The 72,089-nt window shown below is 45.3% G+C and overlaps 2 protein-coding genes and 1 long non-coding RNA gene across 3 annotated transcripts; all 3 read right to left on the minus strand.

The window, feature by feature from the left end:
* Nucleotides 1-17,846: 17,846 nt before the first annotated feature.
* On the minus strand, nt 17,847-21,358 carry LOC141021369 (uncharacterized). Its single transcript, XR_012182465.1, has 6 exons — nt 21,165-21,358; nt 20,963-21,062; nt 20,644-20,876; nt 20,220-20,567; nt 19,355-19,445; nt 17,847-18,118 (listed from the first exon to the last, which is right to left on the minus strand). It is a non-coding gene; the product is annotated as an uncharacterized lncRNA (long non-coding RNA).
* Nucleotides 21,359-30,042: 8,684 nt separating this feature from the next.
* Nucleotides 30,043-31,039, minus strand: LOC120963098 (uncharacterized). The gene has a single exon (XM_040387487.3). It carries the CDS (start codon nt 30,677-30,679, stop codon nt 30,479-30,481), a length of 201 nt encoding a protein of 66 aa, XP_040243421.1. The 5' UTR covers nt 30,680-31,039; the 3' UTR covers nt 30,043-30,478.
* Nucleotides 31,040-32,961: 1,922 nt separating this feature from the next.
* Nucleotides 32,962-36,058, minus strand: LOC109764710 (nuclear transcription factor Y subunit A-9). The gene is made up of 7 exons (XM_020323501.4): nt 35,781-36,058; nt 34,877-34,934; nt 34,632-34,757; nt 34,317-34,429; nt 34,147-34,215; nt 33,610-33,783; nt 32,962-33,458 (listed from the first exon to the last, which is right to left on the minus strand). Exons 2-7 carry the CDS (start codon nt 34,899-34,901, stop codon nt 33,237-33,239), a joined length of 729 nt encoding a protein of 242 aa, XP_020179090.1. The 5' UTR covers nt 34,902-34,934; nt 35,781-36,058; the 3' UTR covers nt 32,962-33,236.
* Between the last annotated feature and the right edge of the window lie 36,031 nt (nt 36,059-72,089).

Consider the following 72,089-nt stretch of genomic DNA (forward strand, 5'->3'; position numbering starts at 1 on the left):
GCCGCCCGCAGGCCCGCCGGCGACCGCCGCCCCCTCCGGCGACCGCCGCCCCCGGCCCCGCCGCTCCTCCGGCGACCGGCGCCGCCGCTCCCTCTCCCTCCTTCCTCCGCCGGCGAGCGAGCTCGGGCTGGAAGAGCTCGTTCGATCTAGATCTCTGCGTACGTCGACTTTTTCTCGCCTCAAAAATTCTTCCAAGTCTTAATTTTTCTCAGTATCTTGCTCTGTTCCCGATGTTGTAACTTTGTGCATGTAGCTCCGATTTATGTGTATGATATGTCAAATTGTTCGTCTCGTGATGCTCTATATTTTGTTCAATTGCACCATTTCCATTAGAGGTCATCTTGATGCCCAAATCTTCGTTGGAAGAGGGCTAGTTGCTGTTAATCTCTGGTTCTTAGCAGAACTAGGAGATTTGTCATTTTTGTATCATTTATTCTGTGCATCTTTTGAGCATGAGCTCTACATGTGTTTTGAAGTATGCCATGCCATCTTTCCAGTGGTATAGTCCATGTATTTTTGTGATCTCTGTGGTGACTAGCACAAGCATGCAAAGTAGGCCCCGTAATATTTCTGATTTCAGGGACTTGGTGATTTCTCTAAGTCCTTGTCTGCTGTAATTTTGTTGCCATGTAAACTTGATGCTACAGAGAGATCCATGCATATTTTGGAGATATTTAGTAAGGATGTTTTGTAGATATAGTTGTAATTGATCCATTCCTGTAATTTTTTGCAATTTTAGAGTACCATAGCATGACTCAATCTTGCTCTACTTTTGCTATAAAATATTTCTGGCAGATTCTTAACATGATATGCATTTTTGCCAAGCTTATTGTAGTTGATCCATACATGCTATGCATTTTTTCTTGCCATGGATAGTTTCGTAAATATTCCATCTTGCTGTAGGTATGCTTGGTTTGTCATGCATTGCTCTGTAGTGAGTGCATCAAGCTCACAAAGAAGCCTACTTATTATTATTTCTGCCATGCTCTGTTTTCTGCCAAGTCTGCAACCTGATAACGAAACTTGCTATGTTTACATGCTTGCCATGATATCTTCTGGTCCTTTTTGGCTTATGGTCAGTAAGGGAATTTTGTCATGTGCATTTAGTAGAACACTACCATGCCTTGTTTTGCTATGTTAAGTTCCTGTATCATGTTGATTTCGTGCTCTGAACATTGCTACCTGATGCTGATTTCTGCCATGTCCAGTTTTTCACTAAGTCTGTGAACCTGTAATCTTTTGCACTTTTGCCATGCTTGTTTGAGCTTGATATGTTGTGAACTAGCAGTAGCTCAGTGTTCATCTTTTGTCAAGCATCTCCTGTAGTTTACTTCCATGTGCTTTGTTGCTATGTTGGGGTGCTGTAGCATTGTTACTTGTTGCATTTTAAGTGCTATCTTGCTGTTTATCGCAGATTAGTGTCTTTCTTGTTTTGCTTGCCATTTGCAAACCGTGCATCCGATTCCGGTGATCTTTATATCGATGTCGACCGAAATCATCTCATCTTTCCAGTGGCGTGCTTGGTTTGCCAAGTTACTGCCATGTTCATCATTTTTCTTCCGGAGCACGCATATGCATCGCATATCATATCTTGCATATCATACATGTTTTGCATCATGTTGCTTGCGCTCTTCTCGTTGTTGATTGTGGTTCCGTTTGTTTGTGTTTTTGTCTTGGGTAGAGCCGGGAGACGAGTTCGTGAACGAGAAACCTGTCGAGTATGCTTACGAGGATCAAGCTTTCGACAACTCTGAGAATCTTGCAGGCAAGATGACCACCCCTCGAAATCACTTCTATCTTTGCTATGCTAGTTGTTCGCTCTATTGCCATGCTCCGCTACCTATCACTTGCTAAATCATGTCTCCCATTTTAGCCATGTCAGCCCTAACCATCCTTTCCTAGCAAACCGTTGTTTGGCGATGTTACCGCTTTTGCTCAGCCCCTCTTATAGCGTTGCTAGTTGCAGGTGAAGTTGAAGTTTGTTCCATGTCGGAACATGGATATGTTGGGATATCACAATATCTCTTATTTAATTAATGCATCTATATATTTGGTAAAGGGTGGAAGGCTCGGCCTTATTCCTGGTGTTTTGTTCCACTCTTGCCGCCCTAGTTACTGTTATACCGGGATTATGTTCCTTGAGTTTGCGTTCCTTACACGGTCGGGTGATTTATGGGACCCCCTTGACAGTTCGCCTTGAATAAAACTCCTCCAGCAAGGCCCAACCTTGGTTTTACCATTTGCGACCTATACCTTTTTCCCCCGGGTTTTCTAGAGCCCGAGGGTCATCTTTATTTTAAACCCCCGAGCCAGTGCTCCTCTGAGTATTGGTCCAAACTGTCAGTCGCCGGTGGCCACCAGGGGCAACTCTGGTCTGGCCTATCAGAAGCTTGGATAATCCGGTGTGCCCTGAGAACGAGATATGTGCAGCTCCTATCGGGATTTGTTGGCACATTCGGGCGGCTTTGCTGGTCTTGTTTTACCATTGTCGAGATGTCTTGTAAACCGGGATTCCGAGACTGATCGGGTCTTTTCGGGAGAAGGTTTATCCTTCGTTGACTGTGAGAGCTTATGATGGGCTAAGTTGGGACACCCCTGCAGGGTAATATCTTTCGAAAGCCGTGCTCGCGGTTATGAGGCGGATGGGAATTTGTTAATGTCCGGTTGTAGATAACTTGTCACTTGACCCATTTAAAATACACCAATTGCGTGTGTAGCCGTGATGGTCTCTTCTCGGCGGAGTCCGGGAAGTGAACACGGTCTGAGTTATGTATGACGTAAGTAGGTGTTCAGGATCACTTCTTGATCATTGCTAGATGACGCCCGTTCCGTTGCTTCTCTTCTCGCTCTCATTTGCGCCAGTTAGCCACCATATATGCTTTTGCCGCTGCAGCTCCACCTCTTTGCACCATTCCCCCCTTTAAGCTTAAATAGTCTTGATCTCGCGGGCATGAGATTGCTAAGTCCCCGTGACTCACAGATTCTACCAAAACAGTTGCAGGTGCCGACGATGCCAGTGCAGACGATGGCGTCGATCTCAAGTGGGAGTTCGACGAGGAACGTGGTTGTTACTATGTGTCTTTTCCTGATGATCAGTAGTGGTGCCCAGTTGGGACGATCGGGGATCTAGCATTTGGGGTTGTCTTATTTTCATCTGGATTTTGACCGTAGTCGGTCTATATGATTGTATTTTGGATGATGTATGATGATATTTATGTATTGTGTGAAGTGGCGATTGTAAGCCAACTCTTTATCCCATTCTTGTTCATTACATGGGATTGTGTGAAGATGACCCTTCTTGCGACAAACCACTATGCGGTTATGCCTCTAAGTCGTGCCTCGACACGTGGGAGATATAGCCGCATCGTGGGCGTTACAATATCCTTAGGTGAAGGTGGTCCGTCCTGAGCACGGATCGTACTCGGTGCCGGTTGGCTCGCACTGGCGCCCTTGTTAGTCTTTCGTTTCTGTCCCTTCTTCTTGATCTGCTGTAATGGGATCGAGTTCTGCTCACAGACCGCCTTCTTGAGCGTGTTGGGGCCGATAATATTTGGCACCTCAGCTATCTGAGGCTCGGTGAAGGCGGCAGCTGGAGGCGTCTCCTGAGAACTGAACGCCAGACGACGCCTGTTGCAATTGGGTTTCTCCGCCGTACCAGCTAGATCGCAGTCGTCTTTTTGAGGGTTGGGTTCTTGAGAAGGAGGTCCGCAGAACTCGTCACCGTACCCATGCTCGGCAAAGTACTTATCGACGTTGGTAAATGTACCGTCGTTGTTGTCGTCGTCGTCCGGATCCTGTGCCATATGCATGTTCGGATCATGTGCCATAGGGATGTCCGGCAGGTCCGGTAGCGTTGCGGCGTTCTTGCCATGGCTTGGCGCTGGCACGACTGGCGGTCTTGTCTGTGGGGTGGTGTCCCCCGCCCCCAAACGAATCTGGCTCTTCGGCCAAAGCAGGGGCCAGCTTACACAGGCGCTGAGGGTCATCACATCATCTTCGTCGGCCCCAGAGGGTCGAATCGGAGGTAACAACTCGTCGCAGCCTGGCAGTACCCGAACCAGTTCAACCCTATAGAAGGTGGGTGGCATCGGATTACCGTGGAACACGCGGTTGCCCGGTTGAACGATTCTGCCCTTGGCGACATCGACCAACTCGCCGCCCACGAAGTGCAGGAGAGTGCAAGGAACATCGGTGGTGCCCTGCGAAAACATGTAGGGCGTCAGGGATGCCCAGTCAAAGGCAAGGAGATGAAGTCATCGGCCGAGAGGCTTAGTTACCGTGATGCCGTCGAGCTCGGCTAATGTCGAGGCACCGCCAACGGCGGGCGTGCGCGTGCAACTGACGGAGGGGCCGCTTGCTGGCGAGGTGCCGGCCGGCGTACACCCAGGTGCATTAAGCTCCAATGCTCGTGCCGGCGCCGGAGACACGAATACCGCCTCCGCCGGAGACACCAATGGCGCCGCCTGCGCGTTGTGCGAGTTGCTGGCCGTGAAGCTGGGAACCGGGGGAGGCCCCTGTTGGCCGCCCGCAATCCACGTCGTCAGCCCCTGAATCAAGGTAGGCACAATGGCGGTGAGCGTCGTTCCCAGTTGTTGTTGCACTTGCTCTTGGACAATCTCCGGAATCCGTGCCACTTGTGCCTTGAGTTCTTGAACCTCGCGCGACTGGCTTTCCGAGCTGGTCTTCTTCTCCTTTCGCCCACCAGCGGTATAGTATGACGACCATTTTCTGGACAAGCCTTTGCCGGCCACACGACCAGCTGACGACGGCTTACTGAGCTTATCCTTGTTTTTCATTACGTTCAACGCCCTATTTAAAGGGGTGCCAAAAGGGAAGTTCTGAGATGACCCCGCGCTACTGCTTTCAGCCTCCTGCGGAAGGAATGTGAACCATTTAGAAATTTGGCTTCATTAACTAGAATGCAACCATATATGTAGCTAATTACGCGGGGGTGTATTCCTTACCAGAACTTTCTCAAGCGCCTTGGTCTTCGGATCCGTGGTAAGCTCCTTTGTTACCGGGTCCTCCTTGTACCGGGCCCTGACAAAGTTCCTGGTCTGCTTGTCAGGGAATTTCTCGAAGCGGGGCGGTAGGCCTTGCTCGGCACGCTCCGCGTCCTCCTTGTCCCATATAGGCTCCGCCACTCTATAACCGCCGGGACCGAGTTGGTGGACCCCTAAGTTCAACTGCCGCATTTCTTTCCCCCACTGACTTGATTCGGAGGTTGCGCTACTCTCGCACTTGATCTTGAACTCCTTGTAGTCATCTTCGCTCATCAAAGGATATTTCGCCTTGATCTTCTCATAACTATCACCTTTTTCAATCATTGCCTTCACCGTGCTTCTCCATGTAGACAGGGCCGTGCTCATCCTCGTGAGGGCGGCACTGTTCACTTTATTCCCTGAGAGGCGTGTGTTTGCAAACTCATTGGGGAACTTGTATCGTTCGTGCAGCTTCGTGAAGAGGAGGCAGCGCAAATTCCCTCGGTCCTTATGCCTTAGGTTCTCGGTGTTGATCGAGACGGTGCTCCGGAGAATGCACCCGAGCTGAACCGAGTACCCCTTGACTACATGTTTGGGCGTCGTTGGATGCCCGTCGGAGTTCACTTCAGTAAATTCCTCCTTGACGGTGCCGAGCACGTTCGGGCGCCGGTCCTTCCGTTGCCTCTTCGGTTGGCTACCATCTGTGCGTGCGCCGCCATCATCAATGGTGGCATCCTCGGCGGCACCATCAATGGTGTCATCCCCGACGCCACTAGGGGTTGTGTAGTCAGGATCGGTGTCTTCCGCGGCGTCCTCATAGCGGTGAGGTTCTTCCTCCATCTCCTGTGACAGCTCCCAGAATTGCTTGCCGCCCGAACCGCCGGCCTCATCGTTGTGGGCCATGTTTCGCTCTAAATAGGAAAAAAGTTTGGTCAAAAGTTGGTTATTGTCAAGGAACAAGATCTCTAAGTTGACCAAATAACCTAATTCTCGAGGAATGTCGCCAAAAAGATGGTTATTGTCAAGGAACAATTGAGAGATGTTTGTGATATTGCCTAGGTGTTTTGGGATGGAACCTGTTAGTGTGTTGTTGCTGAGGTCCAAGTCCACGTTCACAAGGTAACCTAGTTCTTGAGGGATGTGTCCAGAAAGTTGGTTGCTTCAAAGATACAAGGCTGTGAGTTTGGTCAAATTGCCTATGCTATTTGGGATGGAACCTGTTAGTGTGTTGTAGCAAACAAACAACTCCTCTAAGTTCTCAAGATAACCTAGTTGTCGAGGGATGTGTCCAGAAAATTGGTTGATGTCAAGACACATGCTGAATAATTTTTGTTTCGGTTGAGAATCGGGCACCTTCTAGGTCAAAAAAATTGGGCATGGCCTTTGCTAATTTTCTTGACCTAGGAGTGCCCCATTCTCAACTGAAACGGAAATTAATCAACATTTCAGGAGAAAGGGCTCATTTCAGAAGTTGACAAAATTCAGTGAGATTGACCACAGAAAGATTGCATCCTTTGTTATTGACCACAGAAAGATTGCACCACAGTTTACAAAGTTCAGAAGATCTACAGTAGCAGCAACATCGCTATGACATATCAGGGCTTTATACAACATTTGCAAAAAAAGATTGCATCCTTTGTTATTGGTTTCCTTGCAATGAGATTGACCATAGAAAGGTCAATTTTCAATTTCTGAAGTCACCGCAAATAAAGAAATCAAGGTCATTTGAAAATACAACACAGTATTCTTACATTGCATCACACGAAAAGAATAAGTCAGACAAATGAGTGCTTCAACATAATTGATGGAAACTACACAGGCAGTACAAACAACCTACAACATGTTGTCTAGATGCTTATAGTCACAGTAGTCTTACTTTGCTATAATGCTCAAGAAAAGAAGCATCATTGACAGACTTCCATCCCAGTATCTTCCCTCAAATCAAGATTAGACTACTTGAAGTAATCAAATAATTTCGAAATAGATTAACCAGTGCTATAGGCATACAAGTACTAGAACATACAAATAATATTATCAGAAAACACACATAGTGGTTTCAGTTAGGTAGCAGAGTGTTTGGAGTACTGAAACTCAATTAAGCCAGGTAGCATCAAGTTGTGCATCTGATCATATAAAATAGGTTAGGGTTAATTATTCAGATCATCTATGTTTGGAGTACTGAAACTCAACTAAACTAGTTAAATGGAGTTCATCTACTCACTAGCAGTACTACTAACTGGCAGTAAACAAGTTAAGCTACTCACTACAGTACTGGCTACTCACTTAAGCTAGCTAGAAGCTACAAGTTAAACACATTTGTAGCACTGAGAAATAATGCTACTGTTTATACCATGTTGCCTTAGGCCAAATCAATTATCTGTTGGTTCAATGGTTGTTTCTTTCCCTTTTATAATTGCAAAAATCTGGTCACAGTGGTTATTTATTTAGATGGATTTCATATATTCTGCTACTGTTTTACAATGTGAGGCATGAACTGTTCCCTCTTCTAATTATCTTGTATCTGACAGTAGCAAAAATCTAGACTAAAATCTAGCATCTGATCTACACAAGAACACCACAAGAATATTCAGATTCACAATTCCAAACAACACAATTTAAAAAGACGCACAGGATGGCACCGACGGCCTGGAAGTGATCCATGGAAGAACTCACCTTGATGGACGCGGTCGCAGACAAGGTCGTAGACGGCGGCGGAGCAGAGACGAGGTCGCAGACGCGGTCGTGGTGCTCCGGTGGACGCCGACGTCGAGGAGGCTGCGGGCGGCGATCCGGAGGAAGGGGCCCGTGATGTCGTCGGCGTCCTTGGCCGCCTTCTTGACCTTTCGAGCAGAAGAAGGCACGGGTGGTGAGAGGAGGAGGAGAAGCTAGGGCGGATGGGGGAAGGGAGGGAGGGGACGTACGTGCTGGGGCGGGGGTGGAGTCCGGTGGGGGTCGGGGCGGCGGCGTCGAGGCAGCGCAAGACCACAGCGGCGGACGACGTGTAGGCGCGGCGGACGGAGGAGGCGGAGCAAGGGGGCGGCGGCGTACGGTTGGGTCGAGGAGTGGGGGATCTGGCGAGCGAGGGAGGGAGGGAGGCGACAGTGCGAGGGGAACAAGTATAAAAATTCTAATGGCGCACCACCCCCTGGTGCGCCATAAGTACGTCGATTCTAATGGCGCACCTCCCCCTGGTGCGCCATTAGAATTTTGTTTTACTTACTAGCCCGACTGGTCAGGTTATATCCCACCTAACCCTATCTCCATCAGAACACGCCCACTAGCCCGACTGGTTAGCACGCAGCACACACAGTAGGAGGTCCTGGGTTCGATTCCCAGGCTCCCCAAATTTTTTTTATGCATTTAAAATGCTGTTTGATATTTATTTGTGTTTAAATATGTTCAAACTTGTTTAAATCATAACAGTAATATTTTTTTTATAAAAACAGTATAAAAACACTAGGAGCGGGCCGGGGAGGGTGCGGGGGAGAGGGTGCGGGGGGTCGTCGGCGATGGCCGGTGGAGCGGGGGAGGGTGCGGTGGGTCGTCGGCGGCGGTGGAGTGGGGGAGGGTGCGGGCCGGGGGTCGGCGGCGGCGGCCGGTGGAGCGGGGTAGGGTGCGGGGGGTCGGCTGCGGCGGCCGGTGGAGCAGGGGAGATGGTGCGAGATCGAGTGTCCATGAAATTTAAAAACATTCATGAGTTCAAAAAGTGCTCATGAAATACAATCGAGAAATGAAGGCTACAATTTAAATACAATCGATCTTAGCTAGCTATCTGTTCACAATCTTCTTGCCCTTATTTTTCGTAAATGGAGTTCTTCTCTTGAACGGGCGTCCTTTAGGTAGGGTGGTCCTGCTTCTTCTTGTGGTGTATGCTGATACTTCATCGTCGTCGTCATGTTCCATCTTCGGGTCGCCGTACTTGTCGAAGTCTTGCTCATTGGCGACTCCATCCATTCCGATGATCTTCCTTTTGCCTCTCCTCACGACAACACGACTGGGCTTTGATGGGTCGGTAATGAAGAAGCATTGGTCCACTTGGGAAGCCAGTACCCATGGCTCATTTTTCGCGGTGACGTTCGCGCCTGCGGTCTTGGATTTGGCTTCGGGTATAACCATGGTGGTGAAATACCGGTCTTCTTTTATGACGCTCTTGGCCCATCTGACATGGAACATCGGGACCTTCTCTCCAGCGTAGCTCAGCTCCCAGATCTCCTCGATCCTTCCGTAGTATCTATCCTTGTCGTTACCGGTGTAGGATTCCATCGTTACCCCGGAGTTCTGATAACCATCGCTCTTCATGTCCTTGTCCTCGGTGTAGAATGTGTAGCCGTTGATATCGTACGCCTCATACGTCATCAGGTTGTGCTCGGCGCCCTGTGACAAGGCGAATATGAGTTGTTCTTCCGCGGAAGAATCCTCATGTAAAGGGTACGACAGAAGCTTCTGCTTGAACCAACGCGTGAAACATGAGTTGTGCTCTTTGATTATATCTCCGTATGTCCTCTGTTGGCCTCGGTCATTGTACGTCTTCTCAATAAACGTTTTGTGCTCTACCACCCAAGGATCGACCACGTCTATGTGTTGTAGCGCGACTAGGTTTGCTCTTTCAAAGTCGGCGAGTCGACCATCGAAGTTGACATGCATTTCGCGGCGACCCTCACGGTGACCCCATCCAGCGAGCCTGCCGAGGTGCCTGTTGACGGGCAGACCAACGGGGTTCTCGATGCCTAGATAATTCGTGCAGTAGGAGATGCACTCTTCGGTCAGAAAGCCCCTGGCTATGCTTCCCTCTGGACGTGACATGTTGCGAACGTATCCTTTGATGACACCATTCATCCTTTCGAACGGCATCATGCTGTGCAGGAACATCGGCCCGAGTTGGATGATATCCTCCACGATATGGACCAGCAGATGCACCATAACGTCGAAGAATGCGGGAGGGAAGTACATCTCAAGCTCGCATAGTATCACCACGATCTCTTCCTGTAGCCTTCTGAGTTGCCTCACGCCAACCGACTTCCGAGAGATGACGTCGAAAAAGTTGCATAGGCCAAATAGCGTTTCACGGACGTGCGCGTCCATGATCCCACGGATTGCAACTGGAAGTATCTGCGTCATCAGCATGTGACAGTCGTGAGACTTCATCCCGCTGAACTTCTGCTTCACTGAGTCTAGGTATCTGCTTATCTTCCCCGCGTAACCGTAAGGAAGTTTTACTCCTACGAGGCAGGTGAAAAACTGATCGATCTCCTCCTGACTTAGAGTGAAGCACGCGGGAGGGAAGTCATTTCCGGTCTTCTTGGCCTTTTTGCCTTTGCGACGACTTTCCGTGTCCTGCTTCGCCTCATCATCATCATCATCATTAGCGTGAAGCTCCTCCCTGATGCCCATTGATTTCAAGTCTGCCCTTGCTTTCGGCCCATCTTTGGTCCTCTCTGGCATGTTGAGCAGGGTACCAAGCAGACTCTCGCACACGTTCTTCGTGATATGCATGACATCAAGGCTGTGAGGCACACGGTGGATCTTCCAGTACGGTAAGTCCCAGAAAACAGACCTCGTTTTCCATACCTTCAGCAGTGGCTCTGGCGCCTTTTTCTTCTTTCCCGGCTCTGGTGCCTTTTCCTTCTTTCCCGGCAATGGGCAATCTTTCCAATTTTTCAACAGCTCGTCTATTTCCTCGCCGCTCCTCGTACGCGGGCGTCTTCGGGGTTCGGTTTCACCATCGAACAGATCCTTGCGTTTCCTCCACGGGTCATCGTCGCGAAGCCACCTTCGATGTCCCATGAACACGGTTTTCGAAGACCCGGGATCTCTATCTAGCTGGCGATACGTTGTGTCATCCATGCACCTGACACATCCAGAAAATCCGTGGACCACCTGCCCCGCGAGATATCCGAAACCGAGATAGTCGTGCACCGTCGTGAGCAGTGCGGCTCTCATAGGGAAATATTCTTTCTCTGCGGCGTCCCACGTATTGGCTGGCGTTTTCCACAGCGTGTCTAGCTCCTCTTCCAGCAGCCCCAGATACAGATTGATGTCGTTCCCTGGTTGTTTCGGCCCTTCAATTAGCATACTCATGTGAATGTACTTCCTCTTCATGCACAACTAGGGGGGAAGGTTGTACATCCACACAAACACAGGCCAGGTGCTATGTGTGCTTCTCTGGCTGCCAAACGGATTAACTCCATCGGTGCTCGCGCCCAGCATGATGTTCCTTGGATCGTTCCCAAATTCTGGGTGTTCGAAGTTCAACGCTTGCCACTGGCTCCCATCCTTAGGGTGACTCAGCATCTTGTCTTTTTTATTTATCTCCGGATCATTTGCGTCATCTTCTCGCTTCTTCTCCTCCCTATCCGCGTGCCAACGCAGGAGCTTTGCTACCTTAGGGTCCGCGAAATACCGCTGCAGACGAGGAGTGATCGGAAAGTACCACACCACTTTTCGAGGAGCTTTCTTCCTCTTCTTGTATCGAGTGACGCCGCACACCGGACATATGGTAGACTCCGTGTGCTCGTCCCGATAAATGATGCAATTGTTCATGCACACATGGTATTTCACGTGCGGTAAATCCAGAGGACACACGATTTTCTTCGCCTCCTCGAAACTGGTCGGGCACTTGTTCCCCTTGGGAAGACGTTCGTGCCAGAATGACATGTTCTCGTCGAAGCATGCGTCGGTCATTTTGTGCTTTACCTTCATCTCCAGAGCCATGAGCGTTACTTTCAGGCGGGTATCCTCGGGCCTGCATCCTTCATACAATGGAGTAACCGCGTCTATCTCCAGTTGATCCAGCTTGGCTTTCTCTCGGGCGGCAGCTCTTGCGTTATCCGTCTGCTTGAGAAGCAGCTCTTGAATATGAGGGTCCTGCACCCAGCCCATCGATGGTCCATCGTCGTCTGCTCCGCCGGCATCTTCATCTTCATGATCATGCCCTTCGTCTGCTCCCGCATCTTCCTCATCATCATGTCCGGCATCTTCTACATGATGACTGTGTACAGCATCACCGTCGTGATCATGTCCTGGAGATTCTTCGTCTTCTCGCCCGCCCGTGCCGCGGTGGTTGTCTTGCTTCCCATCCTCATTTTTTGCCCGACCCCCATGGACGACTTCATAGTCATCTTCATCACCTTGCCACCGATAGCCATCCATGAAACCACGCAAGAGCAGGTGGTCCCGCACCTGCCCGGAATCTGGGTCCGCAATAAGGCTCTTCAGCTTGCATCTTCGACACGGACATCTTATCTCCATCTCGTTCTTTTTAAGCATCTCGGCCTTCGCGGAGCTCAAAAACCTATTCACGATGCCTTCGGTCATCGTGCGGACCATGGTCACCTGCGGGGTAGAGCAAAACGATATTTTAGAACCAAGAAAAAATTTGGCATGACTTTCCCTAAAAATAGGACCAAAAAGAATGCATAGTGCCAAAATTCTCGCCGAAACGGAAATGAATCAACATTCCGGCAAAATATTGGCAACTATCGTATTTCAAATACCGGTACCTGCAAACACAAACATATATGCAACACCACAAACATATGCAACACCACAAACATACATAGATCTAGCTAGGACATAAAAAGTGCATGTGCACGTTGTTGGAGGGAGAACAACATAAAGATAGCTTCCCCCTTACTTACCTATCAAAAAAGGGGCTTTAACCATGTAATTTGGATGAATTTATGGTGCAAATGAGGTGAGGAGGAGGAGGCAGCCGAGACAAGCTTGGAGGAGGGAGGAGAGAATGAAGTGGGGAAAGTGAGTGGGTAGGTGTGGTTGTCCAAAATATCTAGCTCGTCCCAGGTTACTAATGGCGCACCACCACATAATGCGCCATTAGTAACCCTGGTTACTAATGGCGCACCTGCTGGTGGTGCGCCATTAGTAGTTTTGCAAAAAAACACTAATGGCGCACGGCCCATTAGTAGCTTAAACTAGTAATGGCGCACTGCCCCGGGTGCGCCATTAGTAGTTTTGCAAAAAAGTAAAAAATAAAAAAAATATTTTAGTGGCGCACTGTGTTGCTGGTGCGCCATTACTAGTTACAACTAGTAATGGCGCACTATGTCCTGGTGCGCCATTAGGATGTCTGGCAAAATAAAAAAATTGTTACTAATGGCGCACCGTTTGTCCGGTGCGCCATTAGTGTCTTTCACACTAATGGCGCACCACATGTCTGGTGCGCCATTAGTGTCCATTCCATCTATAGCCCTTTTCCTAGTAGTGGGAGATGGAGATCAAAGCCACAAGATGATGATGGCCATATCATATCACTTATATTGATTGCATGTGATGTTTATCCTTTATACATCTTATTTTTCTTAGTACGGCGGTAGCATTATAAGATGATCTCTCACTAAATTTCAAGGTACAAGTGTTCTCCCTGAGTATGCACCGTTGCTACAGTTCGTCGTGCCGAGACACCATGTGATGATCGGGTTGATAAGCTCTACGTTCACATACAACAGGTGCAAGCCAGTTTTGCACACGCAGAATACTCGGGTTAAACTTGACGAGCCTAGCATATGCAGATATGGCCTCGAAACACTGAGACCGAAAGGTCGAGCGTGAATCATATAGTAGATATGATCAACATAGTGATGTTCACCATTGAAAACTACTCCATCTCACGTGATGATCGGACATGGTTTAGTTGATATGGATCACGTGATAACTTAGATGATTAGAGGGATGTCTATCTAAGTGGGAGTTCTTAAGTCATATGATTAATTGAACGTTAATTTATCATGAACTTAGTACCTGATAGTATTTTGCATGTCTATGTTGTTGTAGATAAATGGCCCGTACTGTTGTTCCGTTGAATTTTAATGTGTTCCTAGATAAATCTAAGTTGAAAGATGATGGTAGCAATTACACGGACTGGATCCGTAACTTGAGGATTAATCTCAGTGCTGCACAAAAGAATTACGTCCTCGAAGCACCGCTAGGTGCAAGACCCGCTATAGGAGCAACGCCGGACGTTGTGAACGCCTGCCAGAGCAAAGTTGATGACTACTCGATAGTTCAGTGTGCCATGCTTTACGGCTTAGAACCGGGACTTCAACGACATTTTGAACGTCATGGAGCATATGAGATGTTCCAGGAGTTGAAGTTAATATTTCATGCAAATGCCTGGATTGAGAGATATGAAGTCTCCAATAAGTTCTACAGCTGCAAAATGGAGGAGAATAGTTCTGTCAGTGAGAATATACTCAGAATGTGTGGGTACCACAATCACTTCACTCAGCTGGGAGTTAATCTTCGAGTTGATAGTGTCATTGACAGAGTTCTTCAATCACTGCCATGAAGCTACAAGAGCTTCGTCATGAACTATAATATGCAAGGGTTGGAGAAGACGATTCCCGAGCTCTTCGCAATGCAAAAGGCTGCGGAGGTAGAAATCAAGAAGGAGCATGAAGTGTTGATGGTCAACAAGACCACTAGTTTCAAGAAAAAAGGTAAAGGGAAGAAGGGGAACTTCAAGAAGAATGGCAAACAAGTTGGTGCTCAAGTGAAGAAGCCCAAGTCTGGACCTAAGCCTGAGACCGAGTGTTTCTACTGCAAAGGGACTGGTCACTGGAAGCGAAACTGCCCCAAGTATTTGGCGGAGAAGAAGGATGGCAAAGTGAAACGTATATTTGATATAGATGTTATTGATGTGTACCTTACTAATGCTCGCAGTAGCGCCTGGGTATTTGATACTAGTTCTGTTGCTAATATTTGCAACTCGAAATAGGGGCTACGGATTAAGCGAAGATTGGCTAAGGACGAGGTGACGATCGCGTGGGAAATGGTTCCAAAGTCGATGTGATCACCGTCGGCATGCTACCTCTACATCTACCTTCGGGATTAGTTTTAGACCTGAATAATTGTTATTTGGTGCCAGCGTTAAGCATGAACATTATATCTGGATCTTGTTTGATGCGAGACGGTTATTCATTTAAATCAGAGAGTAATGGTTGTTCTATTTATATGAATAATATCTTTTATGGTCATGCACCCTTGATGAGTGGTCTATTTTTACTAAATCTTGATAGTAGTGATACACATATTCAAAGTATTGAAGCCAAAAGATATAAGTTTAATAATGATAGTGCAACTTATTTGTGGCACTGTCGTTTATGTCATATTGGTGTAAAGCGCATGAAGAAACTCCATTCTGATGGGCTTTTGGAATCACTTGATTATGAATCACTTGATGCTTGCGAACCATGCCTCATGGGCAAGATGAATAAGACTCCGTTCTCCAAAATAATGGAGCGAGCAACAGACTTGTTGGAAATAATACATACTGATGTATGCGGTCCGATGAGTGTTGATGCTCGCGGTGGGTATCGTTATTTTCTGACCTTCACAGATGATTTGAGCAGATATGGGTATATCTACTTGATGAAACATAAGTCCGAAACATTTGAAAAGTTCAAAGAATTTTAGAGTGAAGTGGAAAATCATCGTAACAAGAAAATAAAGTTTCTACGATCTGATCATGGAGGAGAATATTTGAGTTACGAGTTTGGTCTTCATTTGAAACAATGCGGAATAGTTTCGCAACTCACGCCACCCGGAACACCACAGCGTAATGGTGTGTCCGAACGTCGTAATCGTACTTTATTAGATATGGTGCAATCTATGATGTCCCTTACTGATTTACCGCTATCGTTTAGGGGTTTATGCTTTTGAGACGGCTGCATTCATGTTAAATAGGGCACCATCCAAATCCGTAGAGACGACACCATATGAGCTTTGGTTTGGCAAGAAACCCAAGTTGTCGTTTCTTAAAGTTTGGGGTTGCGATGCTTATGTGAAAAAGCTTCAACGTGATAAGCTCGAACACAAATCGGAGAAATGTGTCTTCATAGGATACCCAAAGGAGACTGTTGGGTACGCCTTCTATCACAGATCCGAAGGCAAGATATTGCTAAGAATGGATCCTTTCTAGAGAAGGAGTTTCTCTCGAAAGAAGTGAGCGGGACGAAAGTAGAACTTGACGAGGTAATTGTACCTACGCCCTTATTGGAAAGTAGTTCATCACAGAAATCAGTTCCAGTGATTCCTACACCAGTAAGTGAGGAAGCTAATGATGATGGTCATGAAACTTCTGATCAAGTTACTACTGAACCTCGTAGGTCAACCAGAGTAAGATCCGCACCAGAGTGGTACGGTAATCTTGTTCTGGAGGTCATGTTACTTGACCATGACGAACCTACGAACCATGAGGAATCGATGATGAGCCCAGATTCCGCAAAATGGCTTGAGGCCATGAAATCTGAGATGGGATCCATGTATGAGAACAAAGTGTGGACTTTGGTTGACTTGCCCGATGATCGGCAAGCAATAGAGAATAAATGGATCTTCAAGAAGAAGACTGACGCTGACGGTAATGTTACTGTCTACAAAGCTCGACTTGTTGTGAAAGGTTTTTGACAAGTTCAAGGAGTTGACTACGGTGAGACCTTCTCACCCGTAGCGATGCTTAAGTTCGTACGAATCATGTTACCAATGGTCGCATTTTATGATTATGAAATTTGGCAAATGGATGTCAAAACTGCATTCCTTAATGGATATCTTAAAGAAGAGTTGTATATGATGCAACCAGAAGGTTTTGTCGATCCAAAAGGTGCTAACAAAGTGTGCAAGCTCCAGCGATCCATTTATGGACTGGTGCAAGCCTCTCGGAGTTGGAATATACGTTTTGATAGTGTGATCAAAGCATATGGTTTTATACAGACTTTTGGTGAAGCCTGTATTTACAAGAAAGTGAGTGGGAGCTCGTTAGCATTTCTAATATTATATGTAGATGACATATTGTTGATCGGAAATGATACTGAATTTCTGAATAGCATAAAAGGATACTTGAATAAGAATTTTTCAATGAAAGACCTTGGTGAAGCTGCTTATATATTGGGCATCAAGATCTATAGAGATAGATCAAGACGCTTAATTGGACTTTCACAAAGCACATACCTTGATAAAGTTTTGAAGAAGTTCAAAATGGATCAAGCAAAGAAAGGGTTCTTGCCTGTGTTACAAGGTGTGAAGTTGAGTAAGACTCAATGCCCGACCACTGCAGAAGATAGAGAGAAAATGAAAGTCATTCCCTATGCTTCAGCCATAGGTTCTGTCATGTATGCCATGTTGTGTACCAGACCTGATGTGTGCCTTGCTATTAGTTTAGTAGGGAGGTACCAAAGTAATCTAGGAGTGGATCAGTGGACAGCGGTCAAGAACATCCTGAAATACCTGAAAAGGACTAAGGATATGTTTCTCGTTTATGGAGGTGACAAAGAGCTCGTCGTAAACGGTTACGTCGATGCAAGCTTTGACACTGATCCGGATGACTCTAAGTCACAAACCGGATACGTATTTTTATTGCATGGTGGAGTTGTCAGTTGGTGCAGTTGCAAGCAGAGCGTCGTGGCGGGATCTACGTGTGAAGCGAAGTACATAGCTGCTTCGGAAGCAGCAAATGAAGGAGTCTGGATGAAGGAGTTCATATTCGATCTATGTGTCATACCTAGTGCATCGGGTCCAAATGAAAATCTTTTGTGACAATACTGGTGCAATTGCCTTGGCAAAGGAATCCAGATTTCACAAGAGAACCAAGCACATCAAGAGACGCTTCAATTCCATCCGCGATCAAGTCAAGGAGGGAGACATAGAGATTTGCAAGATACATACGGATCTGAATGTTGCAGACCCGTTGGCTAAGCCTCTCACGAGCAAAACATGATCAGCACCAAGACTCCATGGGTGTTTGTAACGCCCACGATGCGGCTATATCTCTCACGTGTCGAGGCACGACTTAGAGGCATAACCGCATTGTAGGTTTTGTCGCAAGAAGGGTCATCTACACACAATCCCATGTAATGAACAAGAATGGGATAAAGAGAGTTGGCTTACAATCGCCACTTCACACAATTCATAAATAAATTCATACATCATTCAAGATACACACATAGACCGACTACGGTCAAATCCAAATGAAAAGAAGATAACCCCAATTGCTAGATCCCCGATCGTCCCAACTGGGCTCCACTACTGATCATCAGGAAACGAAACGTAGTAACGACCCAGTTCCTCGTCGAACTCCCACTTGAGCTTGGTTGCGTCACCTGCACTGGTATTGTCGGCACCTGCAACTGTTTTGATAGAATATGTGAGTCACGAGGACTCACTAATCTCACACCCGCGAGATCAAGACTATTTAAGCTTATAGGAAGGAAAGGGGTCATGTGGTGGAGCTGCGGCAAGCACTAAGCATATATGGTGGCTAACATACGCAAATGAGAGCGAGAAGAGGTGCAACGCAACGGTCGCGAAGCTAGAAATGATCAAGAAGTGATCCTGAAACTGCTTACGTTCATACATAACCCAGACTGTGTTCACTTCCCGGACTCCGCCGAAAAGAGACCATCACGGCTACACACGCGGTTGATGCATTTTAATTAAGTCAAGTATCAAGTTCTCTACAACCGGACATTAACAAATTCCCATCTGCCACATAACCACGGGCACGGCTTTCGAAAGATAATACCCTGCAGGGGTGTCCCAACTTAGCCCATTATAAGCTCTCACGGTCAACGAAGGATATTCCTTCTCCCGGGAAGACCCAATCAGTCTCGGAATCCCGGTTTACAAGACATTTCGACAATGGTAAAACAAGACCAGCAAAGCCGCCCGATGTGCCGACAAATCCCGATAGGAGCTGCACAAATCTCGTTCTCAGGGCAACACCGGATGAGACTAGCTACGAGTAAAAACCAGTCCTCAAGTTTCCCCAAGGTGGCCCCGCAAGCAGCTCAGTTCGGACCAACACTCGAAGGAGCACTGGCCCGGGGGGTTAAATAAAGATGACCCTCGGGCTCGTGAAAACCCAAGGGAAAAAGGCTTAGGTGGCAAATGGTAAAACCAAGGTTGGGCCTTTCTGGAGGAGTTTTATTCAAGGCGAACTGTCATGGGGTCCCATAAATCACCCAACCGCGTAAGGAATGCAAAATCAAGGAACATAACACCGGTATGACGGAAACTAGGGCGGCAAGAGTGGAACAAAACACCAGGCATAAGGCCGAGCCTTCCATCCTTTACCAAATATATAGATGCATTAATTGAGATAAGATATATTGTGATATCCCAACATAAACGTGTTCCAACATGGAGCAATCTTCAACTTCACCTGCAACTAACAACGCTATAAGAGGGGCTGAGCAAAAGCGGTAACATAGGCAAACAACGGTTTGCTAGGAAAGGATGGTTAGAGGCTTGACATGGTAATATGGGAGGCATGATATAACAAGTGGTAGGTAGCGCAACATAGCGATAGAGCGAACAACTAGCAAGCAAAGATAGAAGTGATTTCGAGGGTATGGTCATCTTGCCTAAGATCCCGCACGGAAGAAGAACGAGTCCATGAAGAAGACAAACGGACGTAGTCGAACGAATCCTCACAACTCCGCAACGAAACCGAACCTAACGAGAGAAGCAACCCGGAAAGAAGCAAGCAACATGGTAAACAACCATCACATAAGCATGGCATGATGCAAAATCAAGTATGATGCATGTCCGGTTTAATGAGGCATGGCATGGCAAGGTGCACAAACAATACTACAAATTAAGTGGAGCTCAATAAGCAACGAGTTGCATATTGACGAAACACCAAATCAATTATTTAGTTCTCTCTCGGTTATGTACCCAACAATATTAAATGTTATTAAACATGGCAAAATGGTGAAGCATAAGTAAACTAACTATTTAGGCAAGTTTAACTGAGGCCGGAAACAACAAACAACTATTCCGGAAAATCCCCATATGCGTATTTTGGATTTGGTACTGTTCTGCCCTAAACACAATTTTAATGTTGTTAAACAGCAAAATGAAGTGCACCATGTTAATCTATGCATTTTTTCACCCCATTTACATATAAAGTTTATTAAATTTGGAGCTACGGTTATTTAGTTATGAATTAAAGCATTTTAGCATGGCATTTGAGCAAATTAATTCAAACAGCATTTTAAACATTTTAAACATGGATGAAAGTTGGATATTATGAAACTAGATGGAATTCTAAGCATCCTACATGTATAAATTATTTACATATGATGCACAGTTCTGGAGTTATTAAATGCATGATCATGAGGTTTTTTCTGCAAAACTGCCAACTCTGGATAATTAGCTAAATTCGCAGACGCTGAAAAAACATAAGCGGGCCGAAACTGGCTGGCCCAACAGAGAGGAGCTGCTCACATCGGGCCTTGAGGCCGAATCTGGAGTTAGGCCAGGGAGGCGTTGTGGATAAGGCAGCCCACGCAGCAGGGCAACTCGTCAACGGCGCGGGCAAGCGCTCTGCTTGACCAAAACGAAGCAAGAGGCAGCGGGTGAAGCAGGGGACTTGGCGGGCGGCGCAGGCGCAGGGGCTTGATGCAAGACGGCGACGCGGGAACTTGGGGCTCCGGCAGCGCCGGGAACACGAAGACGGGTGGATTCGGTCAGCTGGCGCCAGATCCGGGCAAACGGCAGCGCGGACGGAGGAGCTTGGGCGCGGTGCCGTTGGTTGAAGGTGGCGGCGGACGAGGAGCCTCTCAGGCGACGGCTCTGTTACAGAGGAGACAGAGGGAGTCCAGTGAGAGAGAGAGATAGGAAGGAGGAGACGGAGAAGAGGTGCGGCGACCTGCTGGTGGTGGGGAACTCCGGCGACGACGAACTGCAGAAGGCGGGCCTTGCTGGAGCTCGAGGCGAGGGGCATCTCCTCGAGGAGGAGGAAGAAGCAGGGCGCGGCGGTGGTCCTGGAGGTCGCTGTCGAGGCGGTTGGCCGCGCGAGAAGACGAGGACGGCGGGGTTCGGACCTGCACTCGCAGATGTGCTCGGGAGGCTCAGCGGCGGCGGCCATGGGAGCTCCTGCTTCTGTTCAAAGAGAAAAGAGGGAGAGAAGGGGAGGTCAGAGCGGCCAAAAAGAGAGAGAATCAGGGCGCGCGGCGGCGATGCCTTACCGGCGAGGGGTGCCGACGATCAGCGGGGCAGCAGCTGTAGAAGATGGTGGTGACGGGACCTTGAGGCCGAGCCCAGGCCAAGGCGGCTTCCTTTGGCTCCCTGTGCAAAACGAGACAGAGAGATTTTGAGAACGGGGAAGGGAAAGAAGGCAGAGAGAGAAAAAGGGAGCACGAGGTGCGAGGGAGGAGAGGAGGTCTTCACCGGCAACGGAGCTCCGGTCTGGTGGCTGCGCTGGTTGGGTGGACGACGGGATCTAGGGGAGGCACTGGTTGGTTGGGCGTGGAAACTGAGGAGGAGCGGGGGCGGGCTGTGGATGGTGGTTTTGGATCGGGAGGGGATCCCAAGGAGGAGGAAGACAGTCGACTGGCGGCGCGGCGGAGGATGGATGGGACATTGCTCCTAAAATTTAGGGTTAGGGTCTATTTATAGGAAGGGGTTAGCTTAGGGGTATCTGGTCCCTCCGATCGTAATCGGACGGCCCGGGAAAATACGCTAGAAGAGTCTATATAAGAAACGATGATGTTTTATAGATGTTTGGGGATGATTCGGATCCAATGGTCATGACTGAGCAGGTCGGGTTCGGGGCAGTCAAGAGAGGTTAGGTGGTTGTGCATAGAGGGTCAAACGGTCAGACAAGAGAGAATCGAAAATCCGGTTAGACTCAGAACGGTCAACGAACGCAACAGAGAGAAGCGAGGAGCGGCAACTACGAACGGATGCAAGTTTTAAGAAAACAATGCCGATGCAATGCACATGATGCTATGAGATGAGATGCATGACATGAACAAAATGCAAAACAAAAGACAAAAACCCAACCATGGAGGAAATAACATAACACATAGCCGGAAATGGCAAGAGTTGGAGTTACAAATATGGAAAATTACATCCGGGGTGTTACAGTGTTAGAATCATTACAATGTAATCTAGATTATTGACTCTAGTGCAAGTGGGAGACTAAAGGAAATATGCCCTAGAGGCAATAATAAAGTTGTTATTATATTTCCTTATATCATGATAAATGTTTATTATTCATGCTAGAATTGTATTAACCGGAAACTTAGTACATGTGTGAGTACATAGACAAACAGAGTGTCACTAGTATGCCTCTACTTGACTAGCTTGTTAATCAAAGATGGTTAAGTTTCCTACCCATGGACAAAGAGTTGTCATTTGATGAACGGGATCACATCATTAGAGAATGATGTGATTGACTTGACCCATCCGTTAGCTTAGCACTATGATCGTTTAGTTTATTGCTATTGCTTTCTTCATAACTTATACATGTTCCTATGACTATGAGATTATACAACTCCCGAATACCGGAGGAACACCTTGTGTGCTATCAAACGTCACAACGCAACTGGGTGATTATAAAGATGCTCTACAGGTGTCTCCGATGGTGTTTGTTGAGTTGGCATAGATCGAGATTAGGATTTGTCACTCCGATTGTCGGAGAGGTATCTCTGGGCCCTCTCGGTAATGCACATCACTATAAGCCTTGCAAGCAATGTGACTAATGAGTTAGTTACGGGATGATGCATTACGGAACGAGTAAAGAGACTTGCCGGTAACGAGATTGAACTAGGTATGATGATACCGACGATCGAATCGCGGGCAAGTAACATACCGATGACAAAGAGAACAATGTATGTTGTTATGCGGTTTGACCGATAAGGATCTTCGTAGAATATGTAGGAACCAATATGGGCATCCAGGTTTCGCTATTGGTTATTGACCGGAGATAAGTCTCGGTCATGTCTACATAGTTCTCGAACACGTAGGGTCCGCACGCTTAATGTTCGATGACAATCGGTATTACGAGTTTATGTGTTTTGATGTACCGAAGGTTGTTCGGAGTCCCGGATGTGATCACGGACATGACGAGGAGTCTCGAAATGGTCGAGACATAAAGATTGATATATTGGACGATGTTATTCGGACACCGGATGAGTTTCGAGGGTCACCGGATAAATATCGGAGTGCCGGGGGTTATCGGAACCCCCGGGGGAACTAATGGGCCAACATGGACCTTGTGAGAGAGAGAGAGAGGAGGGGGACTTAGGGCTGCCCCCCTTGAGGAGTCCGAATTGGACAAGGAGGGGGCGGCGCCTCCTCTTTCCCTCCCTCTCTCCCTCTCCTTCCTTCCCCCTCTCTCTTCCCTTGTTGGAAACCTACTAGGAATAGGACTCCTAGTAGGAATCCTACTTGGGGCGCGCCCCATGAGGGCTGGCCGGCCTCCCCCTTGCTCCTTTATATACGGGGGCAGGGGGCACCCTAGAACACACAAGTTGACAGTTGTCTTAGCCGTGTGCGGTGCCCCCTCCACAGGTTTCCACTTCGGTCATATTGTTGTAGAGCTTAGCCGAAGCCCTGCGTCGGTAACTTCATCATCACCGTCACCACGTCGTCGTGCTGACGAAACTCTCCCTCGGCCTCAGCTGGATCAAGAGTATGAGGGACGTCACCGAGCTGAACGTGTGCAGATCGCGGAGGTGTCGTGCGTTCGGTACTTGGATCGGTTGGATCGCGAAGACGTTCGACTACATCAACCGCGTTACTAAACGCTTCCGCTTTCGATCTACGAGGGTACATGGACACACTCTCCTGCTCGTTGCTATGCATCACCTAGATGGATCTTGCGTGTGCGTAGATTTTTTTTAAAATTACTGCGTTCCCCAACACGAAAAACCCAAGCAGCAACCAAGATTAGCTTCAAATCTTGATTTTAGATAATGGAAATAAAAAGTATTCAACCTTGACCCGGGCAGGCTACGACCTGCTTATTACGGATCATGCCATGCCTTGGAGATCAAATCTCTACCTTCATCATGCCTCAATAGTTGTTCCCAGAAGTGTAACCAGAGAGTGCCCCTGTAGAGTACCTGCATGCATGTTTCCATAGGAGATTTGTCAAAAACAATGTCACTACGACTTAGACAGATAGCCAAAAACATAGTTGATGCACCTACTAAGATGTGATTTTTTTAGTCTCATGTCAAAGCCATTAAGCCAAGGTCCAAACATATGATTGACATTTCTAGGAGGTTTTATGCCACACTTGAAGTAAATAAGTCTGCAAATGAATCTAGCATAGCAACACTCAAAGAAGAAGTGATAAATAGTTTTTAAGTAACTACATAAACTACATTTTAAATTTCATTCCAAGTTTTGTTTAGTTAGATTATCTTTAGTCAACACAACTCCCTTGATAAAATACCACATAAAGATCTTGATTTTTTACAGCATTTTTAGTTTCCATAGTTTCTTGTTGTTCACCACATGTCCAACATCAATCACAGCTTTGTACATGGAGTTTTTTGCGAGAAAACTTTCGATCTATCCATCTTCAATTATGGCAGTAGAACGAACACCAGAAATAATAAAATTACATTCAGAACCGTAGACTACCTAGCGACGACTACAAGAACTGAAGCGAGTCGAAGGCGCGCCACTGTCTTCGCCCCTCCCTCGCCGGAGCCGGGCAAAACTTGTTGTAGTAGAAAGTCGGGAAGTCGTCATGCTAAGACCCCATAGAACCAGCACAACAGAACAACAACCGCCACCGATGAAGAGTAGCGTAGATCGGAAGCATCTAACCTGAAGACACACGAACGTAGATGAATTACGACCAGATCCGAGCAAATCCACCAAGGACAAATTCGTTGAAGACACACCTCCACACGCCCATCGACGATGCTAGACACACCATCGGGACGGGGGCTAGGCAGGGAGAACCTTATTTCATCTTCACGGAGCCGCCGTCGTTTCATCTTCCTGAGCATGACAGAAACCCTAACAAAAACTGAAGGAACATATGAAAACAGAGCCCTCCTGAGCAGAACCCTCCATCAGCGTATTACTCCTCCGTGTCGGGTACTCCCTCCTTTCCCATTTAGATGGCTCATATCAAATTATTCATATTTCCATTATATTAGGCTCGCTTTGAGTCCAATTGAGTTAAAGTGCTATGAGTCTCACGCCACATTTAATTTGTATATATATATATATATATATAGAGAGAGAGAGAGAGAGAGTGGTCATGCATGCATCAAATTCTACATGCACCATGCAAGTCGAGCAAGAGAGAGGGTGATGCACTTATTGCTTCGGGAGTCTTACATGTGGGAAATATTTCATTGGGCAGTTTTGTATCCACAAAACTCATGTCATCCATCAAAATCTACCTTGATTGATGAGATTTTAGATTTGAGACCTCTAAACCGGAAGGGAGGGAGTATATAAGAACTCCTGGGTTCTCAAGACAAAATTAGCAAAGAAGCAAAAGACCTGCCAGCCCTGATAAAAGCTCCACCACATATGAACACAAAGAGGATTACATGCTCTTCATATGCCACTAGTGCAGGTCAACCGGAAAATGCGGTTCACCATATGACACATGTGGTAAGCAATCCAAACTATTCAGAAAAAAAAACTGGAAAATGCGGTTGAAGAACGAAATTGCAGCAGATGATTGTAAAGACTTTGTGATTGAGTAATACAAGTATTTCTCCTGCAAAAAAAAAAGAACGAGCAAAGATAAATATACCTTTTTTTAGACTCGATAAATATAACCCGGCAAGGTACCCTGTTGATACTGAAGGTTAATAGCAACTGGCACAGGCCGGTGTTTGGGTGCTGCTGGTACGGAATGTTAGGTGGCGTTCTCCTTCTAGAAACTTCTGCCATTTCATCGCCATGGAGAGAAGGCCCGTGCTGGAGGGAGAGAGATTTACTAAGCATGGATAGAGACGTGATACCGTTCGTCTTGTCGCCACATGGACTCTCAGATCCGCGGCAAGAGATACAGGGCCAGGAATGGCGCGTGCTCCGCGCGCCACTAGTGCAGGTCAACCGGAAAACGCGGTTGAAATCATGCAACTATGCCCAAGGTAAGGTTAAACAACTGCCACACGCCGGCCTCTGGCTGCTGCTGCCATGGAGTAACAAAATGATTAGGTGGCGTCTCCTGTCTAGAACCTTGGGCCGTCTCATCGCCTTCCCCCCTTCGAATTTTACGGGTAAAGAGCATTGTTGACATCGACAAGCCCACTTGTTTTACATGTAAATAGAAAATAAAATAGCACCACGTATGAAGTACGATGCTCCTTGTTCCCCGCGGGTGCAATATTTTAGCGCGGCCTAACCAATGTCTATCCTTCCAAAAGATTAAAGATCTCATCCACTCCTGCAAAATATTGAGTACAGTTACTGTGGACGTGATCTCCGTGACACCGTCGGAGCTTATTCAGAAAAAAAACTGGAAAATGCGGTTGAAGAACGAAATTGCAGCAGATGATTGTAAAGACTTTGTGATTGAGTAATACAAGTATTTCTCCTGCAAAAAAAAAAGAACGAGCAAAGATAAATATACCTTTTTTTAGACTCGATAAATATAACCCGGCAAGGTACCCTGTTGATACTGAAGGTTAATAGCAACTGGCACAGGCCGGTGTTTGGGTGCTGCTGGTACGGAATGTTAGGTGGCGTTCTCCTTCTAGAAACTTCTGCCATTTCATCGCCATGGAGAGAAGGCCCGTGCTGGAGGGAGAGAGATTTACTAAGCATGGATAGAGACGTGATACCGTTCGTCTTGTCGCCACATGGACTCTCAGATCCGCGGCAAGAGATACAGGGCCAGGAATGGCGCGTGCTCCGCGCGCCACTAGTGCAGGTCAACCGGAAAACGCGGTTGAAATCGTGCAACTATGCCCAAGGTAAGGTTAAACAACTGCCACACGCCGGCCTCTGGCTGCTGCTGCCATGGAGTAACAAAATGATTAGGTGGCGTCTCCTGTCTAGAACCTTGGGCCGTCTCATCGCCTTCCCCCCTTCGAATTTTACGGGTAAAGAGCATTGTTGACATCGACAAGCCCACTTGTTTTACATGTAAATAGAAAATAAAATAGCACCACGTATGAAGTACGATGCTCCTTGTTCCCCGCGGGTGCAATATTTTAGCGCGGCCTAACCAATGTCTATCCTTCCAAAAGATTAAAGATCTCATCCACTCCTGCAAAATATTGAGTACAGTTACTGTGGACGTGATCTCCGTGACACCGTCGGAGCTTATTCAGAAAAAAAAACTGGAAAATGCGGTTGAAGAACGAAATTGCAGCAGATGATTGTAAAGACTTTGTGATTGAGTAATACAAGTATTTCTCCTGCAAAAAAAAAAGAACGAGCAAAGATAAATATACCTTTTTTTAGACTCGATAAATATAACCCGGCAAGGTACCCTGTTGATACTGAAGGTTAATAGCAACTGGCACAGGCCGGTGTTTGGGTGCTGCTGGTACGGAATGTTAGGTGGCGTTCTCCTTCTAGAAACTTCTGCCATTTCATCGCCATGGAGAGAAGGCCCGTGCTGGAGGGAGAGAGATTTACTAAGCATGGATAGAGACGTGATACCGTTCGTCTTGTCGCCACATGGACTCTCAGATCCGCGGCAAGAGATACAGGGCCAGGAATGGCGCGTGCTCCGCGCGCCACTAGTGCAGGTCAACCGGAAAACGCGGTTGAAATCGTGCAACTATGCCCAAGGTAAGGTTAAACAACTGCCACACGCCGGCCTCTGGCTGCTGCTGCCATGGAGTAACAAAATGATTAGGTGGCGTCTCCTGTCTAGAACCTTGGGCCGTCTCATCGCCTTCCCCCCTTCGAATTTTACGGGTAAAGAGCATTGTTGACATCGACAAGCCCACTTGTTTTACATGTAAATAGAAAATAAAATAGCACCACGTATGAAGTACGATGCTCCTTGTTCCCCGCGGGTGCAATATTTTAGCGCGGCCTAACCAATGTCTATCCTTCCAAAAGATTAAAGATCTCATCCACTCCTGCAAAATATTGAGTACAGTTACTGTGGACGTGATCTCCGTGACACCGTCGGAGCTTATTCAGAAAAAAAAACTGGAAAATGCGGTTGAAGAACGAAATTGCAGCAGATGATTGTAAAGACTTTGTGATTGAGTAATACAAGTATTTCTCCTGCAAAAAAAAAAGAACGAGCAAAGATAAATATACCTTTTTTTAGACTCGATAAATATAACCCGGCAAGGTACCCTGTTGATACTGAAGGTTAATAGCAACTGGCACAGGCCGGTGTTTGGGTGCTGCTGGTACGGAATGTTAGGTGGCGTTCTCCTTCTAGAAACTTCTGCCATTTCATCGCCATGGAGAGAAGGCCCGTGCTGGAGGGAGAGAGATTTACTAAGCATGGATAGAGACGTGATACCGTTCGTCTTGTCGCCACATGGACTCTCAGATCCGCGGCAAGAGATACAGGGCCAGGAATGGCGCGTGCTCCGCGCGCCACTAGTGCAGGTCAACCGGAAAACGCGGTTGAAATCGTGCAACTATGCCCAAGGTAAGGTTAAACAACTGCCACACGCCGGCCTCTGGCTGCTGCTGCCATGGAGTAACAAAATGATTAGGTGGCGTCTCCTGTCTAGAACCTTGGGCCGTCTCATCGCCTTCCCCCCTTCGAATTTTACGGGTAAAGAGCATTGTTGACATCGACAAGCCCACTTGTTTTACATGTAAATAGAAAATAAAATAGCACCACGTATGAAGTACGATGCTCCTTGTTCCCCGCGGGTGCAATATTTTAGCGCGGCCTAACCAATGTCTATCCTTCCAAAAGATTAAAGATCTCATCCACTCCTGCAAAATATTGAGTACAGTTACTGTGGACGTGATCTCCGTGACACCGTCGGAGCTTATTCAGAAAAAAAAACTGGAAAATGCGGTTGAAGAACGAAATTGCAGCAGATGATTGTAAAGACTTTGTGATTGAGTAATACAAGTATTTCTCCTGCAAAAAAAAAAAGAACGAGCAAAGATAAATATACCTTTTTTTAGACTCGATAAATATAACCCGGCAAGGTACCCTGTTGATACTGAAGGTTAATAGCAACTGGCACAGGCCGGTGTTTGGGTGCTGCTGGTACGGAATGTTAGGTGGCGTTCTCCTTCTAGAAACTTCTGCCATTTCATCGCCATGGAGAGAAGGCCCGTGCTGGAGGGAGAGAGATTTACTAAGCATGGATAGAGACGTGATACCGTTCGTCTTGTCGCCACATGGACTCTCAGATCCGCGGCAAGAGATACAGGGCCAGGAATGGCGCGTGCTCCGCGCGCCACTAGTGCAGGTCAACCGGAAAACGCGGTTGAAATCGTGCAACTATGCCCAAGGTAAGGTTAAACAACTGCCACACGCCGGCCTCTGGCTGCTGCTGCCATGGAGTAACAAAATGATTAGGTGGCGTCTCCTGTCTAGAACCTTGGGCCGTCTCATCGCCTTCCCCCCTTCGAATTTTACGGGTAAAGAGCATTGTTGACATCGACAAGCCCACTTGTTTTACATGTAAATAGAAAATAAAATAGCACCACGTATGAAGTACGATGCTCCTTGTTCCCCGCGGGTGCAATATTTTAGCGCGGCCTAACCAATGTCTATCCTTCCAAAAGATTAAAGATCTCATCCACTCCTGCAAAATATTGAGTACAGTTACTGTGGACGTGATCTCCGTGACACCGTCGGAGCTTATTACAAGTGTCGGCACACTGGCACGCCAGCCAGGATCAGATGTGACATGAACAGTTTTGGTGACACCTGCGTGTGAACGGAGCGTGCGAGGCACAACACAATGGCCGCACAAACTACAACTAGTGTTAACATTGATTTTGATTTGATTGAACCACCGCGTCGGGGAGGGAGAGGTCGCGATCGTTCTGCAGATTCGAGAACGCGGCTGTGCCAAGTCGCCGAACCTAACGCCGCAAACCGACCGGTCGCGGGAAGGCCGGGAACTCCTGGCATGTTCCCCCCAATCTTCTCTTCCTCGTTTTGTCTATCGCTGCTAAATTCTTAGTGCGCTCGAGAAAGAAATTGGACGAGTTGTTATATTAGCATTTCCTCCGCAGTGCGCACGAACAGAAAAGAAAATTGATGGTGGAGTTGTTGGCATTCGCATTCGCACCAACAGGAAATTCATACGAGTTGTTAGCATTACCTCCCCTCTGCAGTGAACAGAAATTACACAGCCTGATTTGCACATACAGATACAGAGACGGGGACTGACGGAATCAACAAGTCAAGGTCTTCCATGTAGTATTGCATCACAAAGTTCGATCAACCGATGAACAGCTCAAGAACACAAACTTTCCCAACTGGTAGCACTATGATTATGTACAGATCACAACAAATTCTCACGGACTAGAGTACCTCGCATCCACCGCATAAGAACACCATGTATCTTGTCACGATCTCTCACAAAAACTCCTCTTTGGGCAGAGATTATTACCCATTTTCTTCTCTAAATGTTACTCAAAACGAGAACAAAGCTAGCAGCTAGTATACGTAGAAGCTAAGTAATCAATATCCAAGACGAACGAGCACAGCCGCTGCGCTGCGCTGCGCAAGGGGGGGCGCCCCCTGCCCATGGTGTAGCGCACGTGTACCTACGGCGAGAAGAAGAAGAAGGATCGATCTGGTCGGCGGACGCGTCCGTCTCTTAGCGCAGGGCGCGCGCGAGGCCGGCGAAGATGCGGGAGAGGCCGAGGCGGAAGCGCGAGACGGCGCCCTGGGAGTAGGGCGCGCACTCGCGGCACACCGTCTCCATGGCCTCCACGAAGAGGCTGAGGCTGCGCACGGGCGGCACGTAGAGCGTCAGCGGCGCCGCCGAGAAGGCCAGCGCCATCATCAGCTGCAGCATCGCCAGCGCTCCTCTTCTTGTTGGATCCCCGCCACGAGCAGATCCAGCCAGCTCTCGCTCTCTCCTGCCGCTTCTTGCTTCTTCTTGCCCGGTCGGTCGATCGAGCAGCAGCGACCAAGAAGACGAGTTATATGGACTGTCTGTGAGGTGGTGGTGGCGCGGCGAGCTCCTCTTGTGGTGGTGGTGATCGCGCGCTCTGCCCTGGCCTCGGCCTCGGCCTCGCGGTGCGCGCGTGGGGGATTGGTGGTTGGTGGAGCGCGCGCTCTCGCCTTCACCTCGCGGCCACGGGGAGGGGGAGAGATTCGGTGCGGTGCGGAGGTGGATGAGGGGAAAGCGGCCGGCTCTGGCTGGGTTTGTGAGGGAGCCTTGTCGTTCTCGGGGTCGGATTTATAGCCCGGCGGCGGAGGGGATAACTCGATAAGATCGGCGTGGGTACGTGGCAGTTCACTTGACGTGGGGCGCTCCGGCTCGGCACGGACGCACGCGGTGCGCGGCGCCGGCACGTACCGCCATTTGCCACGGCGCGAGGGGGGCTGCCGCTGCGTGTGCCGGTCCGCTTTTTCAGAGGTGAAAACAGTTAAATATGTGGATGAAAGCCATGGTTACTGTAAATTTATGGGACCGGGTCGTTTATAGCGTGTGCAGGCAAGCCAAGTACGTACTACCAGTTTGATTAGTACGAGCTGAGAGGGAATACTCATTTAGTTTTGCGAGCGGTCGGTACCGCGTGACATCCCGTGATCCCTATATGTCTGTGTTCCGTGACATGCGCATCCAATGGCCGCCCGTTACCGAAGATTGAAACAAACGACCCTTAAAAAAGGAAGATTGAAACGATCTCTTCAAGGGTTAGGGGAACAAACAAGATAGTAACCACTCAGCAGGTCCTGTGGAATTTCACTACCTGACCCCCAGCAAGACTGACTAATCAAAGCGGATCGAGAAAAGAAGAATTGAGTTCTTGTGGACCTGTGCGGTACGGTACGAGATGGACACCAAATCATGAAAGCGAACCAAGGGAGGCCCTCGTCCATTGCACTTGTCGTGTGGGAGCGCGCTCAGCCTCTAGTTTTCTTTCCTCTCCGGGGGAATGAGTGGTTCATACTCGTAAAGATTGTCATGATCCGATCTGGCGCGAAGAAGCTGAGCGTGGAAGGAGCAGGGGCAGGCGTAGGCGTAGGCGGGGCGAGGAGGGGCCGGCAATAGATACGCCACGCCTGCTGCTTCTTTAAGCCTGTGAGCTGGACGACAACGCTGCTACTGCCATGGTTGATGGCGGACTAGTTTGATCACATACGAGTACGAGCGCGCTATCGAGCGCATGGACGGTAACGGAAAGGAACAGTGTAGCTGGTGGTTGCTGGAGCGGTCGACGGACAAGTTGGTTGGCGCACACAGATCGATCACAGATGGTCTGGTCTGGTCCGGTCCGGGTCACTTTTTCAGTTAGTTGAAGACCATCAGTTGGTTCCTGAAGCAGTGGCCCGTGTCTAGCGCAGCGGCCGCTCCTGAGCCGAGCTTTCGTGTGGCAACCACGCACGGGCACGGCACGGGTAATCAATCGCTTTGTTGTGCTCCCCGCGCCGCCCGGAAGCTTCCACCTGCTTCGCAAAAGCCGCCTCATATCATATCCCGCTCTCTCCGCTGGCGCGCCCACGGTAACGGCCCAGCAAAGGCTGCCTAATACCAGTGCCAGTGGGCCAGTGACAGGTGCCGGCCGGGCGGGGCGAAGGAAAGGAAGCAAGCAAGGATGCGGGCGGCATACCCCGTGCCGCCTCGAGGAGCCGCGGTGGAGCCCGTCCGTTCCATCGCCGCGCGCCGAGGCGATGTCGAGTACTCCAGTTGGCTTGGCCGGCTGATGCAGAGCGGCCCACGGAGGTCGCCCGCCGACGAAGCGGGATCATGCAGCCGGCTCATCTGATGTGTACCGTACCTAGTTGCAGCGGAAACGGGAAACGAGAGAATGCGTCCTGCGGCAGTGGTGTCGAATTGCACACGATGGCGCGAGGGGACTGCCCACCGGCGACGGCGTTGCCGCACATCGCGCGCGCGTCGCCTCGCCGGCTACGTTCAGATCGGCGACCTGAGTGCCTCCGCAGTCGGACAGTCCACAACGGCCTCAAATAAGTCAGGACAGACACACAGATCTGAAGATGTGTGTCTCATCTCATAACCATTTCATCAAGTTGTTGGACAGCATGGCCCAAAAGAAACACCGCCACGACCACGGCCGCAAAATGCATCACGCCGGGAATGCTTATTAGTTACTCCCAAGTCAGTACTAATATCATACAGGATGGTCATTATTACCCCAACAAAGTGACAGGAAAACAGTTCAAGCAGGCTCCAGCTTAGCAGCACCTGCCATGCCACAAATCTACCACAACAAGAGAACCGGCTGCAGCTGCATCGTCCCCAAACACAACGACCGTCTACCAAACCCCCAAGTAACAATTGCAGACTCTAAATTCAGTTTTACAATATCATTGGACCGAATTGACGGTCATTCACCACACACATAAGCCAAGGATGATTTGCCAGGGGGCAAAGGCCCGCCCTAGGCGCCCCCTCTCGCGCGGTAATGGAAGTCACCGGACGGTAAGGTGTGGTCGTGCTTCGAGAACATGCCGCCGTCTGCAGGAACGCCGGCGTAGCCAGGTCTCGCTGATGCATTGCCGCCGCCGGAGGCCTCGGACTTCTCCTTCGCGTTGAGGAACCGCCCGCCTGTTCCCCGGGCCCGCTTCATCGCGTGCTGGTGCCGGGACTCGTGGAGGTACGGCTGAACAGTGGCATGAATGTTATGTTATGTTATGTTGAGAGTGTGTATGAACTAAATTCATTTGTACAGGGGAAAAACCCAAAAGATTGTAGAAGGGGCCAACGATAGTACTTCTGTTTTTTCGAAATGAAATCATGCATAAAAATAATACCTTGCGGCTCTTCACCAGCTTATTTTCAGCCTCTAATTTTGCGCGGAGCTGTCTCCTTCGGAGAATGGCATGGTATTGCTTCGCGTTCACATAAATGGGCTCTTCGGCGGCGGCCGGTTCAATTGGCAGCGGCACTCGAGAGGATGGTACCATGCCCACCATCTGGGGGTGCATCTATTCAAATTGTTTTGCACCAGATAAAGATGAGTTAGTAACATCGAAAGGCACCATATTAAACCTAACAAAAAGAAGAGAACCAATCTGCGGCAGGGATGGCGATATCTGAAATCAAAATAAGTTGCCGCCGCCAGTATGCTGCTCAACATTGAAATTTTGACTTTAAGTGAAATTGGTGTGATTAAACACAATCATGTTTAGTTGCCTTGTCTCAATAGTCATTCCAGTTATACCTTGAGCACATGCTTGCACACAAAAATCCAAACAGTTGCCAAAGGTAAATAAGCAACACCGTCAAGCACAGAAAAAAAGAAGGCCAGAAATTAGTGAGGGAACAGGGATGGCATAAATATCACTTACAATAGCATGTGCGCCATAGGCTGCCACTGCACCACCATAGTAAGGATCAGCATATGGGTATGATATGGCCTGAAAAAGCGAACATCTTGCACAATTCACATGCTCGCCATTCAACAAACACTTCGAATTCAGAAATTAGTCAACGTTTGAGCATCATAACAGAGACTTACAAAGGGATGAGTGCGGTCAGGTTTTGGCGGTGTGTATGCTGTTTCTGAATTGCCCAGAGACAAAGCTGACATCATCTTGCCTTCATCACTCTTCGTGTAGCCATCGCGGTTACCTAGTATTAAATACAAGGAGGAAACAAATGTCATCTAACTTTGATATGTAAGTGCACATCAAGGTCCGCAATCATCATAATCGTTCTTTCCATTATTATTTTTGGAGACTACTCCATTCTGTATTTCCAGGAGAGATGATATGACAAGATTATGGACTAGTAACAATTCAGAAAAGAAATAGTTGGCAAGTGTAGGGCGAACCAGATTGATCATTCTGCTCATTAAAGCTTCCTTCGCTCATTCCGGACACCTCTTGAGGAGAATCGCTAGCTGAGGACTCGCAGTTAGGCACTTGCTGACCAAACTGAATCATGATTGTGCCATTTTCTGCCAGAGGAATACATAAAGATGTTATAACTCTAATAGCAGCAGGAAATCAGTATGTACAGCACATAGCCAGTCAAGTAGTAGGATAGTGGAACTGAAACATTAGAAGTGAAGAATACCATGCATATTTTGCTTGCGTCTCATCTCATGGGCTTCTACTCTTGCTCTCAGTTCAAGCTGTCCATACAAGTAAGCAGCAGGTCAGTGAGAACAACAGAATAAAGTGATACTGTCCAAGTAATACTAATAATACATTAAACGCTGAAACATGAAGAGATACTGGTAGAATTGCTCCTCGCAACAGAGAACAAGATCACTGGAGTTGTTCGTGTGCACTTAGAAAACTTAGATTCGGTCGAATTTGACATGATGCACATGTCAAATGCTGTACTCACTGATTTATATGCTCGCACATGTAAAAAAAATCACACCAGCACTGTGCATCAACCTGGCCCCTGAATCAGAAATTCTGATCCTTAAGGCAAGGTGTACTAATAACTGAGTATACAAACTCTCAGTAGATGATTTGCTAGTCCCCCACTAGACAAATGAATCGCCCATTCATAAGCTCAGGGGTTCTCTTCTCCCCACTTACTACAGATGTTAAAAAATTTCAGACAACAACAGTTACTTTGAAGAAATAGCTGGAAATCACAACAAATTCACAGTCGACACTCAATCTGAACCATCCAAGCAACAAGATTTTAGTTTACTCCCAAGTAGTATTACCACAAATCTTCCCTAACTAATAAATTTAACTACTAGTTAAACTAAACAAAAAGCTAGACACACACGAGACCGCAGTTGAGCCGCAGCGGAATGCACCCACGAATCTGAGCGGCAAATCGGCCGAAACCCGAACGAAACAGCAAGAACCCAGTCGGATCCAGCGAGAAACCGGCCAGACGGCCCAGGGAAACGGTCAGCAATGGCAGGAGCAGGCACAGAGCCGGCGCGCCCGCCCGCACCCCGGAGGAGAAGCAGGGGAAGCGAGTGAGAGGCAGAGGAGGAGGAGGAGGAGACCTGCGAGATGTGAGATGTGGAGGGAGCATGTCCCCCTTCCGGCGACCCCTCCTCCCTTGCCGCTGCCTCCTCCGCAACTTGCTCCTCCCGTCTCCTCTCCTCTGCAAGTCTCCTCTCCCTCTGTCTTTGTTTCCGTTTCTCTCTCAGCTTGGCTTTGGCTTTGGCTTGGTTGGAGTATTTCTCTGTTGGCTTTATCTCCCCCTCCAACTGTCCACTCACCTACCAGACCGCCGAATAAAATAACCCACAGCCCCGAGGATAGAACAGTGAGACAGAAAACGAGATGCAAGAAAAATCTAAGGCATTTCAGCACCGTAGTACAGTAGGGTTCGAAATCACTGACGCGATTGCATCAGTGACTCGTTGACCCCAGGATCGACCACACCTTCCAGTTCACCCGAGTATTACCTAGCGTGGCACGCCACGCGCATCATTTACCGTGTCAGTTTAGCAACCCGGGTTGCTTCTTACGTGTCTCGGATCGATCACGGTTTTACCACCGAGGAGAAAGATCAACTGAAGTGACATGACAGCAATGGCTTGCTTGGATTTTCCCGCAAAAAAAAATGGCTTGCTTGGATTAAAGAGGAGGAAGCCGGGGAGGTGGATCCGGAGACTAGTCTGGGAGGGCATATAAAAATGCAGTTGGAAATGGCCCGGCCCGAGTGGGCACGTCGACGTATTTTATTTATTTATAATATCGGTCTCCTCCCGGCCCGAGATGTTTGATGTTTTCTCGCTTGCTATTGCTGGCCAGGAGTAGATTATGGTTGCCACGCTATCGGCGTCATGTTTCTTTTTTCAACATCGCTGCTACGCTATCAGTGTCATCACCACGTAGTAGTAGGGCCCGCGCTGCGCTGCGCTGAAGAAGCGGCAGCCGTTCTTGTCGCCATCCGCCCCTGAGTGTCGCTTTCAGTTTTTTGTAGCAGCGGGGGGCTAGCTGGAGGACGAACGTCACGGCCATGGCGGCACGTCGCGCACGCGCCACTTGTGGCAGGCCTCCGATGTGACTCACCGCACCCAACGCCCCCAACCTGCTTTCTTCCCTCTCGCCTTTTTTAGGATTTTTCTTTCTAAAACTGTGTGTCTCGTTCTTGTCAGACAAACTTGTAGAATAATTAATAAAAATGGTTATATGCATCGATTAATGCAGAGGCAGGGGTTTAACCTCTTTTTCCAAAAAAAAAGCCTGTTTGTCTGGTCGGGCATACCAAGCACCAACCTATTCCATGCCATGCATCAAAATGCCTCTGACTGGTCGGACGTCCAAATTCGATGACAACACGGTCCGAAGACTTTTGCCATCCAACATCATGCACCACACACGCTTGTGACCGGTCGGACGTCCAGATTCTCACAAACCGAGGATGGTTCGTGGATGCTCGCATGTGTGCCATGTTGGCGTCCGACTCCACGGTCCCGCCCAAATCCCTCGCCACACATTATACGTCGACACGCGACGGGGCGGCCCGCCTATCGCACCGAATAAGCCTACTCCAGTCATTCTGCCCGCATTGAAGCGGCACCAATCCACCTATCCCGACTATTTAAGCAAGCAAGACTCACCGACATACACTATCTCCCCTCATCCGTACAACGCCTCCTCTCCTATCCTCTCCTCTGACCCGCATGCCACAACGATGGGCAAGTTCAACACTTGGTTCCTGGCACCGGCACCGGCAAGCTCCACAACGTGGCACCGCCGCCCACAATCTCTGGGCCCGTCGTGATCCACCACTTCGGCGGTCAAGGAGGAGGTGGTGCTCTTCGACAATGATGAGGAGCTGCAGCAGCCGCCCTCCTTGCCAAAGCTGCGCGAATGGACAACGAGTTTGTGATGCACATAGAGCTGCTGCTCGAGCAGTCGCTCCGTGACCACGGTCCACCGCTGCCCTCACCGCCGCGCAACTGCGGCATTTAATTTGAACACCGAATCAAGGAGGAGTCGGCGTCGCCGCCGCACAGCCAGGCCGACTGCTTTGTCCAGACGGTGTCCCTATCGCGCCGTTTCCAGCGCGCCAAGGAGGTGGAACCATCGCCATCCCGCCGATTGTCCGGGGGCCAATGGCGCCCGATGAAGGAGGAGGATAAGGCGGCAATCGAGCAAGCGCGTCGGGGTCAGCGCAACATGGGGCGCCATGCGGCATTCACTACGTCTGACGTGGCATCGGATTGGGTCCGCGCCGATCTGGACCTCACATTGGCTTGGCCCGATGATTGATCCAGGACCACCACACATACGTTCGCACGTCGTCTATGCCGAATCAGCGACCAGCTCGTCAAAGTGGGGTTTCAGGAGTCCAAGCACATCGCATGTCCCCTCGCCTGCAAGGGCAAGGGCAAGAACCGTCCGCGCCCGACCGTCGCCTTCAGGTGGATGATGGCGAGCGGTTGCACCCGCTCGCGGCCAATTAGGGTTGTCGCGACCCCTGTGTTGGGGAACGTAGCATGCAATTTCAAAAAAATTCCTACGATCACGCAAGATCTATCTTGGAGATGCATAGCAACGAGAGGGGAGAGTGTGTCCACGTACCCTCGTAGACCGAAAGTGGAAGCGTTATGTTAACGCGGTTGATGTAGTCGAACGTCTTCATGATCCAACCGATCCAAGTACCGAACGTACGGCACCTCCGTGTTCAGCACACGTTCAGCTCGATGACGTCCCTCGAACTCTTGATCCAGTAGAGGGTCGAGGGAGAGTTCTGTCAGCACGACGGCGTGGCGACGGTGTTGGTGTTGTGATCCGCGCAGGGCTTCGCCTAAGCACTACGACGCTATGACCGGAGGCGTAAACTGTGGAGGGGGGCACCGCACACGGCTAAGACAAATCTTGATGTGCCTTTGGGGTGCCCCCGCCCCTGTATATAAAGGGGGGAGGAGGAGGCCGGCGGCCAAGGGGGGAGTCCTACTTGGACTCCCAGTCCAAGTAGGATTCGACCCCCCTCCTTCCTTCCAACGGAGGGGAAAGGGGAAAGAGATGGAGATGGAGAAGGAAATGGGGGTCGTGCCCCCACCCCTTGTCCAAATCGGATTGGGCTTGGGGGGCACGCGCCACCTCCTGTGGCTGCCTCCTCCTCTCCACTATGGCTCGTGAGGCCCATTAACTTTCCCGGGGAGTTCTGGTAACCTCCCGGTACTCCGAAAAATCCCCGATCTTCTTTGGAACCATTCTGGTGTCCGTATATAACCTTCCAATATATGAATCTTTACCTCTCGACCATTTCGAGACTCCTCGTCATGTCCGTGACCTCATCCGGGACTCCGAACAAACTTCGGTCACCAAAACACATAACTCATAATACAAATCGTCATCGAACGTTAAGCGTGCGGACCCTACGGGTTCGAGAACTATGCAGACATGACCATGACACATCTCCGGTCAATAACCAATAGCGAAACGTGGATGCTCATATTGGCTCCTACATATTCTACGAAGATCTTTATCGGTCAAACCGCATAACAACATACGTTGTTCCCTTTGTCATCGGTATATTACTTGCCGGAGATTCGATCGTCGGTATCATCATACCTAGTTCAATCTCGTTACCGGCAAGTCTCTTTACTCGTTCCGTAATGCTTCCGCAACTAACTCATTAGTCACATTGCTTGCAAGGCTTATAGTGATGTGCATTACCGAGAGGGCCCAGAGATACCTCTCCGATACACTGAGTGACAAATCCTAATCTTGATCTATGCCAACCCAACAAACACTTTCGGAGACACCTGTAGAGCATCTTTATAATCACCCAGTTACGTTGTGACGTTTGATAGCACACAAGGTGTTCCTCCGGTATTTGGGAGTTGCATAATCTCATAGTCAGAGGAACATGTATAAGTCATGAAGAAAGCAATATCAATAAAACTAAACGATCATTATGCTAAGCTAACGGATGGGTCTTCTCCACCACATCATTCTTTATGATGTGATCCCGTTCATCAAATGACAACACATGTCTAAGGTCAGGAAACATAACCATCTTTGATCAACGAGCTAGTCAAGTAGAGGCATACTAGGGACACACTGTTTTGTCTATGTATTCACACATGTACCAAGTTTCCGGTTAATACAATTCTAGCATGAATAATAAACATTTATCATGATATAAGGAAATATAAATAACAACTTTATTATTGCCTCTAGGGCATATTTCCTTCAGTCTCTCACTTGCACTAGAGTCAATAATCTAGATTGCATAGTAATGATTCTAACACCCATGGAGTCTTGGTGCTGATCATGTTTTGCTCGTGGAAGAGGCTTAGTCAACGGGTCTGCAACATTCAGATCCGTATGTATTTTGCAAATCTCTATGTCTCCCTCCTTGACTAGATCGCAGATGGAATTGAAACATTGATACGTCCCCAATGTATCTATAATTTTTTATTGTTCCATGTTGTTTTATTATCAATCTTGGATGTTTTATAATCATTTTATATCATTTTTTGGTACTAACCTATTGACATAGTGCCAAGTGTCAGTTGCTGTTTTTTCCATGTTTTTTATATCGCAGGAAATCAATATCAAACGGAGTCCAAATGCCTCAAAACTATTTTTGTGATTTTTTATGGGCCAGAAGGAATGCAATGAGCCCTGGTTGCACCTGGGAAGTGCCCCGAGGGGGGCACAATACACCAGGGCGCGCCAGGAGGCCCAGGCGCGCCTTGGTGGGTTGTGCCCACCTTGGGTGCCCCCCGGACTGCCTCTTTGCTCTATAAATACCAAAATATTCCAGAAACCCTAGAACAAGCGTTGAAATATTCATCCAGCCGCCGCAGAGTCCAGGACCACCAGATCCAATCTAGACACCATCACAGAGGGGTTCACCACTTCCATTGGTGCCTCTCCGATGATGCGTGAGTAGTTCTTTGTAGACCTTCGGGTCCGTAGTTAGTAGCTAGATGGCTTTCTCTCTCTCTCTCTCTCTCTCCCTGAATTCTCAATACAATGGTCTCTTGGAGATCCATATGATGTAACTCTTTTGCGGTGTGTTTGTTGGGATCTGATGAACTTTGAGTTTATGATCAGTCATATCTTTTTATATCCATGAAAGTTATTTGAGTTTCTTTGATCTCTTATATGCATGATCTCTTATAGCCTCGTATTTCTTCTCCGATATTTGGGTTTTGTTTGGCCAACTTGATCTATTTGTCTTGCAATGGGAAGAGGTGCCCGGTAGTGGGTTCGATCTTACGGTGCTCGGTCCTAGTGACAGAAGGGGAACCGACACGTATGTATCATTGCTACTAAGGATAAAAAGACGAGATCTATATCTACCGCCATATAGATAAACGGATCTTGTCTACATCATGTCATCGTTCTTATTGCATTACTCCGTTTTTCCATGAACTTAATACACTAGATGCATGCTGGATAGTGGTCGATGTGTGGAGTAATAGTAGTAGATGCAGGCAGGAGTCGGTCTACTAATCTTGGACGTGATGCCTATGTAATGATCATTGCCTGGATATCGTCATAATTATTTAAAGTTCTATCAATTGCCCAACAGTAATTTGTGTACCCACCATTGCTATTTTTCTCGAGAGAAGACACTAGTGAAACCTACGGCCACCGGGTCTTTCTTCTCATATATTTGCCTTGCGATCTACTTTTCCTTTGCATTTTTATTCAAATCTATTAAACCAAAAATACAAAAATAATTTGCTGCGTTTTATTTTATTCACGATCTATTATTTCAATCTACTACAATTTATCTCACGTCATCTTGCCAATTTCTGGCGCCGTTACCCGAAAGGGATTGACAACCCCTTTAACTCGTCGGGTTGCGAGTTGTTGTTATTTGTGTGCAGGTGTTGTTTACGTTGTGTTGCTTGGTTCTCCTACTGGTTCAATACCTTGGTTTCATAACTGAGAGAAATACTTACCTTCGCTGTGCTACATCATCCCTCCCTATCCGGGGAAATACCGACTTAGTTCCAGCTGCCATCAAGGAAGTATTTCTGGCGCCGTTGCCGGGGAGGATCTTCAATATAACCAGGTTCCTAATCACAAATCTCATCTACTTGCAATTTACATTATTCGCCATTTGCCTCTCGTTTTCCTCTCCCCCACTTCACAAAAAATTGCCGTTTTATTCGCCTCTCTTTTTCCATTCACTGTTTTCTTGCCGGATCTGTTTTTGTGTGTTTTCTTGTTTGCGTAGTCATGATGCCTCAAAGAAAATATTATGATGTTCCTTACCCAAAATTTTTGCTTGAAATTGAGAAAAGTACTAAGGAATATATGACTACACAATTTGAGCATAATAAATATTTTGCTGAAGAACTTAAGGAGCACTCTGTTGTGCTAGATGCTATCACAAAACAACTTGATGATATTAGTAGAGAAGTTTGTAATCTTCAATCTAAGTATGCTTTTGCTGAAAGTTTGCTGGAAAAAAATATCCGATGCACAAGCTACCTTAGTAATCAAATGGCTGCTAAACCAATCTCGTTAGAAGATAAAAGTAATGAAGATCTTAAAATGATTGGTGTTTCTTCTATTGATTCCTTGTTTAGTAAAGTTAAGAATGATGAAAAAGGGACTGGAGAAGAGTCAACTTTAGGTAGAAGGCGTCCCAATATTTCGGAGGGTGAAAATCTTGTTGAGAAAATTGATGAAAGTGGGTTTGGAGAGGTCAAAACTTTAACTAGTGATGTGCCCACTCTTTTGGATTACAAAGACTTTAATTATGATAGTTGCTCTTTGATTGATTGTATTTCTTTGTTGCAATCCATGATCAATTCACCCCATGCTTATGAACAAAATAAAGCTTTTACTAAACATATTGTTGATGCTATGATGAAAGCTTTGGAAGAAAAGTTGGAATTAGAAGTTTCAATTCCTAGAAAATTGCATGATGAGTGGGAACCTGCTATCGAAGTCAAGATTAAAAATTATGAGTGTTTTGCTTTGTGTGACTTGGGTGCTAGTGTTTCCACAATTCCGAAATCTCTATGTGATGTGCTTGGTCTTACCAATCTTGAAGAATGCTCTTTAAATTTGCACTTGGCAGATTCTACTATTAAAAAGCCTATGGGAAGAATTAATGTTGTTCTTATTCTTGCAAATAGGAATTATGTGCCCATAGATTTTTTTGTTCTTGATATTGATTGCAATCTGTCTTGTCCAATTATTCTTGGTAGACCATTTTTTTGACTGGGTTGGTAGACCATTTTTACGCAGTATCGGTGCCGTGATTGATATGAAAGAAGGCAATATCAAGTTCCAATTTCCCTTGAGGAAGGGTATGGAACACTTTCCTAGGACAAAAATAAGGCCACCTTATGAATCAATCATGAGGGCATCTTATGGATCTCGAACCAAAGATGACAAAACATAGATCCTTGCCTTACGCCTAGCTAAGGGCGTAAAACTATAGCGCTTGTTGGGAGGCAACCCAATGAATAAAATTTATTTTTTATTTTTTCTTTATGTTCTTGTGTGTTTGCACAATCATGCTGCTGTTATAATTGTGTTTTTTGTGTTTTAATTAGTGTTTGTGCCAAGTAAATCCTTTAGGATTTCTTGGGTGATAGTTGTTTGATCTTGCTGAAAAAGACAGAAACTTTGTGCTCACGAAAATAATTTTCATAAATCACAGAAAAGATACTTTGCTCTGATTCTTTTTGCAGAAGATTAATATACAAATTACCCTGGTCGTCCTAATTAGGTAGAATTTTTGGAGTTCCATAACGAACAAATCAGATTGCTGCAAACTGTTCTGTTTTGACAGATTCTGTTTTCTTTGTGTTGTGTGCTTATTTTGATGGCTATATGGTTTTATTTGATGTGTTTTTGCCATAGAAAAGTTTGAATACAGTAGATATAATACAAAAACAAAATATGAATTGGTTTGATACAACACTTATAGTAGTGATTTATTTTTCTTACACTAACGGATCTCACGAAGGTTTTGTTGAGTTTTGTGTGATTGAAGTTTTCAAGTTTTGAGTTATCTTACGATGGATGAAGGAAGAATGTAAGAGCCTAAGCTTGGGGATGCCCCGGAATCCCAAGCTATTATCCAAGAATGAGCAACCAACTAAGCTTGGGGATGCCCCCGAGTGGCATCCCCGCTTTCTTCCAACAACTATCGGTATTTTACTCGAGGCTATATTTTTATTCGTCACATGATATGTGTTTTGATTGGAGCGTCTTGTATGATATGTGTCTTTGCTTTTTTTATTTTGTTTTTTAGTCATCAATCCTTGCTGGACACACCTATTTTAGAGAGCTAAAATTATATCATGATTTGTTAGAATTGCTCTCTATGCTTCACTTAAATCTTTTATGAGCTAAGACTTGCTCTAGTGCTTCACTTATATCTTTTTTAGCACGGTGTGCTTTGTTATTTTTGAAGAAATGATCTCTTGCTTAACTTAGATTATCTGAGAGTTAGTAAAATTTTGAAGAAATTCTCTCTTGCTTCACTTAAATTATTTTGAGAGACAGAAAATTTGTTATGCTCATGATCTTCACTTATATTTGTTTGAGCTTATGAAAAGCAACACATAAAGATTAGTGCCAAAGTGATAGATATCCAAGAAGGATAAAGAAAAGATATGTCATGAAGATCATTGGACAAAATAAACTTGATTCTTAGTAGTAGTTTTGAGATATGATGATGTGATATGTGAGTTATGTTGATGAGTAATTGTGCTTTAGTAAGAATATTGGTGTTAAGGTTTGTGATTCCCTATGCATGCACGAAAGTCAATAATCATGCAATGCAAATTATATCCTACTTGTGGTGCATTATTCGGTGTTAATTATGCTTAATGCTTGCTTATGAGATTATTCGTTTATTGGTCGGTCGCTTCTCAATCTTTTGCTAGCCTTCATTTTCCACCAAGTATGAACTCTACTTGTGCATCCAAAATTCTTTAAACCAGTTTTGCCACATGAGTCCACTATATCTACCTATATGCGGTATTCTTTTGCTGTTCTAAGCAAATTTGCATGTGCCATCTCTAATTTTCAAAATAAACTTCTCTTTTGTGTGTTTGTTTCGCTCGCGCAACGGTAACGGGTGGCTAATATTTTCCATGCTAGATGTGTTATTCGATCTCAAGATGAGTGTTTATTCACTTGTCATTGCACGAGAGTAAGGCAAAGGTCTTAGGAATGCCCAGTCCAGAAATGCCAAAAAAATGAATTTACTTTATGTTGTCAAATAATAAATTCCTTGGAAATTGTTAGTATGAAGGGCACCCGTGGATACGGCTAGCCATGGAGTGAAAGAATGGTGGAAAAAGGAATAACCTTTATTTTCTATTTGGGAACCGCCTATGGCATATCTAGCATGGAAAGTGTTCAGAATTCTAAGTCGTTTTCGTTGGTGGGATGGATACACCTCCCAAAATGTTTTTATCTCTATTTTTTTGCTTTGAGCTCTGACACCTCTACAAATCCCTACTTCCCTTTACGAAGGGCATTTCTTTTACTTTATGCAATTTTTATTTTTTATTTTGAGTCTCCATCTTCTCTTACAAAAAGCACCAACTAGGAGGCAATATGATCGTGCTCAAGTATTGGGTGTAGTTAAAATTCGAGTGTGTTTCATGAATGGATCAATGTTTGAGCATGATGTGCTAGGGATAACTTATTTTAGCATTGATATTTTGAAAGACATGGTTGCTTATTGATATGCTTGAGTATCTAAATTATTATGTCAAAACTAGACTATTGCTTTGAATCACATAAAAGTCCAAATGTCCATGCTATAAAGAAAAGAATATGATTTGACTTGATGAACAGCACTCCATATCAAAAATTCTGTTTTTATCACTTACCTACTCGAGGACGAGTAGGAGTTAAGCTTGGGGATGCTGATACGTCTCCAACGTATCTATATTTTTGATTGTTCCATGCTGTTTTATTATCAATCTTGGATGTTTTATGATCATTTTATATCATTTTTGGTGCTAACCTATTGACATAGTGCCAAGTGCCAGTTGCTATTTTTTCCATGTTTTTTATATCTCAGGAAATCAATATCAAACGGAGTCCAAATGCCCCGAAACTATTTTTGTGATTTTTTATGGGCCAGAAGGAAGGCAATGGGCCCTGGTTGCACCTGGGAAGTTCCCTGAGGAGGGCACAATACACCAGGGCGCGCCAGGAGGCCCAGGCGCGCCCTGGTGGGTTGTGCCCACCTTGGGTGCCCCCCCGGACCGCCTCTTTGCTCTATAAATATCACAATATTCCAGAAACCCTAGAACAAGCGTCGAAATATTCATCCAGCTGCCGCAGAGTCCAGAACCACCAGATCCAATCTAGACACCATCACGGAGGGGTTCACCACTTCCATTGGTGCGTCTCCGATGATGCGTGAGTAGTTCTTTGTAGACCTTCGGGTCCATAGTTAGTAGCTAGATGGCTTTCTCTCTCTCTCTCTCTCCCTGAATTCTCAATACAATGGTCTCTTGGAGATCCATATGATGTAACTCTTTTGCGGTGTGTTTGTTGGGATCTGATGAACTTTGGGTTTATGATCAGTCATTTATTTTTATATCCATGAAAGTTATTTGAGTTTCTTTGATCTCTTATATGCATGATCTCTTATAGCCTCGTATTTCTTCTCCGATATTTGGATTTTGTTTGGCCAACTTGATCTATTTGTCTTGCAATGGGAAGAGGTGCCCGGTAGTGGTTTCGATCTTACGGTGATAGATCCCAGTGACAGAAGGGGAATCGACACGTATGTATCGTTGCTACTAAGGATAAAAAGAGGAGATCTATATCTACCGCCATATAGATAAACAGATCTTGTCTACATCATGTCATCGTTCTTATTGCATTACTCTGTTTTTCCATGAACTTAATACACTAGATGCATGCTGGATAACGGTCGATGTGTGGAGTAATAGTAGTAGATGCAGGCAGGAGTCGGTCTACTAATCTTGGACATGATGCCTATGTAATGATCATTGCCTGGATATCGTCATAATTATTTGAAGTTCTATCAATTGCCCAACAGTAATTTGTTTACCCATTGTTGCTATTTTTCTCAAGAGAAGCCACTAGTGAAACCTACGGCCCCCGGGTCTTTCTTCTCATATATTTGCCTTGCGATCTACTTTTCCTTTGCATTTTTATTCAGATCTATTAAACCAAAAATACAAAAATACTTTGCTGCATTTTATTTTATTTTCGATCTATTATTTCAATCTACTACAATTTGATGTCATCTTGCCAATTTCTGGCGCCGTTACCCGAAAGGGATTGACAACCCCTTTAACTCGTCGGGTTGCGAGGTGTTGTTATTTGTGTGCAGGTGTTGTTTACATTGTGTTGCTTGGTTCTCCTACTGGTTCGATACCTTGGTTTCATAACTGAGGAAAATACTTACCTTCACTATGCTACATCATCCCTCCCTGTGCGGGGAAATACCGACGTAGTTCTAGCTGCCATCAAGCGTCTCTTGATGTGTTTGGTTCTCTTGTGAAATCTGGATTCCTTCGCCGCCTCCACTATTGTCACAATTTTCATTAGACCCGATGCACTAGGTATTACACCTAGATCGGATATGAACTCCTTCATCCAGACTCCTTCATTTGCTGCTTCCGAAACAGCTATGTACTCCGCTTCACACGTAGATCCCACCACGACGCTCTGTTTGGAATTGCACCAACTAACAGCTCCACCATTCAATATAAATACGTATCTGGTTTGCGACATTGAGTCATCCAGATCAGTGTCAAAGCTTGCATCAACGTAACCATTTACGACGAGCTCTTTGTCACCTCCATAAACGAGAAACATATCCTTAGGCCTTTTCAGGTATTTCAGGATGTTCTTGACCATTGTCCAGTGATCCGCTCCTGGATTACTTTGGTACCTCCCTGCTATACTTATAGCAAGGCACACATCAGGTCTGGTACACAGCATTGCATACATGATAGAACCTATGGCTGAGGCATAGGGGATTGTTGGGGAACGTAGCAGAAATTCAAAATTTTCTACGCATCACCAAGATCAATCTATGGAGTAATCTAGCAACGAGGGGAAGGGGAGTGAATCTACATACCATTGTAGATCGCGATGCGGAAGCGTTGCAAGAACGCGGATGAGGGAGTCGTACTCGTAGCGATTCAGATCGCGGTTGATTCCGATCTAAGCACCGAAGAACGGTGCCTCCGCGTTCAACACACGTGCAGCCCGGTGACGTCTCCCACGCCTTGATCCAGCAAGGAGAGAGGGAGAGGTTGGGGAAGACTCCATCCAGCAGCAGCACGACGGCGTGGTGGTTGTGGAGGAGCGTGGCAATCCCGCAGGGCTTCGCCAAGCACCGCGGGAGAAGAGGAGGAGGGAGAGGGGTAGGGCTGCGCCGAAAGAGAGACGTTCTCATGTGTCTTGGGCAGCCCAAACCTCAACTATATATAGGGGGGAAGGGGGCTGCGCCCCCCTAGGGTTCCCACCCCAAGGGGAGGCGGCCAGCCCTAGATCTCATCCGAGGGGGGCGGCCAAGGGGAGGAGGGGGGGGGGCGCCACTAGGGTGGGCCTTAAGGCCCATCTGGACCTAGGGTTTGCCCCCTCCCACTCTCCCATGCGCTTGGGCCTTGGTGGGGGGGGGCGCACCAGCCCACCTGGGGCTGGTCCCCTCTCACACTTGGCCCACGCAGCCTTCTGGGGCTGGTGGCCCCACTTGGTGGACCCCCGGGACCCTCCCGGTGGTCCCGGTACATTACCGATATCACCCGAAACTTTTCCGGTGACCAAAATAGGATTTCCCATATATAAATCTTTACCTCCGGACCATTCCGGAACTCCTCGTGACGTCCGGGATCTCATCCGGGACTCCTAACAACATTCGGTAACCACGTACATACTTTCCCTATAACCCTAGCGTCATCGAACCTTAAGTGTGTAGACCCTACGGGTTCGGGAACCATGCAGACATGACCGAGACGTTCTCCGGTCAATAACCAACAGCGGGATCTGGATACCCATGTTGGCTCCCACATGTTCCACGATGATCTCATCGGATGAACCATGATGTCGGGGATTCAATCAATCCTGTATACAATTCCCTTTGTCTATCGATATGTTACTTGCCCGAGATTCGATCGTCGGTATCCCTATACCTTGTTCAATCTCGTTACCGGCAAGTCTCTTTACTCGTTCCGTAACTCACATCATCCCGTGATCAACTCCTTGGTCACATTGTGCACATTATGATGATGTCCTACCGAGTGGGCCCAGAGATACCTCTCCGTTTACACGGAGTGACAAATCCCAGTCTCGATTCATGCCAACCCAACAGACACGGTCGGAGATACCTGTAGTGCACCTTTATAGCCACCCAGTTACGTTGTGACGTTTGGTACACCCAAAGCATTCCTATGGTATCCGGGAGTTGCACAATCTCATGGTCTAAGGAAATGATACTTGACATTAGAAAAGCTTTAGCAGACGAACTACACGATCTTGTGCTAGGCTTAGGATTGGGTCTTGTCCATCACATCATTCTCCTAATGATGTGATCCCGTTATCAACGACATCCAATGTCCATGGTCAGGAAACCGTAACCATCTATTGATCAACGAGCTAGTCAACTAGAGGCTTACTAGGGACATGGTGTTGTCTATGTATCCACACATGTATCTGAGTTTCCTATCAATACAATTCTAGCATGGATAATAAACGATTATCATGAACAAGGAAATATAATAATAACCTATTTATTATTGCCTCTAGGGCATATTTCCAACAGTCTCCCACTTGCACTAGAGTCAATAATCTAGTCCACATCACCATGTGATTAACACTCACTAGTCACATCACCATGTGACCAACATCTAAAGAGTTTACTAGAGTCAACAATCTAGTTCACATCACTATGTGATTAACACTCAATGTGTTCTGGTTAGATCATGTTATGCTTGTGAGAGAGGTTATTAGTCAACGGGTCTGAACCTTTCAGAACCGTGTGCTTTACGAATATCTATGTCATCTTGTGGATGCTACCACACGCTATTTGGATCCATTTCAAATAATTGCTCTACTATACGAATCCGGTTTACTACTCAGAGTCATCCGGATTAGTGTCAAGGTTCGCATCGACATAACCCTTTACGACAAACTCCCTTTCACCTCCATAATCGAGAAAATTCCTTAGTCCACTAGATACTAAGGATAAGTTCGACCGCTATCATGTGATCCATTCCCGGATCACTATTGTACCCCTTGACCAACTCATGGCAAGGCACACTTCATGTGCGGTACTCAGCATAGCATAATGTAGAGCCTACGTCTGAAGCATAGGGGACGACCTTCGTCCTTTCTCTCTCTTCTGCTGTGGTCAGGTCTTGAGTCTTACTCAATACTCACACCTTGTAACACAGCCAAGAACTCCTTCTTTGCTGATCTATTTTGAACTCTTTCAAAATCATGTCAAGGTGTGCGTTCTTTGAAAGTATCATCGGGCGTCTTGATCTATCTCTATAGATCTTGATGCCCAATATGTAAGCAACTTTTATCCAGGTCTTCCTTTGAAAAACTCCTTTCAAACAACCCTTTATGCTTTCCAGAAATTTTACATCATTTCGGATCAACAATATGTCATTCACATATACTTATCAGAAATGTTGTAGCGCTCCCACTCACTTTATTGTAAATACAAGTTTCTAACAAACTTTGTATAAACCCAAAAACTTTGATCACTCCATCAAAGCGTATATTCTGACTCCGAGATGCTTGCTCTAATCCATGGAAGGATCGCTGGAGCTAGCATACCTTTTAGCATCCTTAGGATCGAAAAAACCTTTCTGATTGTATCACATACAATCTTTCCTTACGAAAACTGGTAAGGAAACTTGTTTTGACATCCATCTGCCAGATTTCATAAATGCAGCTAATGCTAACATGATTCCGACGGACATAAGCATCGCTACGGATGAGAAAAATCTCATCGTAGTCAACTCCTTGAACTTGTGAAAATACTCTTTGCCACAAGTCGAGCTTCATAGACGGTAACATTACCGTCCACGTCCGTCTTCTTCTTAAAGATCCATTTATCTCGGATTTCATGGCTTTTAACCATTTGTCGGAATATGGGCCCACCATCGCTTCTCCATAGCTCGTAGGTTCAGTATTGTCCAACAACATGATATCTCAGACAGGATCACGTACCACTCTGAAGTAGCACGCATCCTCATCGTCCTACGAGGTTTGGTAGTGACTTGATCCGAAGTTTCATGATCACTATCATAAGCTTCCACTTCAATTGGCGTAGGTGCCATAGGAACAACTTCCTGTGCCCTGCTACACACTAGTTGAAGTGACGGTTCAATAACCTTATCAAGTCTCCACCATCCTCCCACTCAATTCTTTCGAGAGAAACTTTTCCTCGAGAAAGGACCTGTTTCTAGAAGTAATTACTTTTGCTTCCAGATCTGAAATAGGAGGTATACCCAACTGTTTTGGGTATTCTATGAAGACGCATTTATCCGCTTTGGGTTCGAGCTTATCAGCCTGAAACTTTTTCACATAAGCATCGCAGCCCCAAACTTTTAAGAAACGACAACTCAGGTTTCTCTAAACGGTGTCGTCTCAACGGAATTGCGTGGTGCCCCTTTTAAAGTGAATGCGGTTGTCTCTAATGCCTAACCCATAAACGATAGTGGTAATTCGATAAGAGACATCATGGTATGCACCATATCCAATAGGGTGTAATTATGATGTTCGGACACACCATCACACTATGGTGTTCGAGGCGGTATTAATTGTGAAACACTTTCCACAATGTCTTAACTGTGTGCCAAACTCGTAACTCAGATACTCATCTCTATGATCATATCACAGACATTTTATCCTCTGTCACGACGATCTTCAACTTCACTCTGAAATTACTAGAACCTTTCAATAATTCAGACTAGTGTTTCATCAAGCAAATACACTCAGCATCTACTCAAACCATCTGTGAAGTAAGACCATAACGATATCCACTGCATGCCTCAGCACTCATTGGACTGCATACATCAAAATGTATTACTTCCAATAAGTTGCTCTCTTGTTCCATCTTACTGAAAATGAGGCCTTTCAGTCATCTTGCCCATGTGGTATGATTTGCATGTCTCAAGTGATTCAAAATCAAGTGAGTCCAGACGATCCATCTGCATGGAGTTTCTTCATGCATATATACCAATAGACATGGTTCGCATGTCTCAATCTTTTCAAAAACGACTGAGTCCAAAGATCCATCTACATGGAGCTTCTTCATGCGTTTTATCCCAATATGACTCAAATAGCAGTGCCACAAGTATGTGGTACTATCATTACTTTTGGCATGAACATGTGTATCACTACGATCGAGATTCATTTTAGGTGCAAGACCATTGAAGGTTTTATTCAAATAAACAGAGTAAGCATTATTCTCCTTAAATGAATAACCGTATTGCGATAAACATAATCCAATCATGCTCAACGCAAACACCAAATCTCGATAGTAGAGGAAGCATGCGATGCTTTGATCACATCAACCTTGGAAACACTTCCAACACATATCGTCATCTCACCTTTAGCTAGTCTCCGTTTATTTCGCAGCTTTTATTTCGGGTTACTAACACTTAGCAACCGAACCGGTATCTAATACCCTGATACTGCTAGGAGTACTAGTAAAGTACACATTCATATAATGTATATCCAATATACTTCTGTCGACCTTGCCTGCCTTCTCATCTACCAAGTATCTAGGGTAGTACTGCTTCAGTGACCGTTCCCCTCATTACAGAAGCACTTAGTCTCGGGTTTGGGTTCAACCTTGGGATTCTCCACTAGAGCAGCAAATGATTTGCTATTTCATGAAGTATCCCTTTTGCCCTTGCCCTTCTAGAAACTAGTGGTTTTACTAACCATCAACAATTGATGCTCCTTCTTGATTTCTACTTTCGCGGTGTCAAACATCGCGAGTTGCTCAAGGATCATCATCTATCCTTCATATTTATAGTTCATCACGAAGCTCTAACAGCTTGGTGGCAGTGATTATGGAGAACCATCACTATCTCATCTGGAAGATTAACTCCCACTCGATTCAAGTGATTGTAGTACTCAGACAATCTGAGCACATGCTCAACGATTGAGCTTTTCTCCCTTAGTTTGCAGGCTTAAGAAACTTATCAGAGGTCTCATACCTCTTGACGTGGGCACTAGTCCGAAATCCCAATTTCAGTCTTCGGAACATCTCATATGTTCTGCGACGTTTCAAAAACCGTCTTTGGTGCCACAATTCTAAACCGTTAGCATTACTCACTGAACTATCACGTAGTCATCAAAACGTGTATGTCAGATGTTTCGCAACATCTACAGACGACGCTGAGGTTCAGCACACCGAGCGGTGCATTAAGGACATAAGCCTTCTGTGCAGCAATGAGGACAATCCTCAGTTTATGGACCCAGTCCGCATAATTGCTACTACCAACTTTCAAATAATTTTCTCTAGGAACATATCTCAACCAGTAGAACTAAAGCGCAAGCTATGACATAATTTGCAAAGACCTTTTGACTATGTTCATGATAATGAAGTTCATCTGATTGATGAACTCCCACTCAGATAGACATCCCTCTAGTCATCTAAGTGATACATGATCCGAGTCAAACTAGGCCGTGTCCGATCATCACGTGAGACGGACTAGTCATCATCGGTGAACATCTCCATGTTGATCGTATCTACTATACGACTCATGTTCGACCTTTCGGTCTCTTGTGTTCCGAGGCCATGTCTGTACATGCTAGGCTCGTCAAGTCAACCTAAGTGTTTTGCATGTGTTCCGAGGCCATGTCTGTACATGCTAGGCTCGTCAACACCCGTTGTATTCGAACGTTAGAATCTATCACACCCGATCATCACGTGGTGCTTCGAAACAACGAACCTTCGCAACGGTGCACAGTTAGGGGGAACACTTCTCTTGAAATTTTAGTGAGGGATCATCTTATTTATGCTACCGTCGTTCTAAGCAAATAAGATGCATAACATGATAAACATCACATGCAATCAAATAGTGACATGATATGGCCAATATCATTTTGCTCCTTTGATCTCCATCTTCGGGGCACCATGATCATCTTTGTCACCGGCATGACACCATGATCTCCATCATCATGATCTCCATCATTGTGTCTTCATGAAGTTGTCACGCCAACGATTACTTCTACTTCTATGGCTAACGCGCTTAGCAATAAAGTAAAGTAATTTACATGGCGTTATTCAATGACACGCAGGTCATACAAAAAATAAAGACAACTCCTATGGCTCCTGCCGGTTGTCATACTCATCGACATGCAAGTCGTGATTCCTATTACAAGAACATGATCAATCTCATACATCACATATATCATTCATCACATCCTTTTGGCCATATCACATAACATAGCACATGCTGCAAAAACAAGTTAGACGTCCTCTAATTGTTGTTGCAAGTTTTTACGTGGCTTGTATAGGTTTCTAGCAAGAACGTTTCTTACCTACGTAAAACCACAACGTGATATGCCAATTTCTATTTACCCTTCATAAGGACCCTTTTCATCGAATCCGTTCCGACTAAAGTGGGAGAGACAGACACCCGCTAGCCACCTTATGCAACTAGTGCATGTCAGTCGGTGGAACCTGTCTCACGTAAGCGTACGTGTAAGGTCGGTCCGGGCCGCTTCATCCCACAATGCCGCCGAAACAAGATAAGACTAGTAGCGGCAAGAAGAATTGGCAACATCTACGCCCACAACTACTTTGTGTTCTACTCGTGCATAGAAACTACGCATAGACCTAGCTCATGATGCCACTGTTGGGGAACATAGCAGAAATTCAAAATTTTCTACGCATCACCAAGATCAATCTATGGAGTAATCTAGCAACGAGGGGAAGGGGAGTGAATCTACATACCATTGTAGATCGCAATGCGGAAGCGTTGCAAGAACGCGGATGAGGGAGTCGTACTCGTAGCGATTCAGATCGCGGTTGATTCCGATCTAAGCACCGAAGAACGGTGCCTCCGCGTTCAACACACGTGCAGCCCGGTGACGTCTCCCACGCCTTGATCCAGCAAGGAGAGAGGGAGAGGTTGGGGGAGACTCCATCCAGCAGCAGCACGACGGCGTGGTGGTGGTGGAGGAGCGTGGCAATCCCGCAGGGCTCCGCCAAGCACCGCGGGAGAAGAGGAGGAGGGAGAGGGGTAGGGCTGCGCCGAAAGAGAGACGTTCTCATGTGTCTTGGGCAGCCCAAACCTCAACTATATATAGGGGGGAAGGGGGCTGTGCCCCCCTAGGGTTCCCACCCCAAGGGGAGGCGGCCAGCCCTAGATCCCATCCAAGGGGGGCGGCCAAGGGGAGGAGAGGGGGGCGCCACTAGGGTGGGCCTTAAGGCCCATCTGGACCTAGGGTTTGCCCCCTCCCACTCTCCCATGCGCTTGGGCCTTGGTGGGGGGGCGCACCAGCCCACCTGGGGCTGGTCCCCTCTCACACTTGGCCCACGCAGCCTTCTGGGGCTGGTGGCCCCACTTGGTGGACCCCCGGGACGCTCCCGGTGGTCCCGGTACATTACCGATTTCACCCGAAACTTTTCCGGTGACCAAAACAGGACTTCCCATATATAAATCTTTACCTCCGGACCATTCCGGAACTCCTCGTGACGTCTGGGATCTCATCCGAGACTCCGAACAACATTCGGTAACCACGTACATACTTTCCCTATAACCCTAGCGTCATCGAACCTTAAGTGTGTAGACCCTACGGGTTCGGGAACCATGCAGACATGACCGAGACGTTCTCCGGTCAATAACCAACAGCGGGATCTGGATACCCATGTTGGCTCCCACATGTTCCACGATGATCTCATCGGATGAACCACGATGTCGGGGATTCAATCAATCCTGTATACAATTCCCTTTGTCTATCGATATGTTACTTGCCCGAGATTCGATCGTCGGTATCCCTATACCTTGTTCAATCTCGTTACCGGCAAGTCTCTTTACTCGTTCCGTAACTCACATCATCCCGTGATCAACTCCTTGGTCACATTGTGCACATTATGATGATGTCCTACCGAGTGGGCCCAGAGATACCTCTCCGTTTACACGGAGTGACAAATCCCAGTCTCGATTCGTGCCAACCCAACAGACACTTTCGGAGATACCTGTAGTGCACCTTTATAGCCACCCAGTTACATTGTGACGTTTGGTGCACCCAAAGCATTCCTATGGTATCCGGGAGTTGCACAATCTCATGGTCTAAGGAAATGATACTTGACATTAGAAAAGCTTTAGCAGACGAACTACACGATCTTGTGCTAGGCTTAGGATTGGGTCTTGTCCATCACATCATTCTCCTAATGATGTGATCCCGTTATCAACGACATCCAATGTCCATGGTCAGGAAACCGTAACCATCTATTGATCAACGAGCTAGTCAACTAGAGGCTTACTAGGGACATGGTGTTGTCTATGTATCCACACATGTATCTGAGTTTCCTATCAATACAATTCTAGCATGGATAATAAACGATTATCATGAACAAGGAAATATAATAATAACCTATTTATTATTGCCTCTAGGGCATATTTCCAACAGGGATGACTTTCATTTTCTCTCTATCTTCTGCAGTGGTCGGGAGCTGAGTCTGACTCAACTTCACACCTTGTAACACATGCAAGAACCCTTTCTTTGACTGATCCACTTTGAACTTCTTCAAAACTTTATCAAGGTATGTGCTTTGTGAAAGTCCAATTAAGCGTCTTGATCTATCTCTATAGATCTTGATGCCCAATATATAAGCAGCTTCACCGAGGTCTTTCATTGAAAAATTCTTATTCAAGTATCCTTTTATGCTATCCAGAAATTCTGTATCATTTCCAATCAACAATATGTCATCCACATATAATATTAGAAATGCTACAGAGCTCCCACTCACTTTCTTGTAAATACAGGCTTCTCCAAAGGTCTGTATAAAACCATATGCTTTGATCACACTATTAAAGCGTATATTCCAACTCCGAGAGGCTTGCACCAGTCCATAAATGGATCGCTGGAGCTTGCACACTTTGTTAGTACCTTTAGGATTGACAAAACCTTCTGGTTGCATCATATACAACTCTTCTTTAAGATATCCATTAAGGAATGCAGTTTTGACATCCATTTGCCAGATTTCATAATCATAAAATGCGGCAATTGCTAACATGATTTGGACAGACTTAAGCATCGCTACGGGTGAGAAGGTCTCATTGTGGTCAACTCCTTGAACTTGTCGAAAACCTTTCACAATAAGTAGAGCTTTGTAGACAGTAACATTGCCGTCAGCGTCAGTCTTCTTCTTGAAGATCCATTTATTCTCTATGGCGTGTGGATCATCAGGCAAGTCAACCAAAGTCCATACTTTGTTCGGACACACCATTACGCTGTGGTGTTCCAGGTGGCGTGAGTTGCGAAACTATTCCACATTGTTTCAAATGAAGCCCAAACTCATAACTCAAATATTCACCTCCACGATCAGATCGTAGAAACTTTATTTTATTGTTACGATGATTTCCCACTTCACTCTGAATTCTTTGAACTTTTCAAATGTTTCAGACTGATGTTTCATTAAGTAGATATACCCATATCTGCTCAAATGCAATGAGGTCATTTTGTGTCTTGATGGCCTTGAGGAGCTAAGGCCTTTATTCAGACCTGAATTTAACTTCAGGAAGGTAGTCAAGTTGCATGTGGAGCAGCTCTTACATCTTCAGTTTGTTTATTGGAAAAAGAGGTGCACAATTAGATATATTAAAGTTGCTGGTGAAAATACCAAATTCTTCCATGCTATGGCCACTGAGAGGCATAGAAGAAACTCTATTGCTTCCTTGAAGGACACTGATGGGACAATTGTCTCTAATCACTCTCAGATGGAGGGCATCATTTGGAACTGTTTCAAGAATAGAATGGGAGTCTCTAATGGAGTTGTCATGGGTTTTGATCTCAGCAAGTTGCTTAAGCCAGTTGAAGGGTTGGATTTTCTTACTGAACCCTTCACTAAGGAGGAAATGGATGACACTGTCAAACTTATGCCCATAGACAAAGCACCTGGTCCTGATGGTTTTAATGGTTTGTTCTTTAAGAAGTGCTAGCACATTATCTGTCATGATTTCTATGAGTTGGCTGAGGCTTTTCATTCTGGTACTGCAAATTTGGTAAATATCAATGGCTCTTATATCACTCTGATCCCAAAAAATTGAACCCTGAAGGGATTGGTGATTATAGATCAATTTCCTTGAATGGGATGGGTCTTAAGTTTCTGTCTAAGATGGCTGCAAATAGGTTCCAAAAGATAATTATGGCATGCATACATAAAAATCAATATGGCTTTATAAAGAGCAGGACTATCCAGGACTGCATTGGCTGGTCCCTGGAATATTTGCATCAGTGCCATCAATCTAAGAGGCCTATTGTGATTCTTAAGCTGGATTTTGAAAAGGCTTTTGACTCAATTGAGCATGAAACCATTTTGCAGATTCTTAAATACAAAGGTTTCAATCAGAAATGGATTCTCTGGGTCAAACAGCTTCTTTCCACTGGGACATCGTCAGTCCTTCTAAATGGTGTACCTGGTAGGCAGTTCCTTTGTAAAAAGAGGGTTAGACAGGGAGACTGTCTCTCACCTTTACTCTTTGTTATTGCTGCTGATTTTCTACAAACAGTGGTGAATGATATGTTCAGGAGGGGAATTTTGAAATTGCCAATTCCATGCCATGACCAGGATTATCCCATTGTGCAATATGCTGATGATACTCTCATTATCTTACCAGCAGATAGAATGCAACTCTTGGCTTTGAAGGACATGCTACAAGTGTTCTCAAGATCAACAGGGCTAGTTGTTAACTTCCACAAGTCTTCTATGATTCCCATAAATGTTGATGAGGATGCTATCATTGAGTTGGTTGCTGCTTTTGGTTGTCAAGTGGGTAAAATGCCTTTCACATATCTTGGCTTACCTGTTGGCACTACAAGGCCTAAAATGGTGGATTTTATGCCACTTGTGGATTGTATGGAGAGAAGGATGACAGCTAGCTCCTCTTTTCTTAATCAAGGGGAGAGACTCCAGTTTCTGAATTCTGCTCTGTCCTCCATGCCAATTTTTTATCTTGGTAGTTTGCTGGCACCTGCTGGAATTTTAAAGCAAGTGGAGAGAATACAGAGGCAGTGTTTATGGAGAAAGCATAGGGATGAGCAAGCTCCATCCTTAGCTGCTTGGGATCTCATTTGTAGGCCTAAGAACAAAGGTGGTTTGGGAATTTTGAACCTGGGGGTGCAGAACATGGCACTTTTGCTCAAGCATTTGCATAACTTCTTAAATAGGAGGGATTTGCCTTGGGTCTCTCTTATTTGGGACACATACTATCATTATTCAGTGCCACAGGGTACTAACAGTTGTGGTTCTTTTTGGTGGAAGGATATTTGTAAGTTGATGGATCATTATAGGAACACAACCTGGGTTCAAGTTAATTGTGGGAGCACTGCTCTGTTCTGGTCTGACAAGTGGAAGATTGCTGAATCAGTTGAACCCTTGCAGATTAGGTTCCCTAGGCTTTTCTCCTATGTGAAAGATCCCTGGATCACTGTTTATGAAGCCTTTCAATCTCGGGATATGGTTAACATGTTTCATTTGCCTTTATCTGCACAAGCATATCAGGAATTTTTGACAGTTCAAAATCTTATGGTTTCTTGTAGTAGAGACTTGGAGGCTAAGGATTCTTAGTTCTGGCAGGGGACATGTAATGCTTTTAAGCCCAAGCTGTTCTACTCTCTTATGCATTCAAACATGTCATTTAACCCTCTCCTTCTGTGGATTTGGAGATCATCCTGCACAATGAAAATCAAAGTGTTTGCTTGGATGTTAATCATGGACAGGTTAAATACAAAAGACATGGTGGAAAGAAGGCATTGACATATGGATGATGGAGTTTTTTGTCTCCTTTGCAGCTTGAGGACTAGAGAGACCAGGAATCATCTGTTTTTTGAATGCAACTTCAGTGTCAGAATATGGAATTACCTGCAAATCACATGGTCACCTGGGAATGACATGTCTGATATTGTTTTGCAAGCTAAACAGGACTTTGCAAAGCCTTTTTTCACTGAAGTTGTTTTTATTGCTTGCTGGAACATATGGATAATCAGGAATGCAAAGGTGTTTAGGCATGAGAGGCAGAGTTTCAACAAGTGGAGGAGTGCTTTTATCCATGATATTTTGCTAATGCAGCACAGAGTTAAGGCTAGGTACAAGGAAGAGCTTCTTAAGTGGATTTCCTTTCTTCCTCCTTGAGGTTTTGTATCTCTAGATCTTTAGTTTTTAGTTTTCTCTTCTGATTACCCCTTGTAATCCTTGTATATTGTATGCTACTTCGTTTTGAAATAAAGTTTTGAATGCTGTGGGGGGTTTTCCCTACAGTCACCAGTCAAAAAAATATATCAGCTCAAATCATCTGTGAAGGTCAGAAAATAACGATACCCGCCGCGAGCCTCAACACTCATCGGACCGCATACATCAATATGTATTATTTCCAACAAGTCAGTTGCTCGCTCCATTGTTCCGGAGAACGGAGTCTTAGTCATCTTGCCCATGAGGCATGGTTCACAAGCATCAAGTGATTCATAATCAAGTGATTTCAAAAGCCCATCAACATGGAGTTTCTTCATGCGCTTTACAGCAATATGACCTAAAAGGCAGTGCTACAAATAAGTTGCACTATCATTATTAACTTTGCATCTTTTGGCTTCAATATTATGAATATGTGTATCACTACAATCGAGATTCAACAAAAATAGACCACTCATCAAGGGTGCATGACCATAAAAGATATTACTCATATAAATAGAACAATCATTATTGTCTATTTAAATGAATAACCGTCTCCCATCAAACAAGATCCAGATATAATGTTCATGCTCAACGCTGGCACCAAATAACAATTATTCAGGTCTAAAACTAATCCTGATGGTAGATGTAGAGGTAGCGTGCCGACGGCGATCACATCGACCTTGGAACCATTTCCCACGCGCATCGTCACCTCGTCCTTAGCCAATCTTCGATTAATCCGTAGCCCCTGATACGTCTCCAACGTATCTATAATTTTTTATTGTTCCATGCTATTATATTATGTGTTTTGGATGTTTATGGGCTTTATTAAACACTTTTATTTTATTTTTGGGACTAATCTATTAACCCAGAGCCCAGTGCCAGTTTCTGTTTTTTCCCCTGTTTCAGTGTTTCGAAGAAAAGGAATATCAAACGGAGTCCAAACGGAACGAAACCTTCGGGGGAGTTATTTTTGGAACGGAAGCAATCCAGGAGACTTGGAGTGCACGTCAGGGAAGCAACAAGGTGGCCACGAGGCAGGGAGGCGCGCCTGCCCCCTGGGCACGCCCCCACCCTCGTGGGCCCCTCGTGGCTCCCCTGACCGACTTCTTTCGCCTATATATGTCCATATACCCTAAAAACATTGGGGAACAGAATAGATCAGGAGTTCCGCCGCCGCAAGCCTGTGTAGCCACCAAAAACCAATCGGGACCCTGTTCCGGCACCCTGCCGGAGGGGGATCCCTCACCGGTGGCCATCTTCATCATCCCGGCGCTCTCCATGATGAGGAGGGAGTAGTTCGCCCTCGGGGCTGAGGGTATGTACCAGTAGCTATGTGTTTGATCTCTCTCTCTCTCTCTCGTGTTCTTGAGGTGATACGATCTTGATGTATCGCGAGCTTTGCTATTGTAGTTGGATCTTATGATGTTTCTCCCCCTCTACTCTCTTGTAATGGATTGAGTTTTCCCTTTGAAGTTATCTTATCGGATTGAGTCTTTAAGGATTTGAGAACACTTGATGTATGTCTTGCATGTGCTTATCTGTGGTGACAATGGGATATCACGTGATCCACTTGATGTATGTTTTGGTGATCAACTTGCGGGTTCCGCTCGTGAACTTATGCATAGGGGTTGGCACACGTTTTCGTCTTGACTCTCCGGTAGAAACTTTGGGGCACTCTTTGAAGTTCTTTGTGTTGGTTGAATAGATGAATCTGAGATTGTGTGATGCATATCGTATAATCATACCCACGGATACTTGAGGTGACATTGGAGTATCTAGGTGACATTAGGGTTTTGGTTGATTTGTGTCTTAAGGTGTTATTATAGTACGAACTCTATGATAGATTAAACGGAAAGAATAGCTTCATGTTATTTTAATACGGACTCTTGAATAGATCGATCAGAAAGGATAACTTTGAGGTGGTTTCGTACCCTACAATAATCTCTTCGTTTGTTCTCCGCTATTAGTGACTTTGGAGTGACTCTTTGTTGCATGTTGAGGGATAGTTATATGATCCAATTATGTTATTATTGTTGAGAGAACTTGCACTAGTGAAAGTCTGAACCCTAGGCCTTGTTTCCTAGCATTGCAATACCGTTTGTGCTCGCTTTTACCACTTGTTACCTTGCTGTTTTTATATTTTCAGATTACAAAAATCTATATCTACCATTCATACGTCCATTTTGCATCATGCTTTTATATCGACATTTATTGCATTATGGGCTATTATTACACATTATGTCACAATACTTATGCCTATTCTCTCTTATTTTACAAGGTTTACATATGGAGGGAGAATGCCGGCAGCTGGAATTCTGGGTTGGAAAAGGAGCAAATATTAGAGACCTATTCTGCACAACTCCATGAAAGTTATTTTTGGAAATAATAAAACATATTGAGCGGAAGAAATACGTCAGGGGGGCCTCCACCTGTCCACGAGGGTGGGGGGCGCGCCCTACCCCCCTGGGCGCGCCCCTTCCTCGTGGGCCCCCTTTTGGTCCTCCGGTGCCCATCTTCTGCTATATGAAGTCTTTCGTCCGAAGAAAAATCAGAAGCAAGCTTTCGGGACGAGACTCCGCCGCCACGAGGCGGAACCTTGGTGGAACCAATCTAGGGCTTCGGCAGAGCTGTTCTGCCGGGGACACTTCCCTCCGGGAGGGGGAAATCATCGCCATCGTCATCACCAACGCTCCTCACATCGGGAGAGGGCAATCTCCATCAACATCTTCACCCGCACCATCTCCTCTCAAACCCTAGTTCATATCTTGTATCCAATTCTTGTCTCTAAGTCTGGGATTGGTACCTGTAGGTTGCTAGTAGTGTTGATTACTCCTTGTAGTTGATGCTAGTTGGTTTATTTGGTGGAAGATCATATGTTCAGACATGCATATTATTACTCCTCTGATTATGAACATGAATATGCTTTGTGAGTAGTTACATTTGTTCCTGAGGACATGGGAAAAGTCTTGCTATTAGTAGTCATGTGAATTTGGTATTCGTTCGATATTTTGATGAGATGTATGTTGTCTATCCTCTAGTGGTGTTATGTGAATGTCGACTACATAACACTTCACCATTATTTGGGGCTAGAGGAAGGCATTGGGAAGTAATAAGTAGATGATGGGTTGCTAGAGTGACAGAAGCTTAAACCCTAGTTTATGCGTTGCTTCGTAAGGGGCTGATTTGGATCCATAAGTTTCATGCTATGGTTAGGTTTACCTTAATACTTTTGTTGTAGTTGCGGATGCTTGCAATAGAGGTTAATCATAAGTGGGATGCTTGTCCAAGTAAGGGCAGCACCCAAGCACCGGTCCACCCACATATCAAATTATCAAAGTACCGAACGCGAATCATATGAACGTGATGAAAACTAGCTTGACGATAATTCCCATGTGTCCTCAGGAGCACTTTTCTCTATATAAGAGTTTGTCCAGGCTTGTCCTTTGCTACAAAAAGGATTGGGCCACCTTGCTGCACTTTATTTACTTTTGTTACTTGTTGCTCGTTACCAATTATCCTATCACAAAACTATCTGTTACCTATAATTTCAGTGCTTGCAGAGAATACCTTGCTGAAAACCGCTTATCATTTCCTTCTGCTCCTCGTTGGGTTCGACACTCTTACTTATCGAAAGGACTACGATAGATCCCCTATACTTGTGGGTCATCAGGACTCTTTTCTGGCGCCGTTGCCGGGGAGTGAAGCGCCTTTGGTAGGTGGAATTTGGTAAGGAAAAATTTATATAGTGTGCTGAAATTTAGTGTCACTTGTTACTATGGAAAGTAATCCTCTGAGGGGCTTGTTCGGGGTATCTTCACCCCGACCAGTAGAGCAAAGAGTTGCTCCTCAACCTACTGAACCTACTGAAAATGAAAATTTCTACTTTGAAATTCCTTCGGGTATGTTAGAAAAACTGCTAGCTAATCCTTTTGCAGGAGACGGAACAAAGCATCCTGATGAGCACCTAATCTATGTGGGTGAAGTTTGTGGATTATTTAAGCTTGCAGGTATACCCGGTGATGTTATTAAGAAGAAGGTCTTCCCTTTATCTTTGAAGGGAGATGCATTGACATGGTATAGGCTATGTGATGATACGGGATCATGGAACTACAAACGATTGAAATTGGAATTTCATCAGAAGTTTTATCCTATGCATCTTGTTCATCGTGATCGCAATTATATATATAATTTTTGGCATCACGAAGGAGAAAGCATCGCTCAAGCTTGGGGGAGGCTTAAATCAATGTTATATTCATGCCCCAATCATGAGCTCCCAAGAGAAATAATTATTCAGAATTTTTATGCTCGGCTTTCTGATAACAATCGCACCATGCTCGATACTTCTTGTGCTAGCTCTTTTATGATGAAGACTATTGAATTCAAACGGGATTTATTGGAAAGAATTAAACGCAACTCTGAAGATTGGGATCTCGACGAAGGTAAGGAGTCAGGTATGACACCTAAGTTTGATTGTGTTAAATCATTTATGGATACCGATGTTTTCCGTAAATTTAGCACTAAATATGGACTTGACTCTGAGATAGTAGCTTCTTTTTGTGAATCTTTTGCTACTCATATTGATCTCCCTAAGGAGAAGTGGTTTAAATATCATCCTCCCATAGAAGTAAAAGTAGCTGCACCTATTAAAGTTGAAGAAAAGACTATCACTTATAATGATCCTATTGTTCCTACTTCTTATGTTGAGAAACCACCTTTCCCTGTTAGGATAAAGGATCATGCTAAAGCTTCAACTGTGGTCCGTAAAAGCAATATTAGAACTTATACACCTCCTGAGAAAATTAAAGTTGAACCTAATATTGCTATTGTTAAAGATCTCTTGTCTGATAATATTGATGGGCATGTTATTCATTTCCGAGATGAAACTGCTAGAATTGCCAAACCTTGTGCTAAAGATAAACATAGACATGTGGTAGGCATGCCTGTTATTTCTGTTAAAATAGGAGATCATTGTTATCATGGCTTATGTGATATGGGCTAGTGCTAGTGCAATACCTATTGACTTATACAAAGAAATTAAGCATGATATTGCACCTACTGAGTTAGAAGATATTGATGTCACAATTAAACTTGCCAATAGAGATACTATTTCACCAATGGGAATTGTTAGAGATGTTGAAGTCTTGTGTGGGAAAACTAAATATCCTGCTGATTTTCTTGTTCTTGGTTCCCCACAAGATAGCTTTTGTCCCATTATATTTGGTAGACCCTTCTTGAACACCGTTAATGCTAGGATAGACTGCGAAGAGGATGTTGTTACTATTGGTTTGGGTGATATGTCTCAAGAGTTCAACTTTTCTAAATTTCATAGACAACACCGTGAAGAGGAATTGCCTAGTAAGGATGAAATAATTGGTCTTGCTTCTATTGCCGTACCTCCTAGTGATCCTTTAGAACAATATTTGCTAGACCATGAAAATGATATGTTTATGAATGAAAGAAGGGAAATAGATGAAGTATTCTTTAAACAGGAACCCATCCTGAAACACAATTTACCTGTTGAAATCCTAGGGGATCCTCCTCCACCCAAGGGTGATCCTGTGTTTGAGCTTAAACCGTTGCCTGATACTCTTAAATATGCTTATCTTGATGAAAAGAAGATATATCCTGTTATTATTAGTGCTAACCTTTCAGAGCATGAAGAAGAGAGATTATTGAAAACTCTGAAGAAGCACCATGCTGCTAGTGGATATACTCTTGATGATCTTAGGGCATTAGTCCCAATCTATGTCAACACAAAATAAATTTGGAGAAAGATGCCAAACCAGTTCGTGATCACCAACGACGGCTGAATCCTAAGATGAAAGAAGTGGTAAGAAAGGAGATACTAAAGCTCCTTGAGGTAGGTATAATTTATCCCGTTGCTGATAGTCAGTGGGTAAGCCCTGTCCATTGTGTCCCTAAAAAGGGAGGTATTACTGTCGTTCCTAATGATAAAGATGAATTGATTCCGCAAAGAATTATTACAAGTTATAGGATGGTAATTGATTTCCGCAAATTAAATAAAGCTACTAAAAAGGATCATTACCCCTTACCTTTTATCGATCAAATGCTAGAAAGATTATCTAAACATACACATTTTTGCTTTCTAGATGGTTATTCTGGTTTCTCTCAAATACCTGTGTCAGCGGATGATCAATCTAAGACCACTTTTACTTGCCCTTTCGGTACTTTTGCTTATAGACGTATGCCTTTTGGTTTATGTAATGCACCTGCTACCTTTCAAAGATGCATGATGGCTATATTCTCTGACTTTTGTGAAAAGATTTGTGAGGTTTTCATGGACGATTTTTCCGTCTATGGATCCTCTTTTGATGATTGCTTGAGCAACCTTGATCGAGTTTTGCAGAGATGTGAAGAAACTAATCTTGTCTTGAATTGGGAAAAGTGCCACTTTATGGTTAATGAAGGTATTGTCTTGGGGCATAAAGTTTCTAAAAGAGGTATTGAGGTTGATAAAGCCAAGGTTGATGCCATTGAAAAGATGCCATGTCCCAAGGACATCAAAGGTATAAGAAGTTTCCTTGGTCACGCCGGTTTTTATAGGAGGTTCATTAAGGACTTCTCAAAAATCTCTCGGCCTCTGACTAATTTATTACAAAAATATATACCATTTGTCTTTGATGATGATTGTGTAGAAGCATTTGAAATACTTAAGAAAGCATTGATCTCTGCACCTATTGTTCAGCCACCTGATTGGAATTTACCTTTTGAAATTATGTGTGATGCTAGTGATTATGCTGTAGGTGCTGTTCTAGGGCAAATAGTTGATAAGAAATTAAATGTTATTCAATATGCTAGTAAAACTCTAGACAATGCTCAAAGAAATTATGCTACTACTGAAAAAGAATTCTTAGCAGTTGTATTTGCTTGTGATAAGTTCAGACCTTATATTATTGATTCTAAAGTAACTATTCACACTGATCATGCTGCTATTAAATATCTTATGGAAAAGAAAGATGCTAAACCTAGACTTATTAGATGGGTTCTCTTGCTACAAGAATTTGATTTGCATATTGTTGATAGAAAAGGAGCTGAGAACCCCATTGCAAACAACTTGTTTAGGTTAGAAAATGTTCTTGATGACCCACTACCTATTGATGATAGCTTTCCGGATGAACAATTAAATGTCATAAATACTTCTCATACTGCTCCATGGTATGCTGATTATGCTAATTATATTGTTGCTAAATTTATACCACCTAGTTTCACATACCAGCAAAAGAAAAAGCTTTTCTATGATTTGAGACATCACTCTTGGGATGACCCACATCTTTATAAAGAAGGAGTAGATGGTGTTATTAGACATTGTGTACCTGAGCATGAACAGGAACAGATCCTACGCAAGTGTCACTCCGAGGCTTATGGAGGGCACCACGCTGGAGATAGAACCGCACATAAGGTATTGCAATCCGGTTTTTATTGGCCTACTCTCTTCAAGGATGCCCGTAAGTTTGTCTTATCTTGTGATGAATGTCAAAGAATAGGTAATGTTAGTAGACGTCAAGAAATGCCTATGAACTATTCACTTGTTATCGAACCGTTTGATGTTTGGGGCTTTGATTATATGGGACCTTTTCCTGCCTCTAATGGTTACACACATATTTTAGTTGCTGTTGATTACGTTACTAAGTGGGTAGAAGCTATTCCAACTAGTAGTGCTGATCATAACACTTCTATTAAGATGCTTAATGAAGTTATTTTTCCGAGGTTTGGAGTCCCTAGATATTTAATGACTGATGGTGGTTCACATTTTATTCATGGTGCTTTCCGAAAAATGCTTGCTAAATATGATGTTAATCATAGAATTGCACCTCCCTATCACCCGCAATCTAGTGGTCAAGTAGAATTGAGTAATAGAGAGCTCAAATTGATTTTGCAAAAGACTGTTAATAGATCTAGAAAGAACTGGTCCAAGAAACTTGATGATGCATTATGGGCCTATAGAACTGCATATAAAAATCCTATGGGTATGTCTCCGTATAAAATGGTTTATGGAAAAGCATGTCACTTACCTCTCGAACTAGAACATAAGGCATATTGGGCTATTAAAGAGCTCAACTATGATTTCAAACTTGCCGGTGAGAAGAGGTTATTTGACATTAGCTCACTTGATGAATGGAGAACCCAAGCCTACGAGAATGCCAAGTTGTTTAAAGAAAAAGTTAAAAGATGGCATGACAAAAGAATACAAAAGCATGCGTTTAATGTAGGTGATTATGTATTACTATACAACTCTCGTTTAAGATTTTTTGCAGGAAAACTTCTCTCTAAATGGGAAGGCCCTTACGTTATCGAGGAGGTCTATCGTTCCGGTGCCATAAAAATCAAAAACTTCGAAGGCACAAATCCGAAGGTGGTGAACGGTCAAAGAATTAAACATTATATCTCAGGTAATCCTATAAATGTTGAAACCAATGTTATTGAAACCGTAACCCCGGAGGAATACATAAGGGACACTTTCCGGAACGTTTCAGACTCCGAAAAGGAATAGGTATGTGGTACGGTAAGTAAACCGACTCCAAAACAGTTCTAAAGGCAATTTTACTCTGTTTTGGAATATTTAGAAAAATAGAAAAATAAGAAGAAGTCCGGGAAGGACACGAGGCCTCCACGAGAGTGGAGGGCGCGCCCCCTACCTCGTGGGCACCTCGTGTGCTCTCCGGACTCCGTTTTCTTGCACGATACGTATTTTGGTCAGTAAAAATTCATTATATAATCTCCCGAAGGTTTTGACTCTTGTATCACGCAATTGTCCTCTGTTCTTTTTTCGAGCTGTTGCCGCTGCAGATTAGAGCAAGATGCCTTCTCAAGAGTCAGTCGGAGAGAGCCGGGTGTCTCATCCGGCATCGAGACCAAGGACGAACAGCGATGCTGACCACTTTGGGCCAGCAACGGAGGAAGAGATGGAGGCTGATTTGATGAGGATAGATGCCATGGAGGAGGATCAAGAAGTCACTTCTCACTTCCGGGCTGGATTCATGATGGGGGAACTACATAGCTCAGCTATTCCAAACTCGGTTATCCCTTCCAATGTTAGATTTCTTTCTTATGAAAATATGAAGAAAAGTGTCACTTGTTCTCCCGCAGCTATGCAACACCCTTGGGTGCAAGGAGCTTTAGCCATTACAGGGAAGCTTCGTAAGGAGATAATGGATCTCAAGCAGCAACTCAATAAGCTTGAGGAAGAGAAATCCTGAGGGGCATTATCGCCAAGAATATCACATCACCATCCCCGAAGAAGGAGACATAATCACATGGGTACGGGCACTGCCCTTGGCAGCTGCCAAGCTTGGGGGAGATGCCCCGGTATCGTATCACCATCATATCTCCTATCTTTACCGTTTTTCTTAGTTCGATCCTATTAGTAGTATCTTGATATAGTAAAATAAAGTTTTGGTATGATTTAGTTTTGAGTTTTGCTTTATGGTCCCTCTATGTAATCGAGTCCGTGAGCTATATAATAAAGATTAGTGTTGAGTCAAGGGCTTGATTATCTTGCTATGATCTTGAGTGAATAAAAGAAACGAGTAAAGAATAAAAAGAAATAAAAAATATATCATATTGATGTTATGAAGAGTAATGACTTCACATAGAAAGAGTATGATGATTAAAAATTGTTGAGAGTTGACAAACATAGCTTTGGTCATCGTTGCAATTAATAGGAAGTAATAAAGAAAGAGAGGTTTCACATATAAATATACTATCTTGGACATCTTTTATGATTGGGAGCACTCATTAAAATATGACATGCTAAAGAGTTGATGTTGGACAAGGAAGACAACGTAATGGGTTATGTTTTCTTATATCTGAGATAAAGTATATTGTCATGGATCATCCAACATGTTGAGCTTGCCTTTCCCCCTCATGCTAGCCAAATTCTTTGCACCAAGTAGAGATACTACTTGTGCTTCCAAATACCCCTAAACCCAGTTTTGCCACTAGAGTCCACCATACCTACCTATGGATTGAGTAAGATCCTTCAAGTAAGTTGTCATCGGTGCAAGCAATAAAAATTGCTCTCTAAATATGTATCATTGATTGGTGTGGAGGAAATAAGCTTTATACGATCTTGTGATGTGGAAGAAATAAAAGCAACAGACTGCATAATAAAGGTTCATATCACAAGTGGCAATATAAAGTGACGTTCTTTCGCATTAGGATTTTGTGCATCCAACTTTGAAAGCGCATGGCAACCTCTGCTTCCCTCTGCGAAGGGCCTATCTTTTATTATTACCTTCTACCTTATGCAAGAGTCATGGTGATCTTCACCTTTCCGTTTTACATTTTATCCTTTGGCAAGCACATGATGTTGGAAAGATCCTGATATATATATATATATATATATATATATATATATATATATATATATATATATATATATATATATATATATATATATATATATCTAATTGGATGTAAGTTAGCATGAGTTATTATTGTTGACATTACCCTTGAGGTAAAAGGTTGGGAGGCGAAACTATAAGCCCCTATCTTTCTCTGTGTCCGATTAAAACTCCGTAACCACAAGTATTGCGTGAGTGTTAGCAATTATGAAAGACTAAATGATAGTTGAGTATGTGGACTTGCTAGAAAGCTCTGACATAGACTCTTTCTGATGTTATGATCAACTGCAATTGCTTCAATGACTGAGATTATAGTTTGTTAGTTCTCAATAAAGTTTCTGATTCGTACTTTGCATTGTGAATAGATTATTACTTGAGAATAAGCAATCATATGACATTATCCATATATGTTGCTGTTATGAGAACAATCATGATGCCCTCATGTCCGTATTTTATTTTATCGACACCTCTACCGCTAAACATGTGGACATATTTATCATTATTGGCTTTCGCTTGAGGACAAGCGAGGTCTAAGCTTGGGGGAGTTGATACGTCCATTTTGCATCATGCTTTTATATCGACATTTATTGCATTATGGGCTGTTATTACACATTATGTCACAATACTTATGCCTATTCTCTCTTATTTTACAAGGTTTACATAAGGAGGGAGAATGCCGGCAGCTGGAATTCTGGGCTGGAAAAGGAGCAAATATTAGAGACCTATTCTGCACAACTCCAAAAGTCCTGAAACTCCACGAAAGTTACTTTTGGAAATAATAAAAAATATTGAGCGGAAGAAATACGTCAAGGGGGCCTCCACCTGTCCACGAGGGTGGGGGGCGCGCCCTACCCCCCTGGGCGCGCCCCCTGCCTCGTGGGCCCCATGTTGGCCCTCCGGTGCCCATCTTCTGCTATATGAAGTCTTTCGTCCGAAGAAAAATCAGAAGCAAGCTTTCGGGACGAGACTCCGCCGCCATGAGGCGGAACCTTGGCGGAACCAATCTAGGGCTCAGGCAGAGCTGTTCTGCTGGGGACACTTCCCTCCGGGAGGGGGAAATCATCGCCATCGTCATCACCAACGCTCCTCTCATCGAGAGAGGGAAATCTCCATCAACATCTTCACCCGCACGATGTCCTCTCAAACCCTAGTTCATCTCTTGTATCCAATTCTTGTCTCTAAGTCTGGGATTGGTACCTGTAGGTTGCTAGTAGTGTTGATTACTCCTTGTAGTTGATGCTAGTTGGTTTATTTGGTGGAAGGTCATATGTTCAGATCCTATATACATATTAATACTCCTCTGATTATGAACATGAATATGCTTTGTGAGTAGTTACGTTTGTTCCTGAGGACATGGGAGAAGTCTTGCTATTAGTAGTCATGTGAATTTGGTATTCGTTCGATATTTTGATGAGATGTATGTTGTCTATCCTCTAGTGGTGTTATGTGAACGTCGACTACATAACACTTCACCATTATTTGGGGCTAGAGGAAGGCATTGGGAAGTAATAAGTAGATGATGGGTTGCTAGAGTGACAGAAGCTTAAACCCTAGTTTATACGTTGCTTCGTAAGGGGCTGATTTGGACCCATATGTTTCATGCTATGGTTAGGTTTACCTTAATA

This window comes from Aegilops tauschii, chromosome 4, assembly GCF_002575655.3.
Source record: "Aegilops tauschii subsp. strangulata cultivar AL8/78 chromosome 4, Aet v6.0, whole genome shotgun sequence".
Taxonomy (NCBI): domain Eukaryota; kingdom Viridiplantae; phylum Streptophyta; class Magnoliopsida; order Poales; family Poaceae; genus Aegilops; species Aegilops tauschii.

Coding starts and splice junctions, on each gene's coding strand:
- LOC120963098 (XM_040387487.3), bottom strand. CDS start 30,679: ATGCTGCAGCTGATGATGGCGCTGGCCTTCTCGGCGGCGCCGCTGACG.
- LOC109764710 (XM_020323501.4), bottom strand. CDS start 34,901: ATGAGACGCAAGCAAAATATGCATG. Junction 34,758..34,876: donor ACGCAAGCAAAATATGCATG/GTATTCTTCACT, acceptor TTCCTCTGGCAG/AAAATGGCACAATCATGATT. Junction 33,459..33,609: donor AGCTGGTGAAGAGCCGCAAG/GTATTATTTTTA, acceptor GCCACTGTTCAG/CCGTACCTCCACGAGTCCCG.